The following is a 55201-nucleotide window of genomic DNA, read 5'->3' on the forward strand; positions in this document are numbered from 1 at the left end:
CAACCAGGGGTGAACGTAGCGTCGACTATTATGACTATGGGGCCAAGCCTCACTCTTTCAAAATGGAGGACTAGGTACTGAAGGAAATGCTATTATAAGAAGGCATACACATTACAAATGTTTTGACTCTCAACCGCTTGAGATCTTTTGTCACAAGTTATTCGGCAAATATTTAAAGAAGAGGGAATTCAGAAAACTTCTTCTGAGTCTTTTGCGTTCCTAGCACTGGAACACTTGGTCTACGCTGACCTACCCTTATGCTCCAACTCAAAGCTTCAACATGCGTACTTTGACACAAAGTATGTGATACTAAGTGTTACAACCAACATGGTTCACATATCAAAAGCATGGATCCCTTCATGCATAACAAAACATTCATAAGCATCACTAATATCAATCAATATAAACATTATACATTCCAACACATTCATACATAAACATCATACATTCCAACACATTCATACATAAACATCATACATTCCAACACATTCATACATAAACATCATACATTCCAACGCATCCATACATAAGCAAACTGTGCTTCGAAAGGGTTCAACATACTTTGTGTCTTCGACACTTGCTACAATGTGCCTCGACACCTTGCCTTTATTCTCACCAACCAGGTGATGAAATGTGAAGAAGGAACTCATCTTCATACCACTAACCAGGTGATGAAATGTACAACCCGTACTCTAATATCATTTGGCAACTTGCCACTCATGCCACCAACCAGGTGAAGAAGGAACTCATCTTCATGCCATCAACCAGGTGATGAAATGTACAACCCGTACTTTAATATCATTTGGCAACTTGCCATTCATGCCACCAACCAGGTGAAGAAGGAACTTATCCTTGTGCCACCAACCAGGTGATGAAATGTGATGAAAGGTGATAAAGGAACTCACCTTTGTACCACCAACCAAGTGATGAAAGCAACTCACCATTCATTCCACCTACTAGAAGACGAGTGGTACAACTTGTACATGTGAACTCCTAGCATTCACAAATAATAAAAAACCCACAAGCTTGACAACTTAACTAGGGGAGCACTTATGCCCAATAAGAGTTATAGTCACCAACAAAGTCTTATTGCAAGCCAACAACAACTTCAGTGCATGGCATACGAAGATCAAGCTATTAAGCCCTCTTGCATCTGCTTTAGACATTTCCCCTTTGTAACAATGAAAACACTACAACTCGTAGAAAGCTTCACATTCTTGATCAAGACAGTGTGAAGCAAAACCAATTTATGGTGCCAACAAGAGCTTTATCAAAGGAGTTCAACCACGATTCTCAAACGCTTCACACACTCTTGATCAAGATAGTGAGAAGCAAAACCAATTTATAGTGTCAACAAGAGCTTCATCAATGGAGGGTAACCATAATTCTCAAAATCTTTACACACTCTTGATCAAGACAATGTGAAGCAAAACCAATTTATGGTGCCAACAAGAGCTTCATCAATGGAAGGCAACCATAATTCTCAAAAGCTTCACACACTCTTGATCAAGACAGTGTGAAGCAAAACCAATTTATGGTGCCAACAAAAGCTTCATCAAAGGAGTTCAACCACAATTCTCAAAAGCTTCACACACTCTTGATCAAAACAGTGTGAAGCAAAACCAATTTCTGCTGCCAACAAGAGCTTCATCAATGGAGGGCAACCACAACTCTTAAAAGCTTCACACACTCTTGATCAAGATAGTGTGAAGCAAAACCAATTTATGGTGCCAACAAAAGCTTCATCAAAGGAGTTCAACCACAATTCTCAAAAGCTTCACACACTCTTGATCAAGACAGTGTGAAGCAAAACCAATTTATGCTGCCAGCAAGAGCTTCATCAATGGAGGGCAACCATAATTCTCAAAAGCTTCACACACTCTTGATCAAGACAGTGTGAAGCAAAACCAATTTATGGTGCCAACAAAAGCTTGATCAATGGAGGGCAACTACAATTCTCAAACCTTCGAGGTAAATTCAAGACTGTTCGAAGCAAATTCAATTTATATGGTTCATCCAAACCCTCGACTACTACAAGGTGTGGCTTGCATCACAATCTCTTGCTCAACAGTGTGGAAGCAAAATTTGTATATGTTGTCTCTCCCACACAAGGAAGAAAAAATCGATAATATCGACGATATTTCACCGATATTATCGGTTTTTTGGAAGTCTGATATTTTTTTACTATCCAAATGATTTTCGTCAAAAAATATGGATATTATCGATAATATCGATAATATCGCGATATTTTTAAAATTATCGATAATATCGCGATATAATATTCAAAAATACTTAAAAATGTTGAGAAATCTCAACACATACTACACTTGATCATAGCCCAAAGGCCAACCAAGTCATGCTTTTCTCAGATTTGGAATGTGGGTTTTATAAGCCTTCTTGCTTGCTCACTGCCCTCGCATGGGCGATGTGGGACTCGACCAAGGAAGAAAATAGGAATTTCGGCCGGAAATCCACACCCACTTTAAACGGCCATAACTTTGTCAAAACTCAACAAAATCAAGCAAGACAAAAACGAAAGTTGTAGCCCTCGAAGAGACGAAGAGAATGGACCTCACGCGATGTCTGAATCGTCGTGGTTTGGCCGGAAAATTCCTCGAAAGTCACTGAGGTCGCCAGAAACTGGGTAAGATTCAAATGAGTATAACTTTTTCAATACTCAACGAAATTGAGTGAAACAAAAAGGAAAGTTGTACTACTCGACGGGACGAAGAGATTGATACCTTGCACGCCGGCCAACTCGCCGTGGTTTGGCCGGAAAACCAGTGTCAAATTCGGCACATTATTCTTCATCATTTTATTCACTTCCCTTTTTTTTTTTTTTTTTAATATCCTAAATAAAACCTCCCAATATTGTACTAATTAATTATATATAAATGATTATGGTGTGTTTAAACTTCTTTCATTAACTACTACATATTTTCTACACTCACAATGTTTGCCAGCTCGCTATATAATCAACTTAAATCAGTTAAATCCATCATGCAATGCATTTCCTTCCAATTTTTTGTGATAAACTAATAGATAATTGACTAAATAAACATCCTGCAAAGTTTCATTAAAAATTTCCAAGTTTTTCTTACAATTTCCGTGGTTTCCATGTAATTTTTATCGATATCGATATTATCCCGATATTTCCATCGATATTTCCGTGTTTTCGGACTACCGATATTTCCGATATTACCGATATTTTCTTCCTTGCTCCCACATTTTCAAATTTCTAGTTTCCAAAAAAAAAAAAAAAGGGAAATTCAACAAAGCTTCATCAATGGAGGACAACTACAAATTATCAAAAGCTTCACACTATCTTGATCAAGATAGTGTGAAGCAAAATCAATTCGTGGTACCCAACAAAGCTTCACCACAAAAGCTTCACCAACAAAAGCTTCATCAATGGAGGACAACTACAAATTGTCAAAAGCTTCACATTATCTTGATCAAGATAGTGTGAAGCAAAATCAATTCATAGTACCCAACAAAAGCTTCAACTCCGAAGCTTCACCTACAAAGCTTAACTCCAAAGCTTCACCTACAAAAGCTTCACCCACAATAGCTTCACCCACAATAGCTTCACCTACAAAAGCTTCACCCATAAAAGCTTCACCCATAAAAGTTTCACCCACCACAAAAGCTTCACCTACAAAAGCTTCACCCACAATAGCTTCACCTACAAAAGCTTCACCCATAAAATCATCACCCACCACAAAAGCTTCACCTACAAAAGCTTCACCCACAATAGCTTCACCCATAAAAGCTTCACCCATAAAAGCTTCACCAACAAAAGCGTCACCCACAAAAGCTTCACCCACAAAAGCTTCACTCACCACAAAAGCTACACCCACAAAAGCTTCACCTACCACAAAAGCTTCACCTACAAAAGCTTCACCCATAAAAGCTTCACCAACAAAAGTTTCACCCACAAAAGCTTCCCCCACCACAAAAGCTTCACCAACAACAAAAGCTTCACCCACAAAAGCTTCACCAAGAAAAGCTTCACCTACCACAAAAGCTTCACCCACAAAAGCTTCACCTACAAAAGCTTCACCTACAAAGCTTCAACATAAAAGCTTCACCTACAAAAACTTTACACTATATTGATAAAGATAGTGTGAAGCAAAATCAATTCGTGGTACCCAACAAAGCTTCACCACAAAAACTTCACCAACAAAAGCTTCATCAATGGAGGACAACTGCAAATTCTCAAAAGCTTCACACTATCTTGATCAAGATAGTGTGAAGCAAAATCGATTCATAGTACCCAACAAAAGCTTCAACTCCAAAGCTTCACCTACAAAGCTCAACTCCAAAGCTTCACCTATAAAAGCTTCACCCATAAAAGCTTCACCCACCACAAAAGTTTCACCTACAAAAGCTTCACCCACAATAGCTTCACCTACAAACACTTCACCCACCACAAAAGCTTCACCCACCACAAAAGCTTCACCCACAAAAGCTTCACCCATAAAAGCTTCACCAACAAAAGCTTCACCCACAAAAGCTTCACCTACAAAAGCTTCACCCATAAAAGCTTCACCCATAAAAGCTTCCCCCACCACAAAAGCTTCACCAACAAAAGCTTCACCAACAAAAGCTTCACCCACCACAAAAGCTTCACCCACAAAAGCTTCACCTACAAAAGCTTCACCTACAAAGCTTCAACACAAAAGCTTCTCCTACAAAAGCTTCAAACTATCTTGACCAAGATAGTGTGAAGCAAAATCAAATCATGGTACCCAACAAAGTTTCAACCTCAAAGCTTCACCTACAAAGCTTCACCTAAAAAGCTTAATATATATATATATATATATACATATTTTCGAAAATTCGAAATTCAAAAATTCAAAAATTCGAAAATTTAGAAATTCGAAAATTCGAAAATTCAGAAATTTGAAAATTCAAAAAAAAAAAACAATTGCCTAGGCCTCCTCTTCTTTGGGCCTAACAACTTTCATAACAAATATATATGAATGAGGAGTTTTGGGCTACCACTTAGAAAGGAAAATGGCGAAGTTTTGTTACTTTGGAAACTTGGCTACTAGCAAGACACCTCCTTCGTCAACTCCCTCCACTAGAGACTTGGGGGACTCCTACCATATGCTACTGCACCTTGATAGTCGGAAGTCTCATGACCACTAAGTGACTTGGATTTTTTCAAATCTCCAACCGAGAAGTTTTCCTCACTCTGGAAATTAAGGGAGCACTACCTCAACCTACATGCTTCACTCACAAAGCTTCAACATACAAGATTGAACAAAAGGAAAAATTCAAAGAACTTAGTGAAGAATGCCTTGGTGTATTTAACACAATACGTTGAAATGAAGCAAAGCTTGTTTATTGATATCTCCGATAAGTTACAAATATATACATATACATGAATCAAAATAAACAAACAAGAGGAAGCCTTCACAAAGGTTGCTCAGGAGAAGTCTCAGCAATCGGCAGAGCCCAGAAAGATGAGGCACCAGATGGTGATTATTTAGAGCCTCAGTACTAGGCAGAATCCCAGAAGGAGGAGGCATGAAGGTTGATCATTTGGAGCTTCATTACGCGGTACAGCCCCAGAAGACGAAGGCAATAAATGCCTTTGGAACAAACCCACCAACCTCTGATGATCAAGTAAAATCTGACCATCAGATTCTTGCAGCTGGTTGAGCTTCCTCTTCATGTTTGTAGCATAGTCATGTGCGAGCCTGTGCAACTATTTATTCTCATGCTTGAGCCCTCTGATCTCCTGTTTGAGACTTATCACTTCAGCCGCCAATGATTCAACTTGGCAGATTCGAGCAAATAGGCGTTGAGCCATATTAGACATAGAAACTGCTCATTGAACACTGAGAGCTAGAGAATCCTTAACAGCCAACTCATCAGACCGTTTGGAAAGTAGTCTGTTATCTTTGGGAGTGAGAAGGTTCCTGGCCACCACCGCAGTAGTCATATCATTCTTCATCACAATGTCCCCAACGGTTAGAGGACCAGTAGGGGATAAGAAGGATGGGCGCCATATGTTGTCTTAAGAAGGCATAGTTGCCTCTTCACCAAAGTTCAAGTCAAAACGACGGTCGGATAGGCCAGACATTCTCAGAAATGATGAAGGAGAAATTAGGTGCAATAAATCTCTGAAGTAAAGGGAAAATTCCTACAAGCAATAACTCTCTGAATGTACTTCTTGCACACAATTGGTGCCCTTATAAAAGAAAGGGCAACATGGCCGTTAGTTCAAAAATCGAAGAGGCACCACTCTCCGGATTCCGAAGAGGCACCACTTTCCACACGCAACATTAGCTCATCGGGTACCACATATAACTTTGCCAAAGATCTCTGACAAAGTTTAGACACATAAATTTTGAAGGTCCAGCTACCCTACTATTGCCCACAATGGTAAAGGAATAGCACCACTGCTTGATAACTAAAAAGTACCAATGTGTGTCAACCTCCGTGCTCCTTGGCAAGGCAGAATGGCAAAAATGCCCAACCTTTACTCTCATTTGAGAAAACACTCCCAACAAAATTGCTTGCTCAAAAATCGAAGAGGCACCGCCTTCCGAAACTCGAGAGCCAAACTCCCAACATGATTACTTTCTTAAAAAATCGAAGAGACACTGTTTTTCGAATCTCAAAAGTCAGACTCCTAATAGGATTGCTTTCTTAAAAATTGAAGAGGCACCGCTCTCCGAATCTCAAGAGCCAGACTCCTAACAGGATAACGTGCTAAAAAATTGAAAAGGCATCGCCCTCCGAATCCTGAGAGCCAGACTCCCAATAGGATTAATTTCTCAAAAATCGAAAAGACACTGCTCTCCGAATCTCAAGAGTCAAACTCCCAAGAGGATTGCTTTCTCAAAAATAGAAGAGGCACCGTTCTCTGAATCTCAAGAGCCAGATCTTCGACAAGATTATTTGTTCGAAAACCGAAGAGGCACCGCTCTCCGAACTTTGAGAGCCAAATTTCCTTGGATAAAGCTTGTCTGCAATCTTCACACGTAACATCAGCTTTCCAAATACCACATACCACTTTTTCAAAGTGCTCTGACAAAGTTAAAACATGTGAAGCTTGCAGCTCCCACTACATTGCTATGACCAAGCAGATTAAAGGAATATCACTACTACTTGTAGTTAGGGAGACTCCTATATATGTCGACCTCCATCCTCCACAGCCAGGCAGACCTGCAAATAAAAAAAATGCTCAACTTTTCTTCACATCCGAGAAGGCACTCTCAGCAGAGTCTCTTGAAATACTCATATTCTTTTCCCCCCGATAATACCTCTGTAAACAAGCCACACCAGAGCAAGAGTATCTCATATCATCAAGGTTAAAAGCAAGAGTATCCCATATCATGGTTTTTTCCTATCTTTTCTTTTGGCCTTGTTCTTACCTGCAAGACAAGGAGCAAGAGAGCAATCAGTCAGCACTTGGAATCATGCTTCCAGTCAGGAACTGACTACCTGGAACTCCTTGCTTGATTACTTAACTGGCATTGCTCTCGAGTACTCATTTTCAACATCTTATGCTTCCAGAAAAGATACCACATCTGCCTGAGGAACAGATAGGGCAAGTGAGAAGGATACAAGGAAGCATGTGGAGACAAGCGCAACAGAACACGTGCTGATTCATCTATTACCTTGTCAACAACAAAAGTATCCCATATCATCAAGGTCGAACACATTCTTGATTTGATGGACTTGTTTTGACCCTCAAATTCTTGAGTCGGCCTTATACTCTAGAGGAAACCATAAAACCTTCCAGCCCAGTTCAAGAATAAACCTGTGGAAAGTTACTTCTTCAAAAGCAAAAGTATCTCATATGATTTCTTCTCCATTTGCTTCTCCTTATCCTTGTTGCTATTTACGACACAAGGAGAAAAAGAACAATCAACCGGAAGCCGAAGTCGAACCTCAAATCCAGGTTGCTTGCTTGGAAGTCTAATTGCTTACCTTGTCTGTTACCTCATTCGGCAAATCTCCTAGCTCGGCAACTTGAGGGACTCTTACTATAGGGTTTGTATCGCACTTGACCAAGCCCAAAACTACAAGTAAGCTTCAAGTGAAATTGATACATTACCTTGTGCATCTTTATCGGTTAAAGATACCACCCCTGGATGGAGGAAAAGTACTTCCAGAGAAGATGCCACATCTACATATGAGACAGATAAGGGAAGTGAAAATGATACCACACTTCGGTACTTAGAAGTTTCGTGATTACTCAATGGCTTGGATCTTGCAAGTCCCCAACCGAGGAGCTTCCCTTACTCGGGAACTTAAGGGAGCACTGTTTGTACCATACTTGACCAATCCTAAAACTACTGAGCACGGTTAATGTTATACCGTCAAGGACCCAGCAGAGTTTCTCTGCAACTAGGAGGCTAATCACAGCGCAACACGTGTCGACATCAGAAACCAATCATAGCGCGACACGTGTCAACATCAGAAGCCAATCACAACACGACACGTGTCAAAATCAGAATGAAACTAGAAACTCTCTTTTATAAATAGAGATCATTCTCTCACAATATTTCCTAATGTCATTTGTACTAAATCATTCACTAGTACTCACTAAAGGAGAGCTTGAACCTATGTACTTGTGTAAACCCTTCACAATTAATGAGAACTCTTTTACTCCGTGGACGTAGCCAATCTGGGTGAACCACGTACATCTTGTGTTTGCTTCCCTGTCCCTATCCATTTACATACTTATCCACACTAGTGACCGGAGCAATCTAGCGAAGGTTACAAACTTAACACTTTCTGTTGTACCAAAGTCCTCACTGATTTTGTGCATCAACATAGCTTTTGCAGTGCACTAAGATGCAATGTACCCTTGATAAGGTGTCTCGAAGTAGGACAAGTGTAGACAAGGAACCTCTCCAGCAGCGTCTCGGTAAACAACCACTCGACAAATCATGAACCAAGCGTTCCAGCAGTGTACACTCTCGACTAGGCCCCCGAGATAACGTATACTCCCATTTTAGGGCGCGGAGGATAGTGCACTCTTGGTTAGGCCACATGGCAATCATACATTCACGACTAGGACCATACTCCAATGATCAAGCTGAGAAACTTTTCAAGCGAAGTGTTCATTCGCGGCTAGGCCCGCAAGAAGCATCATCCACCTCATATCGGAGTAGGCCGCACGACAGACGAAGAGAAGCAGTCACTCAATTCGGCTCAAGTTCAACTAGCAACCTACGAGGAATTCACTCACCTGCTAAAAATGTACCACATGCACCGTAGCTGTGGCATAGATGAACCAAGCACATAGAAAAATAGCCTAGACTAGCAGGTCAAAAACGGGGACAGCCAAGAGCTTCGCTACCCTAACAAAGGTAAATTCAGGAAGAAGTAAAAAGGCTAATGACCGAGTGATTGCATAATTTCCAACGTAATGAGGTCACTAACAAGGCACTACGAAGGGACATGACCATTATAAGCAAGTCACCCTTCACGGATGAGATCGAGTAGGCAGAGCTTCCACGCAAATTCAGCATGCCACATTTCACATCCTTTAAATGAGATGGAGACCTGGAGAGACACCTAAAACACTACCAAAATGCAATGATCCTATATCGGAATAACGATGCTCTCATATGCAAGATATTCGTCACCACTCTACAAGGCGAGGTGCAAGATTGGTTCTACACCTTACCACCACAATCCATCCGGAGTTTCAACGAACTTGCTTTGGTTTTCACCAAAGAATATTCATTTATCGCTCGATTAAGAAGAAGTCTGACCACTTGTTCAACGTCAAGAAGAACCCAGAGGAGTCGCTTCGTAACTATGTGAAAAGGTTCAAAGCAAAAAAGGTAAAGATAGTCAGATGCAATGACGCGATAGCTAGATAAGCCTTTCAAAAATGACTTCCAGCAGACTACCCGCTGTTCAAAAAATTGATCAAGAAAAAAGATCTAACTCTGGCAGAGAAGCATACATTTTGTGACGAGGCTCGCCAATGCACATTCAAGAACTTGAAGAAGTACTTAACATCACCTCCTTATTATCTAAGCCAGAAGCAGCAGAGAACTTATTTACATGCTTGACAATATCTGAAGCAGCAATAAGCTCTACCCTTATACGAGAAAAGTTGGGGGTCCAACTACCTGCATTCCACAATTCAAAAGCTCTCCTCGATGCGGAAACTAGCTACCAAAAATTCAAAAGCTAACTTTGGTGACAGTTGTTGCAACCCGGAGGCTCAAATTATACCTTCAGAAGCACGCAGTCATCCTCATGATGCACTATTTCGCTTAATCCCGACGCACGATGATAAAGGTGTAAGCATTGGCGGATGCAAAGTTTTTTTACGAACATAACAACTCAGCCCAAAAAGTGCGCCAAGGGCAGAAAAATACTAGAAGGACACACTAGGACGCAAGTTTTGTCCTTGTCGCCCCAAAAGATTTTACATAGGAGCAACATGTACCGACACTTGAGTACCACATTCTGCTGCGTGTCACATGACCCTAATAGACCCTTGCTCCATAATTCAGCTCTAGAGTGGCCCAATACCGGAAATTAAGCATCTCTTGCTGCGTGTAACATGGCCCCAGTTTCACGACTCCCTACTGCACCTTCACGCTTAGCCTAGGCGATGCAATAGAGCGACCCAATGATGCTTCGGAGGCAACCGAGCCCGTCCTAGCCACGCCTACTTCACTCTATGAAAACTTCTGGCATTTGCATGTCGACGATGTATCTAACTACAAGGGCTCGAGAGCAGGCGTGGTCCTTATCACCCCAGATAGTTCGATGCTTGAGCATGTAATCATTATAGGCTTCAAAGCATCCAACAAAGTAGAGTACGAAACCCTACTAGCAGGCCTCCGAATGGTAAAAGACTTGGCTATGAAAAAGCTTGCAATTCATTTTGATTCCTAGCTAATCACCAGCTAGACTATTAGGGAGTGCAGGGCAAAACATCTGAAGATGGTACAATACCTAGAGAAGGTACGAAAGCAACTTGAGTCATTTCAGACTTACACCCTCACTCAAGTTTCGCGAGCAGACAACGCCTGCGGACACGCTAGTTGGCCTAGGCTCCACCCTCGACCACTAACATAAACGCTCTATTCCGGTGGAGTATCTAAACAAACCAAGCATAGAGGCGGAGCCAACAACCAAGGAGTCATAGGTTAGTATAACTCCAAACTGGCAAGATTCCATTATAGGCTACTGAAGGGAAAATAATGAGATTCATGTGGGATTTCTAGTGACTAGCATGCATATACAATTCAAAATTTATATACATAAGCAACGGAAGCATGTTATCACATAATATCAAAGCTATAGTCATGCAAATCCCCTTCAAGATGCATAGGTTTATATAAGATGCATCAAAACGTTTTAGTGAACAACAAAGGCTAGGTTTAGAAAACATATTTTGTTTTCTCTTTTGTTGAAATGAACACACAAAAAACCCTAATTAACTTTTTCACTATAAAGTTCCTTTTATAACACAAAGAAACAAGTCAACAATTTGACTTTCTCTTTCCCTCTCTTTGGCCGGCCCTATGTGTTTGGTTTAGGCTTTGGGCTTTTATCATTTCAAGTCATCCTATGCTTAAATAAAAGCCCAATGGGCCCAATTACACCCGAACTTTTCTTTAAGCCCAAAACGATCTTTTATCGCTTTTATGATTTCTTTAGACTTTCTAATTAATCACAACACTTAATTAATCCAATTAATTATTTCCATCATCCATTAGTTACTCACTACAAGAGTGTATCGGTGTACAATCATTTTAGGTTCTAATTAGTAAGGCAGTGAGGTGATTGGCACCAATCCAATTGATTATATTTAATCCAATCACTTAGTGAATTAAAACTTACTTTTAATTCACCTTCTTCTTTGACGACTACATTTAATCATCTAGAAGAACTCACAAGCCATGAGTGACATCTAACCATATATCATGGCTACCCAAGCTAATGTAGAATTTGTTCGGAGACCCTATTCAGTTGGAATTACAATGTAATTCGATCCTTCTATAAAATAATACTCTCAATCACACTATTAGGGTATGGATATATTATGTCAAACCCCTAATGTGATTATTCCATGTTATATGATTCAATTGAGTCGTATAGGAACGTTTTCCTTTATTACGCTTGATACTTCGACCGAAGATTCCCGAATCATATCTTAGAGTATTCTTCCTCTCATAACGAGGATTAGAGATCCCTTGTTGCGCATTTACTTACCTCCATGGCTAAGTGGCTTAACCCCAACTATGCCGTGGACACCCGCGAATGGAGTGACTTTGACATAATCAAAGATCAAGGACCTAACCACAGGACAACTATGATGCCTCAGGTCAAAGGACTACTTACATTATTCAAACCATTAGAGTTACTTGCTTGACATGTGAGTAGACCTCCATCCAAGTACTCTCGTTCGATTGTGTTCAGTGAACTCATTCCCTTAATGAGCACCTACATACTTGTCTTAGTGTCACTACACGAATGGGATGAGACTTTCCATCCTTCCAATTGAAGGGGACACAGTATGTACTGGTCTTTGCATTGTCAGTATCCCTCTGACAATCATATGACCAGGAACCTTTTTGGACATGATGGTTATGTGAAGAAGGTCTCTGTAGTCTAACATCATTAGATTACTTCTTACATCGATCCATTGTCCATGGATTCACTATTTAGGACATATATCGTTTATTGAGATAGTCCTAATTAGTATCTTTGCCTTTTGATGTATAAGAGTCATCTATACACACATTCATTGTCCTGAAAGGTTTCTTCCAAAGATTGACTTTCAGGGCATATTTCCAACAATCTCTCACTTGCACTAAAGTCAATCACTAGTGTATCTCATAGATGCTAGTTGAGTGAACTTATGCTCGTAGGTTAACTTGGTTATGTATTAATCCTTTTTATCTAAAAGGGATTTACTTATCAAATGTTTCTAAAACATTTGATGATGTCTCTTTCTTGTGTTCAAATACTTTGATGAGACCTTGATTCCATGGCTTGAGCTATCGCCCCATTACGTCGTAGTGTCCAACTAACGACCTTATGGTTTGGATTCAATCATTGGTTCTATAAGAACCCCTTCTATTCAAAACACCTTTTGAAGCAGTTTCTAAAACAATATATCGCCATATATTTCGTTTGTATACTTTATACATACATTGCTCCAACCTTGAGACCATTGTAGTACAATACTAACAATACATTTATATGATTAGTACTTCATCCATTATGAAGTTCCATTTGTTAAAATGGGTTATTTTCACTTTGGTTAATAACGTAAGTGAATGCACGCTTCCAGAGTCCTACTCTGATGTTCCTTTCTTAAAGGCAATAATACTTTATCAGTTGCTATGGTTCTGATCCTGGGCTATAGTAATATCTTAAAGTGACAACCCCTGTGGTTTTTCACCTTTGGATATCAACTCACAAGTCCATACATGTGTCCCTTTTGTGATTTTATGACACATTCATTATAAGGGTTATGAAAGTGATTTTCTATCATATAAGAAAACACCTCAAATCTTCAACATTTGAGATTTAATTTCCCCATTAAACATTCTTGAGATAGCCTTGCTATATCATTAAGTCCAATTTCAAGTCTATACTTCAAAATTGACCGTGTCACAATTTTGTCATTTTTTGAGTAACATCTATGTTTTATCAAGTCTATCAAATAGACTTTATTCATATCTTGTTGCTCAAATTATGACATCACTCCCACTGGCCTTGTTGTAACTTAGCATTCGTTCAAAAACTTAACACTTGCATTTTCTTGATTTGAATGCATATTGCTCCCACTAACTTGTCTTGGATCTATTGACAATCATTAAGATCCATTAGCTTATTGATGATGTCTCAACAATTTTGGGACTATCAACAATTCTAGTTAACACAAGTTATTTAAATGAACATACATAAAAGAATTCCTTCTCAAGTAATTCCATTTGATATGTGTGACTTGTTTTATCAAGTCTATTCATTTAAATTATATGGTGTCATACACCATACTTCAATTTTTAGTCATACTAAGACCTTTAATGTAGTCATATAAGAATTATCCAAGTCTTTAGTGGAAGCATGGCTCCTACTAAGGATATAGAAACTCAACCATTCCTTCTAGGTGGTTGATATAATTCTTTATCGAAACTACATAGAGCGTTATAGTTACAAGAGGTGCTGAATTTGGATTGTCTTGTTGTTAAACCATATGTTGTGACTCATTTTGAAACTATTCCCTTTTGTTTCATCAACTTGTCCAAATGCTTTGTTATTAGCTTGTTCTCATAAAAGAGAATGATGGACAACTCCCAACATATAATCATTTTATGCTAGGTTGACGAAACCAACATTCATAGACTATTCTTTAGAATGTTTACACAATATAGAATTTTAACGTTTTGAAGAGCTTGAGTCTTTTAACAATTAAAATTACAAACTCTTAATAATAGTGAAGTACTATTATTTTTTAGACAACTATAAACCAATCATATTCAAGTTTATATCCTTTTTCTCACCTCCCACTATTTCTCATGACTTTAATGAGAAATTCACTTCATACATTCAAAATGTATAAACGTGGAGTATACGGGTAGAGGACATTGTGGAGTAGCTTTAAAACCTTTCAAGCTCATTTGTTTCAATCTCCACTAAGTCGATGTCTTGCTATTAAGTGACTAAAGTCTTTAAACATTTCATAGATTTAGACACATCATTCTTGGTTTAATCACTAACACACTTGTCATTTTAAAACGATTTTAAGAATGCCCAATTAGTTGTTCAAAACTACTAATTGAATCAAGAGTGATCTTGATTATTGTGGTTTAAGTGATAACCATATAAGAAACGTTTTTCTTTATTACTTATATCATTATAATGTGATCTTCCTTTTCTTCAAGAAAGGAATCTCTAGACCCTTTTTCAATTCATATAGAACTCATATGTAGGCAATTGGAACTAAATCTAAAGATTCTTTGTATCCATCTGTGGCCAACATGTGAGATCTATCCATAATTGATAAGTCCAAAGTTTGGATATCGCATTACATAAGTGATATAAATCTTGTATCTCAACTAGGATACAACAAGACAATATTCAATTCATAACACTACTTTAAGGAAATAATATAGTAGAAGGCATTCATCACATTACATTGATATGATAATTCAAACATTCATAATGTTTAATACAAAAAGAATTAGCTCTATACATTTAGAGACTAATTATATACCTTCATTTAGGCACCAATAGTGGTCTTCCATCATATGAAGCCACATTATAAGTTCTTAACAAAATAAGAAAGTTTAAAGACTATCTTTAAGTGCCTAACAAACTTCCTAAGTAGTTAGCAAAAATATGGTGGCCGAACCCTTCTCCAACTTTTTTCCTTGCTTGTTCATCTTCTACTTGGCTCCTCCACCTATATACAATTATATAAGTGATTAGCTCTTTATATCAAATATAAATATTTAGAAGATCTAACAATTAGAATTGAAGATAAGAACATAAACCATACCTTGTGGCTTGTCCTTTAGAGTTGCAAGGTATAACCTGCAATTCCTCTTCCAATGCCCCTCCTTTCCACAATGGTGGCAAGTCCCCTTGGGCTCATTTGCCTTCTTTTTCCTCACTCTTCCTTGCGGCTTAGGAGTGGGTGACTTCTTCTCCTTCCCTTTGCCTTTGCCTTGCGGCTTGGTCTTGGAAGATGATGGCTTGTTGTAGGCTACTGCAGCAGTCCCTACAACGTTCTCTTTCTTCATAGTCTTCTCAGCGGTTACTAACATGTTTAGTAACTTAGAGAGAGTGCTATCCATCTTGTTCATATTGTAGTTCATAACGAACTGCGAGAACGAGTCAGAAAGAGAAGCCAAGATGAAGTCCTGGGCCAATTCCCCGTCAAGTGGAGTACCTAGGTTCTCTAGTTGTTCAATGAGTCCAATCATCTTCAGTACATGTTGATGTACTGGAGCTCCCTTGACCATCTTGGTCTTCACAAGTTCACTGACAGTGCTAAAGCGACGGTTGCGCGTCCCTTCACCATATAACTCCGTAAGATGGAGTATTATGGAAGATGCACTGTCCATACCCTCGTGCTGTCTCTGTAGCTCCTCAATGTGCTTGTCATACTTAGCACGTTCATCCTCAGTGGCCTCAGGGCCAAGGGGTATGTGAGGTGGAGCCTTGTCTAGTACGTAAACAATCTTCTCCAAGGTTAAGAGAATCTTGACATTACGATACCATGATGGGAAATTGTGCCCCTCTAGGCAATGTTTGTCGAGTATTTTCGCGAGTGTGCTTCCAACCATATCTAAATACATAAACAATAAAAATAATTAGTTTGATTGTTGATTAAGTCAAACGATTCGGGTCTTTAAACCGAATGACACCACCCACCATTTTTGGCAAATTCCATATCCCTCAAGATGGAATCCAGGAGATTTCTAAGAAAGCTCCTAGCGGGTTATGGGAGGCTCACTATTACCAAGCCCACCTCACGATTATACGATGTCGGCTAGCAAAAATAATAATGAGAGGGTACACTTACCCATTCACAACAACCTCTTGTGATTACCCATCTTTTTGGCCTCTAGAGAACAATGCCTCATGATTATACGATGTTGGCACCATTTCTCTTAGTTAAGTTTTGTCCCACCATGCCGGTTTAGATAGGGGTCCAAGTATGACCTCACGATTATACGATGTTGGCCAAACTCGTTGCCTACCTTCACCACATCAAATGTTTAAATAGACTCCTCCTGAGTATAAGCACGCACTTTGCACTCCCACATTATAGGGTGAAGGCGGTGTACGAGTCATAAACGATTGGAGCCTACCATGGTGGAAGGCCACGAAGAAGTGTTCAATAGCACCTCTCCGCTTTCAACTTAATATTGTATGTTGGTTGAGGGATTTTAAGGTCTCATCATTTTTATTTATTTAATCATATTCAAATAAATTGTGTCCTATTATAACTACTAGTCCAAAGTTAATGAAATTAGTAGCATATAATATCCCCACTATTCGTTTTCATAAAACAAATCAATATCAAAACATTTTTCAAAATATTGGAGATATTTATAACTACTAATTATATTCATTACAGTTTAGTAGCATATGATACTCCCACTATTTGTTTTTGAGAAAAACAAATCAATATCAAAAACGAATTTTTCAAATATTGGAAGTAACTACTACTACTATGGTTTTTGCATTCCTTTGAAATTGGACTTTATAATTATCTTAGGCTCTTGGATGACCATGGACTTATTGGGTTATTGCAACAACGAGCCAACATTGTTGAATAAGATCTAGGGAAGGTTGTGTCGTTTTAATTACGTGCTTTCAATCCAATTAAAACATTTTTCATTGAGCCATTAGAAATGAAAGACAATCATTCATTGCTAATTAGGGCGTTGGACCCAATTAATCTTTAATCTCATGTCAAAACCCTCTTTTAATAATGTCTCCATACCAATAGTTAAAGAAACTCTAGTCTAGTACTAGAGGGAATCAACTAATTGAAAGAGATTAAGAAGTAATAAGAATTACAAACCGATTTGTACAAATTCCTACAAATTACATATACTAAGAGGGAGAGAAAGATTAATGTCTATCATGACAAGGTCCAATTGAAATAGTAATTCAAACACATTCCCAAGGTTCAAACAATTTGAGTTTAGCACCCTTTCTCATAGCTCAATTATCGTTTAAGGCATAAGTCCATAGTCAACCATTTTCTAACTACTTAATCACATTAAATAATTAATTGGAATGCAACATAAACAATTAGTGCATGTGGGCATAATAGTATTATGAGTTTAAACAACTAACAAAATTAAAATCAAATATTTTAACTTTCTAGTTAGTAGGGGCCTAAATGCAAATACAAAAAGTTAGGGGTCAAACCGTAAATACTTGAAAGTATTATCAACTTTTTTAAAATTTACAAAATAGCCCCACAAGTGGATAAATCCACTAGGGTGGCCGGCCACATTAAGAGGGATGGGAGGTCTCACCCATATTGCATTAAATCAACATAAAGTAGAAAAATCCAAATTTTACTTGTCACTTGACTTAGGCTTTAAGGACTTTAGAGTAATGGTGATGGAAATTCACCTAGTCAAGTCTAGGGTTTAATAAATTTTGGGAAAGCTATGGATGGTAAGTATACCATCCAAAACCATAAAACAATTTATGAACTTTAAATAAAACCATTTTCACCAAAAACAAAACCATGAACACCAAGAACAAAACCATGAACACAATTTCAAGATTTGTACATTCTTGGTGATTTTTCAAACCCAAAAGCATAAGTGACAAGCTCTCTACTTTCTAGCTTCAAAGTGTGTGTGTGTGATTTAAAATAAAACACAAACACAAGCCAAAATATCCCCTTTGTGCCGTGCCCCCTTTATGGAACAAAACCCCAAATTTTGTTCAAAACTCAATCTTCATTCATGCATCCAAAACACTTTTTGCATGCATATCTTTTTCAACTCTTGATTCACATTTTTCAACATTTGAAAAACAAAAGATAAACATACTTTGAATGAAGAAATAATATGTCATACATAAAATTAAAACCCATATGCATAAAATCCAAAAGGACACATCAAATATAAACCTTTGGCTCTGATACCACTTGAAGGGAAAATAATGAGATTCATGTGGGATTTCTAGTGACTAGCATGCATATACAATTCAAAAATTATATACATAAGCAACGGAAGCATGTTATCACATAATATCAAAGCTATAGTCATGCAAATCCCTTTCAAGATGCATAGGTTTATATAAGATGCATCAAAACTTTTTAATGAAGAACAAAGGGTAGGTTTAGTTTTATACCTCTTGATCTAGACTTTAGACCAAGGATGGACCACCTCCAAGCCCTTTGTTCCTTGAACTCCTTGAGCCTAGCCTCCCTCCTTGCTTCCTCCACTTTGCTAGAATGAGTGCTCCTTGGTTCTCCTTTAGTCTCCAAGGTTGAAGACCTCTAAAGATCCACACCCACTAGTGTAGTGAGATGGATGGAGGAATGACCAAAGGGAGAAAAAGATGATTAGCTAAAAACCCCCCTTGGTGGCCGGCCCTTTGTGTTTTGAGAGAGAGATATTTTGTTTTCTCTTTTGTTGAAATGAACACACAAAAAACCCTAATTAACTTTTTCACTATAAAGTTCCTTTTATAACACAAAGAAACAAGTCAACAATTTGACTTTCTCTTTCCCTCTCTTTGGCCGGCCCTATGTGTTTGGTTTAGGCTTTGGGCTTTTATCATTTCAAGTCATCCTATGCTTAAATAAAAGCCCAATGGGCCCAATTACACCCGAACTTTTCTTTAAGCCCAAAACGATCTTTTATCGCTTTTATGATTTCTTTAGACTTTCTAATTAATCACAACACTTAATTAATCCAATTAATTATTTCCATCATCCATTAGTTACTCACTACAAGAGTGTATCGGTGTACAATCATTTTAGGTTCTAATTAGTAAGGCAGTTAGGTGATTGGCACCAATCCAATTGATTATATTTAATCCAATCACTTAGTGAATTAAAACTTACTTTTAATTCACCTTCTTCTTTGACGACTACATTTAATCATCTAGAAGAACTCACAAGCCATGAGTGACATCTAACCATATATCATGGCTACCCAAGCTAATGTAGAATTTGTTCGGAGAACCTATTCAGTTGGAATTACAATGTAATTCGATCCTTCTATAAAATAATACTCTCAATCACACTATTAGGGTATGGATATATTATGTCAAACCCCTAATGTGATTATTCCATGTTATATGATTCAATTGAGTCGTATAGGAACGCTTTCCTTTATTACGCTCGATACTTCGGCCGAAGATTCCCGAATCATATCTTAGAGTATTCTTCCTCTCATAACGAGGATTAGAGATCCCTTGTTGCGCATTTACTTGCCTTCATGGCTAAGTGGCTTAACCCCAACTATGTCGTGGACACCCGCGAATTGAGTGACTTTGACATAATTAAAGATCAAGGACCTAACCACAGGACAACTATGATGCCTCAGGTCAAAGGACTACTTACATTATTCAAACCATTAGAGTTACTTGCTTGACATATGAGTAGACCTCCATCCAAGTACTCTCGTTCGATTGTGTTCAGTGAACTCATTCCCTTAATGAGCACCTACATACTTGTCTTAGTGTCACTACACGAATGGGATGAGACTTTCCATCCTTCCAATTGAAGGGGACACAGTATGTACTGGTCTTTGCATTGTCAGTATCCCTCTGACAATCATATGACCAGGAACCTTTTTGGACATGATGGTTATGTGAAGAAGGTCTCTGTAGTCTAACATCATTAGATTACTTCTTACATCGATCCATTGTCCATGGATTCACTATTTAGGACATATATCGTTTATTGAGATAGTCCTAATTAGTATCTTTGCCTTTTGATGTATAAGAGTCATCTATACACACATTCATTGTCCTGAAAGGTTTCTTCCAAAGATTGACTTTCAGGTCATATTTCCAACAGCTACCTGGTCAATGGCACACTCCCCTTAGGAAGATTGGAATCTAGAAAGCTTCAAACAAAGGTAGCACGCTACTACATTGGAACTATATTCTCGACCGAAGATCCTACATTGGACCACATCCTTGTTGCTTAACTCCTCCAGACAACCTAAAGGATCTAAGTTCAATCCACGAAAGCATTTATGAAAGTCACTTCAGAGGCCAATCCGTAGCACAAAAGGCTCTTAACGTGGACTATTACTGACCTACTATGCATTAAGACGCTAAGGAACTAGTACAAAAGTGCAACAGTTGCCAACGCTACAAGCCGGTACCAGCACTACCTACTAGTGACCTACACCTATGGATGAGTCATTGGCCATTCATGCAGTGGGCAATCGACTTGGTAGGGCCAATGCCACTCGCTATTGGGGGCAGAGGAATGATGATTGTGGCAACCGATTACTTCACCAAATGGGTAGAAGCAGAGCCAATGACAACCACGACTCAGACAGACATGGAGCGTTTCATATGAAGGAACATTATTTGCTGATTTGGCATCCCTTAATCCATCGTCATAAACAACGACCTGCAATTTGTAGGCAAAGATTTGACAAAGTTCTTCTAAAAGTATGGCATCAAATAGCACATGTCCACGCCGAGATATCCTCAAGGCAATGGGTAGGCCAAAGCATCCAACAAGATGATCCTCAACTGCCTCAAGAAGTCCCTCTCCGACAAGAAAGGAAAATGGCCAAATGAACTCCCTAGATGTTTATAGGCGTATCGCACCACCAAACAATGAGCCACCGATGAAACTCATTTCTCTTTGGCATTTAGTTCTGAAGCAATCATTCCTTCCAATGTCATCGTGCCAAATATCATCACTCTACTGGAAAGCATCAAGCAAAATAGTAAGGAGATGGCCACAAGCATAGATTTGGCAGAGGGGAAACGCAAGCAGACCATCATTCACATTGCAGGTTACTAGTAGCTACTCCTGTCCAGCTACAACAAAAGGGCCAAGATCTGGCAGTTCTAGCCAGGAAATCTGGTCCTAAGAAAAGCCTTCATCATTGCCCGCAAAGAAGGCTCCAAAAAGATATATCCCATCTAGGAAGGTCCGTACAAGATCAACATAGTAGGCAGCAAGGATAGTTACACCTTCGCCACCATGAACGACAAAGAGATCAAAAAGCAGCATAACACCTACAATCTGAGGAAGTACCATGTATGACCTCCCGCTACATCAAAGCCCGAAGACTCAGGCAGCTTGACAGGCATCACCTCGCAAGCCGATGACTATCCAATTGTTATGCAGTTTTAACCTTATAACTAAGTTCTCGTTTGTTTCACTTATTTTTCAATGAGGAATTCATAAGTAATCTACAACTTGGCTCGGCTGCATGCTTACAATAATTGATCATTCCTGCACTTCAAAAAAAGATCGCACCCTTTTTAGAGACTCATCGCAGGACTTGCGCCCCTTAATGGACCAACCATGCTCTTCAGTGTGAGAGGGTAAACCAATTCCCCGACACCCATTTGGGTTTGCTCTCCAGTACAATAGGATAAACTAATTGCTTTCTAGTGCAAGAGGGTAAACCAATTCTCCGACACCCACATGAGTTTGCTCTCCAACGCGGGAGGATAAACTTTACACGCCGAATATCTAGACGTAGATGAATCAGGCTACCCTGGTATAACTAGGTGCACGATGGCTTACGCCTGGATTCCTAGAAGTAGCCATAATGGTATTTTTCAAGGCTTAGCTAACTGAAGGATTTTGGGTATCTTGGCCTAATCTGTGGGGAACGGGGCCTCAAAGGCGGAGAAGGCACATTATGCAGTACACCCTATGAACCCTAAAGCTGCTATCGAGTTCACTAAGGTAGCCTATGATTTTTTGAAGACTGCCTACATCTTGCCCTTTGAGCAGTAAAGCCACGCTAGACTTATACAACCGCACATTCTTGTGAAAGGTTAAACAAGCTAGTGAGCATGTATGAAGCATTATCCACTGCCGACATGCTACATAGTTAATAAGCTTCACCTCTGCCAAGCGCGAAATGATCATTTAGATCTACAGTAATTCCTAAAGTGTTGTGATACTTGCTACGCAACCCATAAAATTGGTAACATAAAAAGTAACAAGTTCTCTCAAACCTTTGCTTACGAAATTTCATACAACCACGTACTTTTGATACGAAAGGTTAGCAAATTTCATGACCCAAAAATCTTTAATATGTTGTGATGCAGGCTACACAACTCAAAAGATTGAGGAAAGCCAAGGGTAACAGCCAAGTAGTCATGCGGACTTGTCAGCTTCTGTAAGTAAGGAATCCGGTTGCCGAACCTATGGCTAACAACTTTGCAAAAGTTCTACTCCAACACTTACTGCTGCATAGGCTATGCGGGCCTATCTGCTTATACTAAAGCAGCACGCATGCCGCTAGTTTAAAGGTCAAAGGTTAGGTGTAAGCAAAAGAAGCGAAGATGAAGAAAAATGAAGGAAGTAAGTTTATTAAATTTTCTAGGAAAATTGATAAACAAATAGCAAAGGTCGAAGGAGTTCAAGCAAAGCAAAATGCAACAAGGAAAACAAGGAAAAACCTAAAGGCTACCTAGAAGACTATGTTGGAAATGTGCCCTAAAACCAATCATATGATGATACTTTACGGACATTTTACATGTTAAACTAATCTAGTTTAATATCAAGGGAAAAGATTATTGTTTGAGCCGTCTCATATAAATGTTATACGCTTAAACGATAAGTCCAAGGAATATGTGATTGGGAGAATGCGATCTAAAGAAGTTAGATTCATGAGACCATTCTTTCGTAGACACATCCTAAACGTTCCTGATCATAGGATTGCCAATTGGGCATTGACAGTCCGTTAAGATCAGTACGTGTTGTGTCTTCTCTCAGGGAGAGTGACTAGTCTCGAGTCATTGGTGTGTGTGACATCAAGACAAGCATGTAGGTGCTCAATAATGAATGAGTCCACTGAACACGATCAACAAGGAGTTCTCATACTCATGTCACATGAGAACTCATGGTTGGGATAATGCAAAGTAGTCCTTTGACCTGAGGCATCATAGTTGTCTTGTGGTTAGGTACTTGATCTTTGATTATGTCAAAGTCACCCCATCCGCGGGTGTCCACGGCATCGTCGGGGTTAAGCCACTTAGCCATGGAGGCAAGTGAATGCGCAACAAGGTATCTCTAACCTTCAAACCGTTTGAGGGAGAATACTCTATGATATGATTAAGAATCTCTGGCCAGAGTATGAATGAGATTTAGGAAGTCGTTCCAAATCACATTCAAGGTAATCATATAAGCACACGAATCACATTGGATAGTAGACATGAATAAACTATCAAACCAAACAATGTGGTCAAGAGTATTGTATTAGAGAAAGACCGTATTGCATTTGTAATCCGAAACTGAATAGGTTTTCCACCTCTTCTGATTAGCTTGGGTAACCATGATATGCTGCTAGGTGTCACTCATGGTTTGTGGAAGCCCTAAACGTGTATAATCACTAAAGGGAGAATTGAAAGTAAGTTTCAATTCACAATCGATTTGAAATGGTTCTAATCGCTCACTGCCTCGCTAAAAGGAACCTAATGGATCGTACACCGTGTAAGACATAGATTGAATAAACAATGGAGATGAGTAAGAATAATTAAATGGTTTAATTATTTATGGCAAGGATTAATTAATATGTTAATTAATCAAACGAATCAAGTTTGTTAAAAGACCACGGGTTAGTTTTGGGCCTCAAGGCCCAATGGGCTTCGAACGTCAAGCCCATTGACTTAAGTTGTATGACAACTTAATGACAAATAATTCACAAAGGCCTTAAAAGCCCAATGAAACCCTATGGCCGGCCATTTTATTAAAGGAGTGGGTTTTGGACTTAATTACAAGTTTGCCACTCCAATGAATAAAGGTATAAATATGACTTTATAGCCAAAATTCATTTAGGGTTTTCTTTTGGGGAAAGGATGAGAACATAAGCTCTCATTTCTCTCTAAAGTGGCCGGCCTCCTTGGAGGGTTTAGCTAGCAATCCTACTACTCCAAGGTCACTCATTTCTTCTCCAATCTAACCTTGGTGAAGAGACTTAGAGGTTCTCAATTTTAGGAACTTGGAGAACCATTTCATCCATCCAAATCCATAGATCTAAGATGCAAGGAATGAAGGCCCTCTCTTTGGGTGATTAGCCTTTGCTTATGCAAAGAGGAATCTACAAAGGTATAATTTCTCAACTAACAAATGTTGTTTTAAGTTGAATCAAGGTTCACCAATCTACTAGGCTTTGAATTTCATGGTTAATGTTTTGTTTTTAAGTGCATACAAGCATGATTCCGCCTTTTAATTGTTAATTGCATGATATAGATGTTGCTTAAATGAACATGTTTTTCACAAAATTTTCTTCAAGTGGTATCAGAGCCTAGGTCTAGTAGTTGGTGAATCCTTTTGGGTTTTGTAGTTCATAGTCTTTGATTTAAATGTTTTAATATGTTACAAGCTTTATTCTTGTTTCTTTGAATGTAAATTTTGTTAGAAAATTTGCCATCTCAAATGTTGTAGATGTAGTTCATATGAGCATGAATATTGGAGCTAAAAATTTGGTGCCATGTTTTTGGGAAAATTCGGCCAAATCCAATGGGTGGATTTTTGGGTTCATGTTTGACTTGTTAAAAGTGTTTTCAAGTGACTTTTGGAACCCCTATGTACCCTAGTTTGGTTATATGTTATTTCCCTTAAGTTTGAATGGTTTTGGGATGTGTTTTGGGTGAAAAATGTTCATGAAAATATTTTGAGTTTTTCATGAGTGTTCTTCATTGTTCTTGACATTTTTGCCAAGAACAAAAAGTTTGGTGTTTTGATTCAAAGTTTTGATTTATTTCATAAAGTTTATGTTTTATATTTTTCAAATGTTTAAATGTGTTAGATATTTATTTAGAAAGGTGTAAGAAATATTGGTGGGTGTGTAAGGATTAATTCCCTTTCACACACACCACTTGCATGACATTTATGTCATGCACCACTTGCATGCTTTATGTCTCAAACTACAAATCAACTCACACATCACTCCTTTCACCTCTCCAAAACCGGTCATCCTACAAGTAGGGTGTTTTTGGGGCTTTTATGCAATTACATAAAGTTTTGGTACTTTTGTGTAATTTGTAGTTTGACCGAAAAGTTTACGTATTTACGTAAAGGCCCAAAATCATTAAAGGACAAATTGTTTTGTTCCTTTAATGAAGTTTTTGAATTTGTTGAAATTTTTTTGTTCTAGTTGTAATTACATGAAGTAGTGGACTTTTGTGTTTTTACAAAGTGACCCCAAAAGTTTATGTTTTTGCAACATAGCCCAAAAAGTTGAGGTTATTACATTTTGGCCCAAATTAGGTTGAGAACAAAATGGTTTTGTCTCTTTAAATGAGAATTGGATTTTCATTTCATTTAGCTCCATTTAAATCAATTTTATGGACACAAAAACCAAATGAAAATGTTGCATTCAATTTAATTAGTTAAAGTGTTAATTAATTAAAGGGTGATTATGAACCTAAGCCTACGATAATTGAGCTATGTGAAATGCCGTTTCAAATTTGTTTGAACCATGGGAATGTGTAGTTTAGATTTTGGTTGTAATTTGATTTGATCAAATGTTGTAAAAGAGCATAAGCTCTTCTTTACTTTAAAGTAATTTGTATTATTCAAATGTTGTAAAGAGCATAAGCTCATCTTTACTTTGAAGTACTCCTTTCTTGTATTATTTGATATGCATGAAAATGGAGTAGAGGGTCCAAAGCCCCTAAGACAACACGCCTTAATGTGATTAAACGCGTAACTAAAATCAATCACCATCCCTAGACCGAGATTCAACACTAGGCTCGTGTTAAATCTAAACAAAGGTTCATAGTCATCCTAAGGCCCTAAGGCAACTATATAGTCCATCAAATGAATGCAAAGTTTATGTTAGTAGTATCATATACTCTTGCTTTAAAAACCGTTTTATAAGCATAGTGGGAGTATTATATGCAACTAAATTCAATCAAATGGACCAATAGTTGTAATAGGACCAAAATTGTTTTAATAAAGATTAAAATGAATATTTATATGTGATGAGACCTAAAACCCTCAACCAAACCATTATTAAGTTGATAAGCAAGAGATGCTTTGAACATCTCTTCGTAGGCCTTCCACCATGGTGGGCTTCAATCGTTTGTGACTCATACACCGTATTCGTCCAATTCTGGGGTATGCAAAGTATGTGCTTACATTTAAGAGAAGCCTATAAACATATGATGAAGTGAAGGTAGGCAACGAGTATGGTCAATATGATATTCTTCTGAGGCCATTCTTGAACCCCTACTTGAACTAGCATGGTGGGAATGACTTAACTAAGTGCAATGGTGCCAATATGATATTCTTCTGAGGCATCATTTTCTAGAGGCCAAATTAGATGGGTAATTACAAAAGTTGTAAATGGCTAAAGCGTTATCCTCTCATCATTATTGTTGCTAGCCAATATGATATTCTTCTGAGGTGGGCTTGGTAATGGTGAGTCTCCCATACCCTGCTAAGAGTTTCATCCAAAACTCTCGAATTCCAATGAGGGATATGGAATTTGCCAAAAATAGTGGGTGGTGCTATTTGATTTAAAGACCCGAATCAAATGGCTTAAAATCAATCAATTTATATTCGTTATGTATTTGTTTACCTATATATTTGCAAACGCTATCCAAAACTTGACAAAGAAAAGCCGAATGCTTTAGTTTCCGGACTTGGTACAACAATCCCAAAGATTGTCTTAAATGGATTGTATATGTACCTAAGTAGTCTCATCCTCACAATCTTCCTATTGATAATGTACCATTGGAAGAACATGTTAGATAAGTCTATCATAAAGAGGACAACACTTTTAAAGTCATAATTCTTCAATTACAAATCGTTGTATGAAGAAATAAGAGTTGCTTTGAACAACACTTAACTAACGCAAACATTAGTGCTTGTTTCTTTGTTACATGAATAAGGAACTTAAGAAGAAAACACAAAGGCATGGACACTTTATGTGCCATAATTCTTCACTTACAAATTGTTGTATGAAGAAATGAGAGTTGCCTTGAACAACTCTTGAAAGTTTGTAATTATGTTTAGAACATAATGGTTGGTTAACAAAAATAGTCCATCAACTTGGACTTATGATGATTTTGAATCATTGAGTGTTGAAGTGTTACACCACTTCTAGAGACGGAAACTAGGCAAGGACTTCACCTTTGTGTCCCTATCCAAATGGTTCACTAAGTTTATTGTAAACTATATGGTGAACAATAACCACACGCTCTCCAAATCGTTTGATGTGTATAACACAATTGAAATAAGTTTCAAGAGAGATAGTGGGAGTTTAGGGACCATGACTATTGTAGTCAAAGGAGAAGTCAAATGACGAAGATAAAATTATCTCCAAGGGAACAAACTTTCTTTATGAAAGGATGGACATTGGAAGGGGTATTTGCAAGAAATGTCTTGCAAATGTCAAGAACACACATTTCGAAGGTGTTGTAAATTGTTCTTGAAAAGTTCAAAACAGTTGGTTCTTCTACTTGAATGCTTGATTTCGTATTAGTAACTATGTTTTACAATCGTTGTAAAAGTGTGGCTAATAAGAAGTAGAAGATTAATGAGAGAAGAGAAAGTACTTCACATTCGGAACGTGAATTAAATGTAGATCTCTGCGAAAGTAGATAGTACTTACTTCCTCATATGAACTACCAAAGAAAATTGGAAAAACCAAAGATTGTCTTTACATTCCAATTTTAAAGAACTCAATTCCGTCACTATAAGAGATGGATGAATGTTTTGTTTGACAAAACATTGTTCTTTATTAATGAATGATTAGATTATTGTAATCTAATTGATTGTCTCTATAGTAGAGATGATATGGTAGTGTTAACTGTTTAGAAGATAACGATGCTTAAAACCCAAAAGGTTGCAAGGTAGTGACTAATCACAACTGAGTTGTGATACCTCAAAAAACATAAAATACGAGTTGGTCATAGATGGATGCTTTGGATCGTTAGATCCGGATCCAACACCTTCTTATTAAAATTGTATAGAGGCGAAATGTTCGAATCTTTATTCTTTTGGAAAGAAGAAAGAATCACAAAGTTGTTGAGGTTAATTCACTTAGATGTTAGTGGCACTTGTCCACAACATAATACTACTCATGTTGTTTGACATTCACCGAAGATCACTCTCGGTTGGACTATAGTTTATTTTGAATAAACACAAGTCTGAATACTTTGCAAAAGGTTTCAAAGAATTCAAGAAATGTAAGTTGATGAGTAAGACGTCTAAAGTATTTGCCTCCTTAGATTTGATCCAAGGAAAGATAACACTTTAGAACAGTTTCCTTGAAAAATATCAAGAAAAGAAGCATCATAAGATAATGAATTTCTCCATTAGGAGAAGAACGAACTCGAATAAGATTTAGTTCGTTGGATGTTATCAATTACCCATATATAGGATATATGCTTCTAAGATAATATGATTGTCAATTAGAAGATCTTCCAAAATTTTCATGACTCCATAAGATGTAGTTGGAAAGAAAGACAAATCTTAATCATGTTAAGATTTGGGGTTGTGTGTTAATAAGCAATATTTGTTTGAGAATTATCTTGTGGGTATCCTTAAATTAACATTTGGATATCACTTCTATAAACCAACTAACAAATGTTGTTTGTTGGATAGTTCATTATAATCCTACCATAGGATTTGCCTAAGATAGAGCAAATGAACGAGAGATAGAACTCAAATAATGGGTTCTTTGAGAGACAAGATGATAACCAACAAATATAACAACCTAGTTCCTATACCACAAGCTCCAAGGTAGTCAAGAAGGATTTATAAACTGTCTCAGTTGAATGGTTTGAACTTTATGACTATGTCATAGAGTTACACCTCTTAATTCGAAAGAAATAAGAATGAAAATCCTTATGACTACATTGAGTGTATATGCGACATATACTCAAGGAAATGGTAAAGTACCATTTGACCCGAAATAATGAAACCTTAAATAGCTAAGTGGTAGCTTAAGATGACTACAATCAAAGAGAATGGTTGACTTTGAAGAAACCATCTTTGACGTAGTCTTGTTTTCAATTAATTCGAAGATTGCTAGCTACAACTAAATGGTGATTCAATGTTTGGACATAATATAGGTTTCCAAAACCATTATTAAGATAGTCTTGATAATATATGTCTAAAACTATGAATCACAAGACATGTAAGTTGTAGAGATCCAACCATCATGGATCTTAGCAAGCTAGTGGGAGCTATAAGCGTCTTATGAGAGAAAGATCAAATCGTTTGATTTCTCATAAAGATGTGAATGAATCTTTTGTTTACTAGGTTTACAAAAGATTAGTGGGAGTTAATCATATTCCTAAATTTAAATATATATATATATATATATATATATATATATATACACATATATGATATATTAATTTTGGAAATGAAAAGAATACTTCTTCGTTAAAGTTATGACCTTAAACATTCTATAACGATAGAATGTATATGGGAGATATAGTCTATATACATGGGATGGAAATCTATAATGATATATTTCAAGATATAATTGGATTATATCAATCCCTAATAATAGACAAAAGATGCTAGGAAGTTTCTCATATGATGATAAACTTCAATTAGAAGGACGACTCTAGTGAGACTAGCAAGTTGCCTTTCTCAAAGGGAACGTACCCTTTGTCTCCCAAAGAAATAATGCGTAAATAGAATCCTTTATGCATACGCAGAGAGGTGATTTATGTATTTCATATTGTATGAAAAACATTGATATGAGTTGTACATAGAAAGGTACAAGACGATATCAGTGCAAGCCCAGGATCAGAACCACGGCAACTGTCAAGTGAGTCCTTAAGTATTTAAGAAATACTAAAGGATAGATTCCTCAAAGAATGAGGAAGAATTAGAGTAACGTAATGGAAGCGTAAATGTATTAGCTTATGAATCTAATCCATCATTGGATATTTCTTCATTATGAATGAAGAGATAATCAGATAATCAGATATCTCTTTATTATGACTAAAGAGATATTTGGATGGAAACATTAAAAGTAATGACTTTAGTGTGTTCCATTATGAATGCAAAATATATTGCCATATAGAAGTTTACAACAATGTTGTTTGGATGGGAAAGTTCATTTATGAACTCTCTATTCGGTTCCAACCAGAAAGTGTCTCTAGTGCACTGACACTACGACACTAATGGGGCGATAGCTCAAGCCAGGGAATCAAGGTCTCATCACGATCCGAACTCAAATGAGAGACTGAACCACATGATTAAGAATCATGTATAATGGTGACGTCGTTATTCTCAAGGTTGCTTCTATGGATAACATATAGATATCCATTGTCTAGGCCTACTACTCAACCATTTATGAAATGACTACAGAAGAGGTATCATCACTGATGACCAAGCCGATTGGCTCTAGTGCAAGTGGGAGATTGTTGGAAATGTGCCCTAAAACCAATCATATGATGATACTTTACGGACATTTCACATGTTAAACTAATCTAGTTTAATATCAAGGGAAAAGATTATTGTTTGAGCCGTCTCATATAAATGTTATACGCTTAAACGATAAGTCCAAGGAATATGTGATTGGGAGAATGCGATCTAAAGAAGTTAGATTCATGAGACCATTCTTTCGTAGACACATCCTAAACGTTCCTGATCATAGGATTGCCAATTGGGCATTGACAGTCTGTTAAGATCAGTACGTGCTGTGTCTTCTCTCAGGGAGAGTGACTAGTCTCGAGTCATTGGTGTGTGTGACATCAAGACAAGCATGTAGGTGCTCAATAATGAATGAGTCCACTGAACACGATCAACGAGGAGTTCTCATACTCATGTCACATGAGAACTCATGGTTGGGATAATGCAAAGTAGTCCTTTGACCTGAGGCATCATAGTTGTCTTGTGGTTAGGTACTTGATCTTTGATTATGTCAAAGTCACCCCATCTGCGAGTGTCCATGGCATCGTCGGGATTAAGCCACTTAGCCATGGAGGTAAGTGAATGCGCAACAAGGGATCTCTAACCTTCAAACCGTTTGAGGGAGAATACTTTATGATATGATTAAGAATCTCTGGCCAGAGTATGAATGAGATTTAGGAAGTCGTTCCAAATCACATTCAAGGTAATCATATAAGCACACGAATCACATTGGATAATAGACATGAATAAACTATCAAACCAAACAATATGGTCAAGAGCATTGTATTAGAGAAAGACCGTATTGCATTTGTAATCCTAAACTGAATAGGTTCTCCACCTCTTCTGATTAGCTTGGGTAACCATGATATGCTGCTAGGTGTCACTCATGGTTTGTGGAAGCCCTACACGTGTATAATCACTAAAGGGAGAATTGAAAGTAAGTTTCAATTCACAATCGATTTGAAATGGTTCTAATCGCCCACTGTCTCGTTAAAAGGAACCTAATGGATCGTACACCGTGTAAGGCATAGATTGAATAAACAATGGAGATGAGTAAGAATAATTAAATGGTTTAATTATTTATGGTAAGGATTAATTAATATGTTAATTAATCAAACGAATCAAGTTCGTTAAAAGACCACGGGTTAGTTTTGGGCCTCAAGGCCCAATGGGCTTCGAACGTCAAGCCCATTGACTTAAGTTGTATGACAACTTAATGACAAATAATTCACAAAGGCCTTAAAAGCCCAATGAAACCCTATGGCCGGCCATTTTATTAAAGGAGTGGGTTTTGGACTTAATTACAAGTTTGCCACTCCAATGAATAAAGGTATAAATATGACTTTATAGCCAAAATTCATTTAGGGTTTTCTTTTGGGGAAAGGATGAGAACATAAGCTCTCCTTTCTCTCTAAAGTGGCCGGCCTCCTTGGAGGGTTTAGCTAGCAATCCTACTACTCCAAGGTCACTCATATCTTCTCCAATCTAACCTTGGTGATGAGACTTAAAGGTTCTCAATTTTGGGAACTTGGAGAACCATTTCATCCATCCAAATCCATAGATCTAAGATGCAAGGAATGAAGGCCCTCTCTTTGGGTGATTAGCCTTTGCTTATGCAAAGAGGAATCTACAAAGGTATAATTTTTCAACTAACAAATGTTGTTTTAAGTTGAGTCAAGGTTCACCAATCTACTAGGCTTTGAATTTCATGGTTAATGTTTTGTTTTTAAGTGCATATAAGCATGATTCCGCCTTTTAATTGTTAATTGCATGCTATAGATGTTGCTTAAATGAACATGTTTTTCACAAAATTTCCTTCAGACTACACTTCAGCAGCTTGGACATCCAACGACTACTCGGTCATCACATCTTCAGCAGCTACGACACTTTTAGCAGCTGCATCATCTAGCGTTTGATCCTCAGTTGCCCCAACCTGGGCACCAACTTCTCTGACTACTTCACCAATGTAAGCTTTATAAGTAAAGGCAAGCAAGTCTTTCATAGAAATAGAGAAGGTCTTGAAGCCTCGAGCCCAATCTTCGTACCATTCAGCTGCTCGTTCTCCTCGAGTAGACCGACATGGACACGCTGTAGCTCATCCACTTCCTTTCCTTGATCTTCAGTGCACCTTGGAGTTCTAACACTTGGGGTTTAAGCCTATCGATGATCCTCTTGAAATTGATCACTTGATAAGCAATAAGTAACTCTTCATCCTTTGCATAAGCAACGGAACGAAGCTCAAAAATGACAAACACAAGATCTTAAATCTGAGGTATGTAACATCCAAGCTTCTTTTCTGCATTTTGATACTTAACTTGGATCACGTCAACCCTAGTCTTTAAGTTAACGATCTTTTGGCGAGCGATCTCAAGCTGCAGAGAAGTGGGGGCAAATATATTAAACCCCTTCAAAGTGACGAGCTCAGACTCCAATTTTTTATCCTCTTGGTGGAAGAGTAAGCCTCAGCTGCTATAGTTGTTGCCACCCCTTTGGCAGCCTTGGTATCCCTTTGGTTCATAATCGTCAATTTCTACATCATAGCAGGTGGGGAGCAGTCCTCTTATATTCGATCGTATGATTTGCAATGGAACTTGGGCAAACAACCTCTCTGACGTCATCAAAAAATTTGGCACATGCATCCATATCTTCAAGCAGATTTCGCTTCAAAAGTGCATAGATCTCAGCAGACTCTTCAGAAACAGGATTTCTCACAACTGCCAATACGAGCAATCTCCTCTTTCTCAGCAAACGAATCAGTCCTAGCAGTAAGAGGAGTGAGCCTTGGTGCTACTTTAGCAGCAAAGTCCACCTTATCGCTCTTCATAGTAGCAAGCCTCTCTAAGGGTAAACTGAACTTAACTCCCAACATACGTCTTGGTACAGACTTCGACACTAGGGGCATGGCAGAACCCAGACACTGAGCAATCCTATTAGTAATCATACTAGCCATTTTTGACATGGCATGCGTCATAGGCTCAAATTGAGTAGCCTCATTTTTCTTCCCATTGGAAGAAGTCAAGTCAATCATAGGCCTCTTGGCAACAGGCAAACCCCTCATAAGTAGCGAATGAAGTCTTCAGTTTTTTCTCAACTGGCATCTCTTGAGCAGGTGAGGGATATCTCTTCTTTCCACCTTCATTCATATTAGGCTCCATGACAAGAATCTGACGAGCCAATGCATTCGTCTTGATCCTCTTTATCTCTTCTCTCAGAAACAGCCCACCTTTCTCCTGGCGAAGATGACTAAGCAGCCAACGCTATTCACGGTACTCAGCATGGGAGCTTAACCCATGTTGGTTTTTCCCTCATTTTTTCTCTCTAACCAGCAGGCAAGAGGCATGCATGCCCAGCATTCCAATAGCCCATGAGGCTTGTGACCTCCTTATTTTTCTCAATCGCCGACCTGGCCTGCGTCAGGTCTTAGAGCCTAAAGGACATGAGCCATACGGCTCGCCTAGCACTGCGCCCCAGCGCCGTAATCCATGGCCCCAACTGCATAGCTGTCCTTGACTTTAGCCAAACAGAGCAGCCCAAGTAGTAGTCCATGCCATAACACCTCATCAGTCCATGCCGAGCCAACTCTTGGCCCCTGCCAGTCGACTTGCCGCACTCCCCGACAGCTGCCCCACGACAACACTATCCAAGAAGAAGACAAGGAAATTTTTTTTTCTTACCTGAGGTCATTGAAATGGAGGATATGGAGATAGCAAAAGGGTTCTTGAGGGTTAGGGTGATAGTAAACGATGAGAACTCACTGGTAACTAGTTACTAAGGAAGAACAATAAAGATATATGGATAGAATTTCAATATGAGAAAATGCAGGAATTTTGCTATCGATGTTGAAGGATCGGGCATGTGAACTCCGATTATCTTCACGAACCTAGCAAAGGAGGCTCTGCGGGTTATGGCAAATAAACGAAGACGAACGAGGTGCGAGATATCCTGGATACGACGAAGAGGTTGCACAATCCCCCCATAAGAATAACAAATTGGAAAGAAGAACAAATTAGGAGCCGAGGTTTTGCCAAAAATGAGCACTGATGAGGAAAGCTTTCGAATCGTAGAGAGATAATGTTTTGAAAGAAGAGCCTTAGAGAGAGATGTTTAGAAGGGGAACGACTCTTGTGTGTGGAAGAGGACCTGCAAGATGTTTTGATAGCCCATTATAATCTATGAGACTGCCTGAAGGAACTTGATGAGGCTCGAAAGAACTTTATGAATGGCCTTATCAGCCCTAAAAGAGTTAATTGTACTAGTATAGCCTTGGTCCCAAAAATTCCAAATCCGGAAACACTTGCTCAATTTTGGTCGATGAGCCTATGCAATTACTCATATAAAATCTTGTTCAAGATCTTGGCCAACCAACTCAAGCTTTTACTGCCAAACCTTATTTTGCCTTTGCAACATGCGTTTGTTGTTGGCCGTCAGATACAAGATAGTATAATTATTGCCCATGAGATCTTTCATTTTTTTTAAATGCGATAGGCAAAAACCAGATTTAAGTTGGAGATAAAGCTTGACATGAACAAAACCTACGATTAGATCGAGTAGGACTTCTTGAAAGAAGTGATGGTTTGGTTGGGGTTTGACCCAAGGTGGATTAATTTGATTATGGGATGCATCTCATCAGTCAACTTCGCTGTTCTGGTTAATGGTCAACCTGGTAAAAACTTTTTCCCCTCCTATGGTCTAAGGCAAGGGGACCCCTTGTCTCCATAATTATTTTTAGTAGTCAGCGACGTCCTATCTTTATTAATCCAAAAAGTAATGGAATCAGAGTATCTCGAAGGCATCAAGATCAGTACCTACAACCCATGTATTTCTCACATCTTTTTTGCAAATGACATGCTCATTTTCCTCAAGCCAACCCAGCAAAACTGCTGGAACATGGTTCAAATCCTACAGTCAAACTGCACGGCATCGAGGCAACATATCAGTTTGCAGAAGTCTGGTATTTTTTTTGGTGCAAATATGCCTTGTGATCTGGGTTCAGAGTTGGCAGGTCTAGGTATATAACAAGTAAATGACCCAGGTCTTTATCTTGAAATTCCCTCAAACTGAGGCAGGTCTAAATGCCATGCACTCGCATATGTTAAGGGCCGGATTCTAGGAAAGCTTCAAGGATGGAAGCAGAACCTTCTCGCCCCGGTTGGCAAAGAAGTTCTTATTAAAGCGATGGCCCAAGCAATTCTGACTTACCCGATGAATATCTTCAAGGTCATGGTTTCCATTTGTAAAGATCTCAACTTCATGCTTACCCATTTTAGGTGGGGTTAGAAGAATGCCGAACGCAAGATTTCATTGGGTTGGGTGGGAAAAGTTGGGCTATCCGAAGAATGATAAGGGTTTGGGGGTTTTAGTCTTTCAAGAATTTAAACTTGGCGCTCCTGGCTAAACAATGTTGGAGGACAATTTATGAGCTTAATGCCCTACGAGTGTGATTTTTGAAGGCTTGATGTTTCCCCCATATTTCGCCCTGGGCTTGGGCCAGCCTTCTTAAGGGCTATAATATCATTATGGGAGGAGCCCATTAACAGGTCATGAATGGGAAGAATATTAAACTCTGGGTGGACCGATGGCTGCCCGCACTTCCTACGGGACAACCAAGCCCTTTAGTAGGTGTTCAGTTTAACCAAAACCAAACAGTGGACTCCTTAATTTACCAACAATCCTTCTCATTGAACTTGAAGCAAATCAGACTAAGCATTATTTCAGCGGATTACTTAGCAATCCTTGAAACCTGCATTGGTGTTTCTCGAGGTTGTGACTGCCTGATTTGGCCTTGGGTTAATGCTGGCATGTTCTCGGTGCGCTCGGAGTACCATTGGAAACGTTCCCATGGGGTGCCAAGTACTGCGTGGTCTTCCTCCATACCTCGACAAATGGGAGAGTTCAGTTAGAATGAGGTATAGAAGATGCATGTTCCACCAAAGGTTAAGTCTTTTTGGTAGAGGGCTCTTAAAGGTGCACTGGCTACCAAGTTGGCCATGTTCAAGCGTTTTTCCTCCTTCTCTATGAGCTGTCCTATTTGTAATAGGGAAGATGAGTCTGTGGAACATATGCTTCTTGTTTGTCCAAAGGTTGGGCCTATTTGGTTTGGAGGCTCTCTTAACTATCGGGTTCCCAAAACCCAAATTACTTCCCTTAGTGGTTGGCTTCAAGCAATGGCTTCAATGCAGGTGGAGAGCAAAGAGGAGAGAGGTAGGGTGTTATTGGTGATAGGTTTTACCTATTAGCAATTTTGGAAGGCTCTCTGTGCTGCGACTTTCGCTCAAAAACCTCCCACTCTAAACCAGGTTATTCACTCTATTACCTGTTGGTAGATAAGGAACATTTTAAGGCTGCTAATCTTAGAGCTCAGGTTCCTTCCTATCCCAGTGTTATCCCCAACATCCTAATGCTACTTGGACCCCTCCTCCTCTTCCTTTTCGGCAAGTTAATGTAGATGATAATTGGTGTGCAACAACGAGGATAGGATTCTTGGGGATTGTTATCAGCGATCACTCTAGGTGTTTGTTGCAACTTGGCGAAGCCCAATTTTGGCACCCTTGATGTTGGTTGTGGAGGCACTGGCAGTGGCTAGGGGTTGTTTCTTGGCTCGGGAACTAGGGTTTCCTAATATAGTGGTTGAATCTGTTTATACCATATTTAGGGCCTCGTATTTAGATCTCGTACAAATACTCGATGGACTTAAATCTAATTATGTGATAAAGGAAGGGGCAAATATGTAATAAGTGAGGAGTCCTTATTCTATAAAAGGACCCCTCACCCTCACAATTAGGGGAGGCCAATTCCTAAGCCTTCTCACCCCTCTCAAATCCCTCACTCTTATTCAGAGCTCTCTCTCCCTCACTTCTCAGATAAATACATAATCAGTGTGGATGTAGCCCAAACCTTGGGGTGAACCACGATACATCTTGTGTTATTTACATTACTTGCAGATTCACTGTCGGATTTACGTTGTTCCAAGACCTCCAGTTTTGTGCATCAACAGAATCAAATTCGAAGGAGGTTATATCCTCTCTGTCGGGCCCGATTCACCTTGGCAGCTAGGAGGCTTTCCCGACCCTTGCGAGGGTTGTTCAGCTGGGAGAGTCCTTTCAAGCCTGTCGTTAATCTTAGGCTCCAAGAATAGCGAATTTGGCTACAAACATGGTTACATCGAGATCGTTTCAAGAGATGGATGCTAGCACTTGGGTCATGAGACCTCCATTTTCTTTGGTGCATGTTCTCAACTACCACGGTCTACCTTGTCCTCCTTCTAGTTAGTCCCCCTGGATTGTTGAGTGGTGATGCTATGCACTCAATGTAGTGTCTAGGGCCTGGTTTGGTACTAAGGTGATTCTGAAAAAAGCTAGTATAAAAAAAAGCTGTGAGCTTTTTTGTGTTTGATAAACATTCAACTTCATCTTTTTTTTACAGTTTTGGGTGAAAAAAGCCAAAAACAAGAAGCTACAAAACCCAGCTTTGAAAAACCAGCTTTTTTCACATCTGTTTTACATAAAAGTTTAACAAACACTATAATACTGCCTTTTTTTTCAAAAGCATTTTTACAAAAAAGTTTACCAAACACTCTACAGCTTTATTTCACGGCCGCTTATTCTCACATAACAGCAGAAGCAGTTTTTTCAAAGCACAGCAATACCAAACCAGCCCTAGGTCTTTTTATCCCTTCAAGAATCCAGTTGTTGTCTGTATTATGTTATGCTCTCTGTTAGCCACGTGTTTTCGACTTTCCTTGTACTCAATTGGCGTTAGCCCTAGCAATGAATTTACCAATTTCACAAAAATTAAAATTAAAATCTAACCTCATTGATTGTTTCACTCTTGTATCTCCCATAAGAAAATAGGAAGAGCTTCTAGTAGTAAGAGCAAGATATCAAATATAATACATTTGATACCTTCAGACTTCAAAGTAGTTACAATCCAAAGTTACATAACTTTATTTAACATTCTTATCTAATTATTAGCCAATGCATGGACTACACGTTTACCGATCTACACATAAAGTATAAAAATATACAAATAAACACACACATTTATATAGCGAGATACTAGAGAGACCAAAATTTTAAATTATTTTTTGTAGACCACGTGATGTGCCCGTTGATGATTGGACTCCCTTTTTAATGACCTAAAGAAGGAATACTCCAACCATGAACCACCACATTATATGAACTACAAAAAATAATCTAAAAATTTGACATTCCTAGCATTTTCCTCTATATATAATGATTTACAAAAATTAAAGCCGGATCCAAACCGAACCAAACCGTGGCTCGGGCAACTTGATGCCCACCTCGTAATTTACTGTCTAAGGTCTATGCATCTTTGTCTTGGTTGAAGCAGTATGCAGGTGCTTGAGTGACTGTATCTGGTAACACTGCACCAACCTCAAATGTCATTACCTGAGAAGATATTCCTACAAAATAATCATACAAATCATCAGCAGTAACATATTGATGACTATTCTATCCAAAAAAAAAAAAAAAAAAAACATATTGATGACTATTTATTTGAGTCAGGTTAGTTAATTTGTAATCTAAAAAGTTGCATTAAAATCAATACTTCATACTAACAGTCTAATAACATAACAAATCAAACTGTCAAACAAGATAAAATATTTTTTTTTCAAAAGTTAAAGCAATTTAATCGATATAACCGTTGATTTCGAACTCCCAAAATATAATTGCTAGGGAATTAAGAAGAAGGGCATACATACCATCATAAAAATCCCAACGAACTGGCCTCTTAGTGTAAACATCCTCATAGTACCAAATAAAATCTACCTTCTCCCACACATTGCATAGAAACCCATCAGTGACTTCCGTCCCAAGATACTCAGCTCCGTCAAGAAAATCGGGCCTTGGAATGCCGACTTCAAACTCCATAACCTCACAACTTCCGTTGTCACCGACGGAGTAGTAAAATGATGTGCCGTTGTTCCACTCTATGTCGTACAAAACCTCACCCAGCTGCTTCTGAAATATGTTGACGTTCCTACCTCTCGGCCAGTCGTACCAGAGGTCGCTGAGCTGGAGGTGTGTTGTGGTCAAGTTCATGAATAGAAGTGCATGGAATTGCAGTGGCCATGGCGACGGTGTTGGGTTCGAGTTTGAGCAAGTCAGGAGCTGTAGTATTATGCAGGTTGTTAAGCATAGTTGCAGTGGTAGTTTGAGCTGCTGCATCTTGTTTCTCTATCTCTCTCTCTCTCTCTCTCTCTCTCTCTCTGTGTGCTTCTTGTGGTGATGTTTATTAACTTGTTTTGAGAGGGATAAAACACAACTGAACTGAGCGGTTGAGAAGCAAAGGCAATAGTACTGCACCTGTCCCACCTCATATGTAACTATAGCTTCCTCTATGCATAACATATGTATGTATAAAGTTCTCATTTAAGGGACACTTTGTTTGCTAGGGGTACTGATACATTGTTTTTACCGACGATTTTGAGAATATGCGACGACCTCTTTCATTTGAGATGTTAGATTAATCTAACGGTAGCTAAGCTTATTATCTATAATAAACCGTGTTGTACCTAAACAAATTGTCGGCACGGAACCAATTAACAAAAATGGACGTCGATCCCTTCCACTCAACAATCCTTTCTCCACCTCAGTTTTTCTTATTCTTTTTCTTTCTTTTTTTCGCCTACTAAAAATAAGGGCCGATTGGGATTTTCCATCGTCTTCGTCCGAAAATTTGAATTCTTGAATTGTTGAAGCAATTTCCAAAACCCAGGAATCCCCAATCTCAATCTTGTGGAATTGGATTACACGGATTTGAAAATTGTTGACTTTGTGGAATTGGATTGGCTGGAATTTGTGGAATTGGTTTGTAAAGTTATTAGGTTTTATGTAATTGGATTGTTGGCCTTCTCTGCTCTGGTTCATTCAAATTGTATTTTGTTGAGATACACGACGAAGACGACTGGGCTTTGTAGATGGAGGGATATGTGAAACCTCCTCCTCTGTTTTTATCTTCTTCTTTTTTTTTAATTTTTTTTTAATCAATTGATATTTTGTTTAGGTGTAACATGGAGTATTTAAAGTAATAAGTCACTTCGTACTACGGTCTAATGGTATTTTTCTTCACTTGTAAGTAAGGTCTTAGGTCGATTCTCATCAAATGTGAGTTTGAACCACAATATTACTAACTCATTGTGAGACTAAGACCACCTCTTCCCCAAAAAAGTAATGAACCTAGCTATCGTTAGATTAATCTAATGACTTATATAAAAGAGATCCTCACAGGTTTTCACAGTGAGGACCTTATGTGAGCATTACTGTCCTTCTTGGTTGTATATAGGTCCTCTATGTTGAGGAATTATATTCTATTTCTATGAATTTGTTATTGTTGAGTAGTTATGTTTTTTTAGCGTATAGTAAGGTTTGATTTGAGGTCCTAGTTTGACATGCTTGTCCTATATCTTCAATATAAGTTCTTGATCATTATTCTTTATAAAGTTTGATTTCATGTCATAAGGGACACCATTAATGATTTAATTTCATGTCCTTCATCAATCATCTTTCTTGCAAAAAGTATGGCAAATTCAAAAGAGGGATGATTTTCACATGCATTTTTTAGTTTCTCACACAACTACGTATTTATAGTCATCAAATTGAGTAGATTAAACGGAAACAACATACATTATTAAACATGAACGTGTAAGAGACCAAAACTAATTGTGTTTATAATTTATCATCCAAAACAGTTATGAAATTATTCTGGCCAAAACAAGTAGGCAAAATAATATTTCAAGAAAATACTATAAGTGAGTGGATGAATGACTTCAGGTTTTGTTTAGCTTCTTACAAGATTTTGGAGTTTCTTTTAAGGAAAGCAACAATAAGACCTAGGAGTTTGGGAACGACCGATTCTTAAATCAACCGTATTGAAGAAAGTTGAGATTTCATCATAAAATAAATAGACAATATGAAGAGTAGCTCAACTACTTATAAACACATGCAATGTCCCTCTTCTCATCAATGTGAGGTTCATTCTTAACACGCCACCTCACGTGTGGCGAATTTTCAAGCCTAACACGTGAACAACACAAAAGAGTGACGTGGAATGAGTGTGACCGTTAGACTTCACACGTGAGGCAACCTGCTCTAATACCATGAAATTTCTTAAGGGCTTTAGGCATGTGCTAGCTAAGAATATCAAACTGCATACATTTGCCCCTGAATTGAAATTTGAAAGGCAAATCATGCTCCATTTCATGCACTACATATATTGTTCAAATTTAAAAAGGAAACCTCAACAGCAATATACCAAATCATGGCTCAAAAGCTGCGTAAACGCTGTCGTAGACTAGGTAGGATAAGCATTCCAGACCATCCCATATAGGTAATATGTAACTCTACATGGTTAGAAGAATCTAGATCAACTGGGTACTTGTATACTCTCCAAGAACAAAGGAAACACTGTCCTTTATTGGTAAATATTACTACATCAATTATTTCTACCAAACGAAAAACTCGTTATCCTACTTTGCATGCTTACAATACCGACTGGAAAAGCATCTCCGCAAGTTCCTGAAACAAACCCCACAACCTGATATTACAACGTATCTTAAACAAAAATAATGAATTACTAGGATTGCACCGAGAGTATGTTATCATCCAGATTTTCATGTTCTCCTCATAACTAGTAGCAAGCTTTACATGTGCTACGAATCCTTTTATTCGTCCAAAAATGAATTTTATTTTTTTTCTCTATCGTTTCTCAAGGAAGCTGAAATACTGAGACAACTTCAGGAGACAGCAGACATAATAAGAGCAATTTCATTTTAGACATTTTTTTTTCTTTTATCTTTTTCACACTTCTCAGATCTTCCATCGCCTATTTAGATTTTCATCGCTGGTTTTAGAAATATGTATGGTCACCCAGAATGCAGAGATCATGATACAGACATAATAAGAGCAATATGATTTTAGACATATTTCTTAATATATATCCGAAGGCGTCAACTCTTTTGTTTCGATTATTTCTATTATACATGCATCTGCAGTGCCAGTATTGAAGCAAATTTTCTATGATTGTTTGGATATTTGATGCTAGGAGCTCAAATGAATGTTTCTAAGCCAAGTATTACCTGCTTGGAAGAAGGAACTCTCGGTTCACCCCATCCTATGGCCTTCTTCTCAAGATACTCAAAATCAGCCTTACCGGCCTGTTGAAGGTGCATTACCATGCATTAGCCATCTAGGCCATTTAAACCTACAAAACTAGACATAGTGTTCGAAAGTGGTTACCTCTATAAGTGCCCCAATTTCTGTATCGAAACTTTCATATCGTTTGCGAACAAGCTCAGGCAGAGAACCATCCTTTGTAATTCAAAAATGAAGAGACATGGTATCATGATTAGCAAGCAGAAAACCAAAATCATAATTCATTGAGAAAGAGGAAGTCAAGCGCGGTGCACTACCTCAATCAGCTTCGCAACATTACGGAGGCCACGGGCCAGGGTATCCATTCCGCTGATATGAGCAATGAACAAATCCTCAACATCTGTGCTTTCCCTCCGTCTAAATATTGTTTAATAAGAAGGAAAAAAGAAACAATATAAGAAAACTAATCTACCAGCATAAAAAGGATAATGCTAGGGAGACCAAATTTTTAAACCAAATGGTGTGGTGGTTGATGATTGGATTATTACTTGGTTTGCGAATTTGGTTTAAAAATTTGGTCTCCCTAGCATTATTTGCATAAAAATATCACAATATATGCATTCACAATAAAATGGAAAGTCAATATAAGGAACTGACAATTTTGCATCAAAGTTGAATCCTCCTGGTGCTATTCCTCCCTGAGATAAAGAGAGAACAGATATAGATAAGCTCATGAAATTGGATGCCCGACCAATCACAAATTTTTAAAACTTAAAACAAGAAGCCGAAATTGATGTCATTTGTGACATACATTCTTTACTACACTGTGCATAACCAGAGTCGCCTCTGCAATATCTGTGAGAAACTGATCTGTATCCCAGCCTGCGACAGTGACAAAATCACCGTATTACAACTTTCATTCACATATAGTTTCGGTTACAAAAAGATTTGAAGTATTACAATAATCCTACCAGTCTGAGGATCTCCAGTGTTTGCATCAACGTTTCCTAGTAGACCATTGAGTCTTGCAGTTTCAAGCTCATGATAGCAACTGCAAAGTACACAAGAATTACAGATTTGGCGAAGGATTTCAAATTTTCTGATGTGCTCACACAACTCGAGGGAGAAATATAACGTGAACGTTTGCTTATGAAGAACTTAAGGCACAAGCTGTGATTTACCTGTGACCAGATAGTGTGGCATGATTGCACTCAATAAAAAGGTCGTACCCAGTGCACAAGGCTCCTGCTTTACGCAGGGTCTGGGAGAGGTGAATGTCGACTAGCCTTACCCCCATTTTATGGAGAGGCTGCTCCCAAGTCTCGAACCCGAGACCTACCGCTCATGGGCGAAGGCACTTGCCATCGCACCAAGTGCGACCTCTACATGATTGCACTCAATGTTAAGCTTAAATTCTCCTACAAAAGAAATGGGATGACGCTGTTAAGTATAACTCCTTTAAAGTAAGAAAACTATATATGATTGAAAAATAGTTCTCAATATCTCTGCTCTTCCAGTTCAATTGAAAGAAGGCTAGCACACTATTGAGCAAAACTTTTACGTAAAGAATTCAAATAAATGGACTACAAAATGACATGTCACCATGAATGCAAAAACCAAATATAAAAACACTTATTGTATTGTATAAAATTTCACAACTCGTCTCATTCATATAGCCAACTTTGGAGCTTAACCAAAAACTAATAGTAACAAAGTCAAGTGACTCGTGAATATAGAGGGTATGTGTAAAATTCACCTATGAGGCCATACTTTCGCAGGAAATTTGCTGATGTTGCAGCATCCCAGTCATACCTAACAAAATCATGAGAAAACAGATGTGTGAAAACCATATTAAATTACTAATAATCAAGCAAGTAGCATACTGGTGTTTGGTAGGTTCTTGAGGCTTGGGTTCAATCAACAATGTCCCTGAATGGCACAGAAAGGAAAGAAAAACATACGCTCGCCTGAGCAAAGTAGTGGATACCAAAAGAATAACAAATAAAGATTGAAAAGAAATGTTGAGAAACTAGTCACTCTGGTATAAAAGTAGAAGTTGAGGTTATAACAGTATCTGGTATAAAGCTTTAGTATAAATTTAGTGCAAGTATACCATTGAATCCAATTTTCTTCTTGTAGGCAACAGCAGCTTCAAGAAACCTTGCCTGTGAATATACATACAAAAGATCATGCTAAGTAATAACGAAGGTCTCATTATGAAACCGACAGACAGGTTATACCACTACAGTGATATGGTAGCATAAATACAGTGTATTCCTTGGTAGGTTTGAACTACAGTTGCTAAAGGAGGGTTTATACACGACAGAAAAGGAAAAAGAAAATGAGAAATTGAAATGTATCACTGAAAGGAAGCTTATTTTGGAATAACTGCAAATGGAACTCACCAGATGATCAAGCTCTCTTCCCATGTCAGTATTCAAGAGACTCTGGTAACCCTCACGGCCACCCCAGAAAACATAATTTTCACCCCCTAAATAATGTGTAACCTGCAGAACGTGTAAAGAATTACATACACTATGAATATAAATAAATGCAAACAATTAGGATTATTAATTTGAGATTACTTGCACCAACACCAACCTCAATGGCTTTCTTAACTTGAGCAGCAGCATATGCATACACACCTACTTCGGGGCTGTAAAGCATTTTGAGTATTAGTCCACACAAAGAGAAAGAGTATATTAATTATTTGTTCCAAAGATTACCTGGTAGCACCACCATGCATGTAACGAGGATGCAAAAACAGCTGAGCTGTGCCCCATAAAGGTCGAATTTTGGTTCCCTACAGGGCATACGAAAGAATTTAATGTGATTTCATAAATACTTGGACATTTTAGTATTTACATTTTCCAATTGACCTTGTTAGGAATATATCAGAAAACATTGACTAGCATGGGGTTTTGGAGGCTGCGTATGATTGATTGGTCTCTTTTTCCAGAGTAAAGTGACCAAAAAAGAATTGTCAGATAACCGATGAGCCATGCCTAAATTGCAGTGGGAGAATTAAGTATGACTGCATATGTCACATCTTGAAACCAATGTAACTGAACTTTAATTTGCATGAAAATAATTGCCTTCATGTATTATGTCATTTTATCATATCATTCCGTGCTGCTGTATGCAGAAGTACCTGAAGCTCCTTAGCAAGGGCCACCACTTCATCCAAGTTTTTATTAGATTCCTGCAACAGGCAAAACAAGGTCAATGAACAATTTCCAAGTTCATAAGATCTTGTACTTTCCTTGAGAGAGCAATGCAATTTCCTATCTCCTAATTTGCTTTTTTCACATTTAAAACAGTTATATAAGTAAACTAGAAAGTGTATCACCTCCAAGGTTTTGCCATCGGGAGCTATATCCCTGTCATGGAAACACCACCTATCAACTCCAAGCTTATTTATGAACTGAAAGTTGGCTCTCACTGCATCGTCATTTATTCAAGAATATGTATTACGTTAGCTCAATAATCATCAATCACAAATGCAAAGGATAAAAGTAACAGTCAAAATCTCACTTCTTCGCTTTGCCATAGCCACAGAATTAGTTCCATCCTCCCATGGCCAATTCTTTGTAGGTGCACCAAATGGGTCACCTCCTGTTCCACGGAATGTGTGCCAAAATGCAACACTAAACCTCATCCACTCCTATGGTTATGAAGAAACTTCAGTCACAAACCATTAACTGCTTCATAATTCAAATTTTATTAAACAGAAGAACCAACCTTCATTTTTTTCCCAAGAATCTCCTCGTCCGCATTATACCACTTGAATGCAAGGGGGTTCTTGGTAGAGGGGCCCTGAAAGAAGGACAATATGAGGTTATATATTTCGGCAAAGATGATCCAAAAAGAAGATTTCTGTAAAGAAATCTTACTTCAATCAATAACAACAACAACAACAGAGCCTTTTCCCACTAAGTGGGGTCGGCTATGTGAATCCTAGAACGCCATTGCGCTCGGTTTTGTGTCATGTCCTCCGTTAGATCCAAGTACTCTAAGTCTTTCTTAGGGTCTCTTCCAAAGTTTTCCTAGGTCTTCCTCTACCCCTTCGGCCCTGAACCTCTGTCCCGTAGTCACATCTTCGAACTGGAGCATCAGTAGGCCTTCTTTGCACATGTCCAACCCACTCATTCCTAATCTTATCCTTTCTCGTGAGCCCACACCTCCAACGAAGCATCCTCATCTTCGCTACACCCATTTTGTGTACGTGTTGATGCTTCACCGCCCAACATTCTGTGCCATACAGCATCGCCGACCTTATTGCCGTCCTATAAAATTTTCCCTTGAGATTCAGTGGCATACGACGGTCACACAACACGCCGGATGCACTCTTCCACTTCATCCATCCCCCTTGTATTCCATATATTCTGTCTTTGATCGGCTTAGGTGAAGACCTTTAGATTCCAACACTTCTCTCCAAAGGTTAAGCTACGCATTTACCCCTTCCTGAGTTTCATCTATCAACCCTATATCGTCTGCGAAAAGCATACACCAAGGAATAACATCTTAAATATGTACTGTTAACTCATCCATTACCAATGCAAAAAGGTAAGGACTCAAGGATTGTTGATGCACAAAATCAGTGAGGACTTTGGTACAACAGAAAGTATTAAGTTTGCGACCTTCGCTAGATTGCTCCGGTCATTAGTGTGGATAAGTATGTAAAAGGATAGAGACAGGAGAGCAAACACAAGATGTACGTGGTTCACCCAGATTAGCTACGTCCACGGAGTAGAGGAGTTCTCATTAATTGTGAAGGGTTTACACAAGTACATAGGTTCAAGCTCTCCTTTAGTGGGTACGAGTGAATGATTTAGTACAAATGGCATTAGGAAATATTTTGGAAGAATGATCTCCTTTTATAGAAGAGAGTTTCTAGCCTTGTTCTGACATTGACACGTGTCGTGTTGTGATTGGCTTCCGATGTTGACACGTGTCGCGCTATGATTGGCTTCTAATGTCGACACGTGTCACTTTGTGATTGGCCTCTTTGTTGAAGGGAAACTCTTCTGGGTCCTTGACGGTATAACGTTGACCGGTGCTCGGTAGTTTCGGGATTGGTCAAGTATGGTAAAAACAATGCTCCCCTAAGTTCCCGAGTGAGGGAAGCTCCTCGGTTGGGGACTTGCAAGATCCAAGCCGCTGAGTAATCACGAAACTTCCAAGTACCGAAGTGTGGTATCGTCTTCACTTGCCTTATCTATCTTATAGGTAGATGTGATATCTTCTCTGGAAGTACTCTTCCTCCATCCAGGGGTGGTATCTTTAACTGGTGGAGATGCACAAGGTAATGTATCAATTTCACTTGAAGCTTACTTGTAGTTTCAGGCTTGGTCAAGCGCGATACAAACCATGTAGTAGGAGTCCCCCAAGTCGCCGAGCTAGGGGATCTGCTGAAAGAGGTGACAGACAAGGTAAGCAATCAGAGCTCCAAGCAATCAGTCCCAGATCAGAAGTTTGATTTCGAGTTTCGGCTGACTGTTCTCATTCTCCTTATCTTACATGCAGCATGAAGGATAAAGAGAAGAAAATGAGAAGAGATGATATGAGATACTTTTGCTTTTGAAGAAGTAACTTTCCATAGGCTTATTCTTGAACTGGGCTGGAGAGTTTTCTGGTTCCCTCCAGAGTATAAGGCCAACTGAAGAATTTGAGGGTCAAAACAAGTCCATCAAATCTAAAGTACGTTCGACCCTGCTGATATGGGATACTTTTGTTGTTGACAAAGTAGTGGAAGTATCGGCACGTATTCTGTTACGCTTGTCTCCACATGCTTCCTTGTATCCTTCTCACTTGCCCTATCTGTTCCTCAGGCAGATGTGGTATCTTCTCTGGAAGCATAAGATGTTGAAGATGAGTACTCGAGAGCAATGCCAGGTAAGTAATTAGGTAAGGGGTTCCAGGCAGTCAGTTCCTGACTGGAAGCTTGATTCCAAGTGCTGACTGATTGCTCTCTTTCTCCTTAACTTGCAGGTAAGAACAAGGCCAAAGGAAAAGACAGGGAAAAAGCATAATATGGGATACTCTTGCTTTTAACCCTGATGATATGAGATATTCTTGCTCTGGTGTAGCTTGTTTGCAGAGGTATTATCGGGGGGAAAAAAAGTTGAGTATTTCGAGAGGCTTCGTTGGGAGTACCCTCTTAGATATGAGGAAGGGTTAAGCATTTTTGCAGGTCTGCCTGTCCGTTGAGGATGGAGGTTGACATATGTAGGAGTCTCCCTAACAACAAGTAGTAATGTTATTCATTTACCCTTCTTGGTCATAGCATTGTAGTGGGAGCTGTCAGCTTCACGTGTTTTAACTCTGTCAGAGCACTTTGAAAAAGTAGTCTGTGGTATCTGGAAAGCTAATGTTGCGTGTGAAGATTACAAACAAGCTTTATCCAAGGAGATCTGGCTCTCAAAGTTGAGAAAGCGATGCCTCTTCGGTTTTCGAACAAGCGATCCTGTCGGGGATCTGGCTCTCGAGATTCGGAGAATGGTGCCTCTTCAATTTTTGAGAAAGCAATCCTACTGGGAGTCTGACTCTTGAAATTCGGAGAGCAATGTCTCTTCGATTTTTGAGAAAGTAATCCTGTTGGGAGTCTGGCTCTCGAGATTCGGAGGGCGGTGCTTCTTCGATTTTGGAGCAAGCAATCTTGTTGGGAGTGTTTTCTCGAATGTGAGTAAAGGTTCGACATTTTTGCTAGTCTACCTTGCCACGGAGCACAGAGGTTGAGACACAGGGACTTTCCAATTATCCAGCAGTGATGCTGTTCCTTTACCCTTGTGGGTAATAATATGGTAGCTAGACCTTCAAAATTTATGCATCTAAATTTTGTTAGTGTTGTTTCTTTGCTATTCTTTTACCCTTCTTGGTCATAGCGATGTAGTGGGAGCTGCAAGCTTCACGTGTCTAAACTTTGTCAGAGATCTTTGGCAAAGTTATCTGTGGTACCCATGAGCTGATGTTGCGTGTGGAAAGTGAATGAGTGAACAGTAAGATTCACGTGCTTTCTACTTCACCAGAAATCTTCGACAGATTGCCCGTAATTTCCGCAAAGCTGAGTGTGCATGTGACAGGTGCTGACAAGGCTGAGAAAGCAAGTACCTCTTCGATTTCTGAGACCGGCCCTCGTGGTCTCTGAGCAACCCAGCTTTTGAGAACGCAAGCGCCTCTTCGATTTTTGAGATCGGCCCTCGTGGTCTTTGAGTAGCCTAGCTTTTGAGAAAGCAAATGCCTCTTCGATCTCTGAGATCGGCCCTCGTGGTCTCTGAGCAGCTCAGCTTTTGAGAAAGCAAACTCCTCTTCGATTTCTGAGCAGACGCCTCTTCGATTTCTGAAGCTCCGTCGAGTGCAGATTTTTATAGAGGCTGGCATTAAGTTCCAAAGCACACTTGAATCTCCACCAGTAGAAGCTCCCTTCTTGCACTTCTAAGATCTTGATTTGTCCGACCTCTTCTCTCTTCAACACCTTTGAAAATGTCTGACCCTTCCGACCGTCGTTTTGACTTGAACCTTGGTGAAGAGGCAACCGCACCTTCTCCAGACAACATATGGTGCCCATCCTTCTTATCCCCTACTGGTCCTCTTACCGTGGGGATTCTGTGATGAAGAATGATATAACCGCTGCGGTGGTGGCCAGGAACCTTCTCACTCCCAAAGATAACAGACTTCTTTCCAAACAGTCTGATGAGTTGGCTGTTAAGGATTCTCTGGCTCTCAGTGTTCAGTGTGCAGGTTCTGTGTCTAATATGGCCCAACGCCTATTTGCTCGAACCCGCCAAGTTGAATCATTGGCGGCTGAAGTGATGAGTCTCAAGCAGGAGATTAGAGGGGTCAAGCATGAGAATAAACAGTTGCACATGCTCGCACATGACTATACTACAAACATGAAGAGGAAGCTTGACCAGATGAAGGAATCTGATGGTCAGATTTTACTTGATCATCAGAGGTTTGTAGGTTTGTTCCAAAGGCATTTATTGCCTTCGTCTTCTGGGGCTGTACCGCATAATGAAGCTCCAAATGATCAACCTTTGATGCCTCTTCCTTCTAGGGTTCTGTTCAGTACTGAGGCTCCGAGTGATCGCCCTTCGGTGCCTTCTCTTTCTTGGGCTCTACCGATTGCTGAGACTTCTCCTAAGCAACCTTTGGGAAAACCCTCTCTTGTTTGTTTATTTTGACTTATGTATATGTACATATTTGTGACTTGTCGGAGATATCAATAAATAAGTTTTGCTTCATTTCAACGTATTGTGTTAAATACACCAAAGCCTTCTTCACTAAGTTCTTTGAATTTTTCTTTTGTTGAAGCTTGTATGTTGAAGCTTTGTGAGTGAAGCATGTAGGTTGAGGTAGTGTTCCCTTAATTTCTCGAGTGAGGAAAACTTCTAGGTTGGAGACTTGAAAAATCCAAGTCATTGAGTGGGGTCGGCTATATGAATCTTAGAACGCCATTGTGCTCGGTCCTGTGTCATGTCCTCCGTTAGATCCAAGTACTCTAAGTCTTTTCTTAGAGTCTCTTCCAAAGTTTTCCTAAGTCTTCCTCTACCCCTTCGGCCCTAAACCTCTATCCTGTAGTCGCATCTTCAAACCGGAGCATCAATAGGCCTTCTTTGCACATGTCCAAACCACCGTAACCGATTTTCTCTCAGCTTTCCTACAATTTCGGCTACTCCTACTTTACCTCGGATATCCTCATTCCTAATCTTATCCTTTCTCGTGTGCTCACACATCCAACAAAGCATCCTCATCTCCGCTACACCCATTTTGTGTACGTGTTGATGCTTCACCGCCCAACATTCTGTGCCATACAGCATCGCCGGCCTTATTGCCGTCCTATAAAATTTTCCCTTGAGCTTCAGTGGCATACGGCGATCACACAACACGCCGGATGCACTCTTCCACTTCATCCATCCAGCTTGTATTCTATGGTTAAGATCTCCATCTAATTCTCCATTCTTTTGCAAGATAGATCCTAGGTAGCGAAAGCAGTCGCTCTTTGGTATTTCCTGATCTCCGATCCTCACCCCTAACTCATTTTGGCCTCCATTTGCACTGAAATTGCACTCCATATATTCTGTCTTTGATCGGCTTAGGCGAAGACCTTTAGATTCCAACACTTCTCTCCAAAGGTTAAGCTTCACATTTACCCCTTCTTGAGTTTCATCTATCAACACTATATCGTCTGTGAAAAGCATACACCAAAGAATATCATCTTGAATATGTCCTATTAACTCATCCATTACTAACGCAAAAAGGTAAGGACTTAAGGATGAGTCTTGATGTAATCCTACAGTTATGGGGAAGCTTTCGGTTTGTCCTTCATGAGTTCTTACGGCAGTCTTTGCTCCTTCATACATATCCTTTATATCTTGGATATATGCTACTCGTACTCATTTCTTCTCTAAAATCCTCCAAAGAATGTCTTTTGGGACCCTATCATATGCTTTTTCCAAATCTATAAAGACCATGTGTAAATCCTTTTTCCCCTCTCTATATCTTTCCATCAATCTTTGTAAGAGATAGATTGCCTCCATGGTTGAGCGCCCTAGCATGAACCCGAATTGGTTGTCCGAAACCCGTGTCTCTTGCCTCAATCTATGCTCAATCAATAAGAACAAAAAATTCTTAAATTTTGGCAATACAGAAATAATAAAGATATTCAAAAGCAATCGATCTTCCAAATCAAATTAACTGAAAAAATTGGTAATCTTAAGAATGCCAAGAGTAATATGGTAGGAGGAAAATATTCTAGAATCCTACTAGGAATTAGACAATAGAAAATTGAAAAGGTCTATCAAGATAAGAGTGGTGTTTCATAAGCCTTTACCTCATACTTAATTTTGGGAATGCCAGGGAAAAATTCCCCTTCCCATTCATCAGAACCACTGCACCCACTTCCAAGATCTGATGCAGGGCATGTTGGCGAATCAGCAATCTGTGTTCAATACAAAACCATTGACAATAAGAAAAGAAAATCAAAATTTAGTTGGAATTAATCTTTAAACAACATATGTATCGGTGTATTGTATGTATATGGAAATATTGTAGGTAGAGGAAGATTCGTTACCACTCCAAATGTAACCTCATTCAAACAAAGAAGAAGCAACAAAATCCTGCCAGCCTTCATTTTCAGCGTCTCATGTAAATACACCCCTGCCATATAACAAAATTGATCACATCCATCAAAGTCCAAATAAGCACACATAATCACAAGTGTATTCTAGTGAAAACCCGTCATCGGATTCAAGTGATACCTCTCTCTCTCACAGACACCAAAAAGCATACAGCAACAAGAGAAGCACTCTGTGGAGAGCTCAGCTATCAGTGACCAGTGATCACGACCATTAAATGAATTTACACACTTTTCATGAGCATTACAATTACAGCAACACAGAGCCAAACAGAACTTCAATTTTACGAGATTACCAATTACCCATCATCAAAATTACCACATAAAAAATGGGTTTCCATCAAAATATTCAATCATCAAAGCAGAAAGGTTCAAACTTCAAATTAACCAAAGCTTAATCACCACTAACTTTTACTAATTACCACATCCAAAATTATCACCAGCCTCCACAAAAAGAAAAAGAAAAAACTGGGAAAAAATAATCAAAAACCAAAATTACAACTTATCAAGAACACAAATTAACAAAAAATTTATCCAAAAAAAAAAACCAAAATTTACGGATAAGGCTTACAGAAAAGGAGAGAGATGGAGGGAGAGACTTACAGAACGAGATGAGCTCTCCGAATATGATGATGTAAAATGGCGGTTCCCAGTGACTGTGTATAAATACCTGATTTTCCAAATTTAATCCACAATTTTAATTTCAATTTATTGAATTGGATTAGCTGACGATCACCGTTCTTTTCTACAGCATCCACAGTTGTTCGAATTTCCAAACGATTTGTTACATCTATTTTAATTTACCATTTTACCCACAGAGGTGCGCATTTTAGTCTTTTAGAGGAATTAGAATGGGGGCAAATGTGTCACTTGACAGGATTATTTGTTGCCTATTATTTCGAACTAATTTCGCACCAGTTAGGATTAAGGATTATCAGTTTGTAAATGATAGATAACCTTACGTGCGAGGTGGTAACGTTCCTCACAGGCACAGTTTTATCCCGTGCAGCTTACAGCCCTTTGATTGTTTGATTCGGAAGAGGATCCTCTCTTGAGCTCATGATGGAATCCTCCTGACCACAAAATTCAGGCCGTTCAAATTTAATCCAACGGTTGTAATTATTATAACATTTAGAAAATCTTCTGTTTGGAACCGTTGTATTAAATTTGAATGTCCCGGATTTCGTGGGAAGGAGGATCCCATCCTGAGCTCAGAAGAGGATCCTCTACCGTTTGATTCGATGATTGTTTGTTATCTCACTAAGTTTTGGAAGACACACGTGGCAAGGACTCAGTAGTGCGAATGAAGATATCAGATTATCAACAACCAAACGAGGACGTCCATTAATTTACTTGAGAAAATAAAATAAAATGGTTTTCTTGTGAATAGTGTTGTAAAGTGGGTGTGAAGGGACACGTTAACAATGGAAGAATGAAATTCAAATTTGTAAGCTTAAATACTAGAAGTTTGGTAGTTATTATTGGTTTTTTAATTAAAATGATTTTTGAGATTTGCATATGTAACATCCCACATCATCTAGGAGAGTAGATCTTCTATGCCTTCTATATATATTCTCATCTCTACCTAGCATAAGGCATTTTGGGAGCTCATTGGCTTTGGGTTCCATCGAAACTTCGAAGTTAAGCGAGTTCGTGTGAGAGCAATTCCATGATGGGTGACCCACTGGGAAGTTCTCGTGTGAGTTCCTAGAAACAAAACCGTGAGGACGTGCTCGAGACCCAAAGCAAACAATATCATGCTACGGCAGAGTCGAGCCCAAGATGTCGTGGGGGCCCGGGCCGGGATGTGATAGAATGGTATCAGAGCTAATCCCTGGCCGAAAGTGTGCCAACGAGGACGTCAGGCCCCTAAAGGGGGTGGATTGTAACATCCCACATCGTCCGGGGAAGTAG

At 38.8% G+C, this 55201-nt stretch overlaps 2 protein-coding genes across 4 annotated transcripts; both read right to left on the reverse strand.

The window, feature by feature from the left end:
* Positions 1-38916: 38916 nt before the first annotated feature.
* LOC103416923 (uncharacterized protein At4g14100-like) lies at positions 38917-40890 on the reverse strand. The gene is made up of 2 exons (XM_008355127.4): positions 39762-40890; positions 38917-39461 (listed from the first exon to the last, which is right to left on the reverse strand). Exons 1-2 carry the CDS (start codon positions 40225-40227, stop codon positions 39361-39363), a joined length of 567 nt encoding a protein of 188 aa, XP_008353349.1. The 5' UTR covers positions 40228-40890; the 3' UTR covers positions 38917-39360.
* A 1430-nt stretch (positions 40891-42320) lies between these two features.
* Positions 42321-54030, reverse strand: LOC103425755 (xylose isomerase-like). 3 transcript variants are annotated; one of them, XM_070810346.1, is made up of 22 exons: positions 53891-54030; positions 53225-53310; positions 52985-53092; positions 46894-46968; positions 46687-46816; positions 46502-46593; positions 46304-46354; positions 45879-45955; positions 45754-45808; positions 45558-45659; positions 45266-45317; positions 45036-45081; positions 44909-44964; positions 44539-44570; positions 44334-44362; positions 44124-44203; positions 43964-44034; positions 43810-43850; positions 43470-43569; positions 43297-43368; positions 43137-43214; positions 42321-42576 (listed from the first exon to the last, which is right to left on the reverse strand). In XM_070810346.1, exons 2-22 carry the CDS (start codon positions 53282-53284, stop codon positions 42541-42543), a joined length of 1443 nt encoding a protein of 480 aa, XP_070666447.1. In that variant the 5' UTR covers positions 53285-53310; positions 53891-54030; the 3' UTR covers positions 42321-42540. The 3 variants fall into 3 exon arrangements, with proteins under 3 accessions (XP_070666447.1, XP_070666445.1, XP_070666446.1); XM_070810344.1 differs by lacking the exons at positions 42321-42576; positions 43137-43214; positions 43297-43368; ... (2 more) ...; positions 43964-44034; positions 44124-44203 and adding an exon at positions 53412-53460 and having other exon boundaries at positions 44340-44570; positions 53891-53906; XM_070810345.1 differs by lacking the exons at positions 42321-42576; positions 43137-43214; positions 43297-43368; ... (4 more) ...; positions 44334-44362; positions 45036-45081 and having other exon boundaries at positions 44432-44570.
* Positions 54031-55201: the final 1171 nt, after the last annotated feature.

The sequence above is a fragment of the Malus domestica genome, chromosome 13 (genome assembly GCF_042453785.1).
Source record: "Malus domestica chromosome 13, GDT2T_hap1".
NCBI lineage: Eukaryota > Viridiplantae > Streptophyta > Magnoliopsida > Rosales > Rosaceae > Malus > Malus domestica.

Bases quoted from the DNA above. Each gene is read 5' to 3' on its own strand.
- LOC103416923 (XM_008355127.4), bottom strand. From the start codon at position 40,227: ATGCAGCAGCTCAAACTACCACTGCAACTATGCTTAACAACCTGCATA. The intron at 39,462-39,761 runs GTATGTATGCCC...ATTATTTTGTAG, and splicing joins TCGTTGGGATTTTTATGATG to GAATATCTTCTCAGGTAATG.
- LOC103425755 (XM_070810346.1), bottom strand. From the start codon at position 53,284: ATGAAGGCTGGCAGGATTTTGTTGCTTCTTCTTTGTTTGAATGAGGTT. The intron at 53,093-53,224 runs GTAACGAATCTT...TATTGAACACAG, and splicing joins ATGAGGTTACATTTGGAGTG to ATTGCTGATTCGCCAACATG. The intron at 44,965-45,035 runs GTATGCTACTTG...TGATTTTGTTAG, and splicing joins CAAGAACCTACCAAACACCA to GTATGACTGGGATGCTGCAA.